At 40.9% G+C, this 71,701-nt stretch overlaps 3 protein-coding genes and 1 pseudogene across 3 annotated transcripts in view; 3 read left to right on the top strand and 1 right to left on the bottom strand.

Moving 5' to 3' along the window:
* Positions 1-16,501: 16,501 nt before the first annotated feature.
* Serp1 (stress associated endoplasmic reticulum protein 1) lies at positions 16,502-20,041 on the bottom strand. The gene is made up of 3 exons (XM_052180474.1): positions 19,949-20,041; positions 19,626-19,701; positions 16,502-18,407 (listed from the first exon to the last, which is right to left on the bottom strand). The coding sequence occupies exons 1-3, from the start codon at positions 20,030-20,032 to the stop codon at positions 18,367-18,369; spliced, it is 201 nt and encodes a 66-aa protein (XP_052036434.1). The 5' UTR covers positions 20,033-20,041; the 3' UTR covers positions 16,502-18,366.
* Positions 20,042-20,517: 476 nt separating this feature from the next.
* Eif2a (eukaryotic translation initiation factor 2A) lies at positions 20,518-54,102 on the top strand. Its single transcript, XM_052180472.1, has 14 exons — positions 20,518-20,615; positions 26,350-26,419; positions 34,196-34,270; positions 37,531-37,649; positions 39,358-39,457; positions 40,168-40,250; positions 43,712-43,785; positions 43,912-44,056; positions 44,170-44,286; positions 45,758-46,329; positions 49,496-49,609; positions 52,185-52,301; positions 53,209-53,274; positions 53,740-54,102. The coding sequence occupies exons 1-14, from the start codon at positions 20,564-20,566 to the stop codon at positions 53,803-53,805; spliced, it is 1,770 nt and encodes a 589-aa protein (XP_052036432.1). The 5' UTR covers positions 20,518-20,563; the 3' UTR covers positions 53,806-54,102.
* LOC127683325 (40S ribosomal protein S23-like) lies at positions 21,898-22,314 on the top strand (annotated as a pseudogene).
* Positions 54,103-64,924: 10,822 nt separating the features above from the next.
* The window catches only part of Selenot (selenoprotein T), a 16,488-nt gene continuing 9,711 nt past the window's right edge, over positions 64,925-71,701 (top strand). Inside the window, exon 1 of the mRNA XM_052180473.1 lies at positions 64,925-65,139. Within this exon, the coding sequence (XP_052036433.1) occupies positions 65,003-65,139 (137 nt within the window). The 5' untranslated portion in view covers positions 64,925-65,002. The remainder of the gene's footprint in view (positions 65,140-71,701) is intronic.

Raw genomic sequence — 71,701 nt, 5'->3', positions numbered from 1 at the left:
AGACTGGGTCTCTGCATCCCTGTGGGGGTTCTGGAGCTCTCTAGGAAGACCAGGCTGGCCTTAAACTTCACAGATTCCTCCACTCTGCCTCCAAAGGGATGGGATTAAAGTGTGTGCCACCACTGTAAGACTACTTTTAAAGAACAAAAGATTTTAATAAAGCGATTCTGCTCTAAAAAACAAACAAACAAAAAAAAACTTATTTCTACAAATTAAGGAATATTTTCCCCAAATTATTCCTCAGCTGCAGATGGGGAAGGAAGTAGATGTAATAAAAATATGATTTTCAGTTCCTGAACTAGAAGCTATACAGAAAACAGCATGCTGCTGAGATGTATGCACTCTTAAACAAGCAAACCAGAATGGGGACTACCCAGTGGTCGGGGACTACCCAGTGGTCGGATACTCGCCTAGCATGTGCAGAGTCCTGGGCTCAAGTCCCATCACTGCAAGAAACAAAACAAAACCGTAAGTGGGAGTTGGAGAGATGGCTCAGCGGTTAAGAGCACTGACTGTTCTTCCAGGGGTCCTGAGTTCAATTCCCAGCAACCACATGGTGGCTCACAACCATCTGTAATGGGATCCGATGCCCTCTTCTGGTGTGCAGGAATACATGCATACAGATTGTTGTATACAGAATAAGTAAATCTTAAAAAAAATAAATAAATAATTAAGCAAACCAAATCTAAAAGTTCTGAATCCCAGTCAATCCAATGGAAATAAGTTAAAATAAGCAAAGTAACAAATAGTAGTAGTTAAAAGATGTGATAAGCCTAAAAATAAAAATGATAGAAATAAATCCAAATATAATACATTACTAATTATATGTAAATTAGCTAGAACTTTTAAAATGTAAGGATGCAAAAAAGCTGACCAGGAAAGAAAAAGATATTTCACAAAGTGTATTCAAAACAAGGTGAGTAGATATTTTTCAATATGTATGAATGTATGTTCAAATAATTGCTTTCAATAAATATATTTTCAAGTATTTGTCTTTGTGAATATGTTTCTCAAATTGTTTATCCATAATCTGAATATCAATAATAATAATAATAATAAAATACATGTTTAAAAAAAGTAATTGCTAGAGGTTGGAATGGCTATTATATAAATAAAGTGTGTGTAAACTGACATGACTCTCAATGGTATAGTTATGGGAAGGTTTTTACTGTAGATATGAGAAAGAGCTAGAGGCATCTGGAATATCCAGAGCAGAGCGAGAAAGAAGGAGACTGAACATGGCCAGCAGGAGAAGCAGAGAGGGAGAGGGAGAGATGGAAAACAGTAGGGTTTTGAGGGGGAGCCTGTGAGCTGGAGGACTTTAGGATGAGAAGGGTTAGGACGCGAGCAAGGCCTTTGAAATGTGGAACAGGTATTTGTGATGCTGAGGGAGGACATAGGGAGGCATGTTCTTTGGTATATTAATAGGCACCAAAATTATCCATTTGTCTCTTCTGAGTTTTGAAATTTGGGTATATTAGTTGGAGTGCTCTAGGGCAACAGAACTTATAGAATACATATATTCATACATGTATATATACATATGTATATTTATATATAATATACATTTATATAAAAATAAATATATATAAAGGGGATGTATTAGTTGTGATCCAGCAGGTACAATAATGGCTGCTGTGAATGGAAGGTCCTAGCACTCAGTAGTTACACAGTCCAGGAAGCTGAATGTCTCAGCCAGTCTTCAGTATATGCAGGAGGGGTGGCCCAGATTAGAGGTGGGTTGTCTCGGCTCCAAAGATCTGAATTAACAGTGTGTCTTCCTACCTCAAAGATCTGGATTAATGCGGATCTTCCTACTTTAAATTAAGCAAAAGTCTTTTACAAGGGTACCACTACATTTTTGGGTTTTAGTTAATTCCAGATGTAGTTGGGTTGACAATCAAGACTAGCACGCATATTGGATCTGCCAAAAAGGATCTAGGAACTTGGACACACCAAACAGAGAAGCAAAAATGTATTTACAGGATTGGTTATGCATTCCTTTAATTTCAGCACTCTGGAGACAGAGAAAGGCATCTCTGGGAATTCAAGGTCAGCTTGGTCTACATATCATTTTCCAGGTCATCCATGTTTACATAGTGAGGCCTGTATGTGTGTGTGTGTGTGTGTACATACATATGTGTGCACATATTGACATGTATCCACACATACACATATACATGTACATGGAACTGTAATATGTGGATGACTTTTACAGTTTTATTGTAATACGTGTGACCCAAATGGCACTGAAATACTCATAGCTAGTTGAGTAAATCATAGACCATCCTGATCGTGTAGCTACAAAATCACCAGAGGATGATCTATAGTCTATCGGTGTGGTCAGTGTGGGCTGGTACCAGGATATGTAAGCATTGCTTCTGTTTCCTATGTAGATATATTTTAGGTGAAAAGCAAATAGAAAAAAGAAAAAGTATCTGTGTAAATCTACCATTTGTCCCTAAAATGAGTAGCTATGTAATCACATCCATATCTGTCTGTCTCCCCATCTATCTCATGAAGAGAGAATGAAAGAGACTCTTGCCGATATTGCTCTAAAACCCTTCAGTCCCTCTGCAAGGTGCACACTCAGGACAAGGAAGCACAGATACTCACCATAGACTTGTGCTTGGATACTTGCAGCACCATTACTCGGGACAGCCTGAAGTAGAAACAACCCAAATGTCCAGCTGATGGTAGAAAAACAAGAAGAAACAGGGCTGATTCTAGCTGTATAATAAATGACCCTTGAAATAGTTCCAAGAAAAGGGGTCAGGCACAAAAGGCAACACATTGTATCGTTCTGTTTCTATGAAATGGTCAAAATGAGCAAAAGAAAAAGTAGATTAGTGGTTGCTAGGGAAGGGGAGTGGGGCGATGTGGGGTGGGGTGGGGGTGGCAGTGGTACTGGTGTGGCTAAAAAAGCAGCTAGAGAAGCAGCTTACAGACACCTTATCTCATGTAGCAGAGGAACTTGGCACAAGCCACTTGTATCCAACATTGCACAGGTCAGAGAGAGCAGAGAGGGAAATGAGATAAAAGCTACTCAAACTAGGAGTGAAAGAAGTCAGGTTATGCTTATTTGTAAATGACATAATCTTAAATATGAAATAGAATCTACTAAAACAAACATTTAAAAAAAACTCAGTGAGGCTGTAGGATGGAGACACAACACACTGTGTTTATCAACACACTTGTACCCAGCAGAATGATGCAGGAGACAAGCAATGATGCAGGGCACAAGGTACTTATCAGTATACTAGTATGGAGCAGACACTAGTACGGAACAAGATCAAGATCCAGAAAACTTCTTACAATAAAATTCAAGAGAATAAAGTGCTTGGAAACAAATTTCACCAAAGTGCAAAACAGAAACTGGGGAAAGCTGCATTGTTGAAAGAATACCCCAATAAACGAAAAGAAAGGCCTTGTTTGTGCATTCGGAAACAATGTTGCAAAGATTGCAACACAGCCCAGATTGATGTACAGAAGAAGTCACAGAGTGCCCCTGCTAGTTGGCTTCCTGGTAGACCAGGCCGCAAGCTGTTCTGAAAATTCATAGGGAAACTCAAGAGAACCAAAATAGCTATAACAACCTTGAAAAGAGAACAAAGTTGCACGACTTATGTATACTTCCTGATTTCAAACCCTTCCACAAAGCACAGCAATGAGGACACGTGGACTAAAATAAACCCAGACATAGAGGCCAATGGTTAGACATGTAAATCTAGAAACAAACCAATGTATAGGTGGTCAATTCATGTTCAGAAATATTGACAAGACAATTCAGTGAGGGAAAATATCATTTTCCCTATGAATTTTCAGAATAGCTTGCCGCCTTCTACCAGGAAGTGGGGAAACTGCACTGGATAAACTAGGTATTGATGCACAGAAGAATAAAAGCGGACTCTCACCTCGAACCATACGCTGAAAACACTCAAGATATAGCCATATTTCAATATGATAACCCACATCATAGAACCCACAGAAGAATAAGGGTGTGTCATCATGTTTTCGAATTTGGCAAAAGATTTTTCTATACGACAGCAAAAGCGCAGGTAAGGCTGGGGTGCTGTGGTACCTGCTGGTAACCTCAGCACTCAGAAGCTAATGCAGAAGACTGGTCCAGGCTGTATTAAAAAACAAATAACATCGGTGCTGGAGAGACGGCTCAGTGATAAAGAGCACTGACTGCTTGCTCTTCCAGAGGGCCTGAGTTCAATTCCCAGCAACCACATGGTGGCTCACAACCATCTGTAATGGAATCTGATGCCCTCTTCTGGTGTGTCTGAAGACACCTACAGTGTACTCATATACATAAGATAAATAAATAAGGACAAGGTTTCTCTAGATAGCCCTGGCTGTCCTGGAACTCACTCTGTAGACCAGGCTGGCCTCGAACTCAGAAATCTGCCTGCCTCTGCCTCCCAAGTGCTGGGATTAAAGGCATGTGCCACTACCGCCCAGCTAAAAAAACAACAAACACTGACAAAATGTTGACAGAGACATGCCAGGCTTCAATGCATCTGAAAAATCATTCAGCCTTGCTAGTAACAATAGCAGTGTGCTGACACAACAGAGACTTAACTAGCCAACTTACCCGTGGGCAAAAGTTAGCATCTGATAAAATAATATATTGGGAGTGCAGAGATGGCTCTGTGGTTAAGAGCACTTCTCATTCTTGCAAGGAACCAGATTCTGTCTTCAGAACCCACATGGTGGCTCACAACCATTTTGTAGCTCTGGTTTCAGGTGTCCGAACTCCCTCCCAGGGCATAGGTACACGTGGTACATATGTGTGTACGTACATGGGTATATACATGCAGGCAAAGGAAAAACCCTTACACACATACTGCAAATAAACCTTTAAAATGTTAAATGTATTTTGATGAACTCTTGCTCATTTAATTTTTTAAAGAAGGTAGGTAGGTGTGTGTGTGTGTGTGTGTGTGTGTGTGTGTGTGTGTGTGTTAATATATGCTTCATGTGTGGAACTGTTCATGGAGACCAGAAGAAGGTATGGATCCATGGGACCTGGAGTTGCAGGCAGTTGTGAGCTGCCATGCGGGTTCTGGGACTAGGACTTCAGTCCTCTGCAATAATCAAAAAGTGTTCTTTTCTTAACTGCCACTCCAACATTCCAGTCACTTAATTTAATTTCTTTTTAAATTTTTTTGTTTTTGTTTTTGTTTTTTGAGACAGGGTCTCTTTATGTAGTCTTGGTTGTCCTGGAACTCACTATGTGGACCAGGTTGGCCTCAAACTCACAGAGATTCACTTGCCTCTAACTCCCGAGTGCTGGGATTAGGGCATATGCCATAACGCTCATTTTTTTTTAAAAAGAAATTCCTTCCTGTAGTAATTTCGCTATGATTCATACACTTAAATTATTATGCACTTAATTCCTAAAATGTCCATTTTCTGTATAGAAGGGTTACAGCCCACATACTGCAAATTACAGACTAAACCAAAAGAATGTCAGCATCCCTTGGAGGAGGCTCAACAGACACCTGAAGCATTCATGAAAATTACAGGGCATGGGCCAGGGGCCGGATCCATGGTGTGCTCAGGGCCAGGCTGTGTGTGTCTCCTCAGTACCAAAACACAGTGCTGCATAGGAAAATATACATTTATAGTAGCTATTTGAAGATGGGGGTTATGTATTGTTTATGTTATACATGTTTATGTGAAAGTACAAAAGTATGAGCATCCCACACTGACTTCAGAAAACAAAAGGGTGTTTGCATCCTTACTTATTGATTTATCTGTCTAACTACGTGTCTGTCTGTCTTTCATATATCTACATAGCACTGGTGTATTTATCCTGCTATTTGATGATATTAAAAGCTGAACTCACGCCGGGTGGTGGTGCATGCCTTTAATCCCAGCACTTGGGAGACAGAGGCAGGTGGATTTCTGAGTTCGAGGCCAGCCTGGTCTACAGAGTGAGTTCCAGGACAGCGAGGACTACACAGAGAAACCCTGTCTTGAAAAACCAAAATAAATAAATAAATAAATTAAGAAAAAAAACCTGAACTCAGAACCTAGTGAATGCTAAGAACATACTGAAACAATAAACTATCGCCCCACTGGTGTTTCTGCTGTAAAAGCATTTTTTTAAAAAAGCATTTAAAGCAAACGTGACAACATTTTAACAACTGTGGCATACTGACATCTCATTGTTTCACACATAGTTAATTTTTAAAATATGTTTATGTGTATGAATGCTTTGCTTGTATGTATGTATGTGAACCATGCGCATGCCTGGTGACTGCAGAAGTCAGAAGATGTGAGATCTCCTAAAACTGTAATTATAGATGATTACAAACCATCATGGGGGTTAGGGGGTTCCTAGGGGAGAGCTAGGAACCAAAAATGGATCCTCTGTGAGAGCAACAAGTGCTCTTAACTACTGAGCCATCTCTCCAGCCCCTGAAGATGCTTTTAATTAAAAATATTTTAGAACTTGATGTACAATATCTGGTTGTTATAATAATGTTACACGTGCTACATTGTAAACAATGTTACATTATGAAATGAAACAGAAGGGCAACAAGTTCGTGGGAAGTCGCTGACTGGAGATTACCAAGCACTGGGACCATGATCAGGCTTTGAAGAGGGAGAAAACCCACACCGCAGCCAGCATGAGGAGCCTTAAAGAGAGCGCACCTTCCTTTCAGATCTTGGGGTTCCTCCAAATGCCAGGGAGATTTGCTGCAGTTAGAAGACATGACTGCTATATGCAGCACAATAGGAGTCCTGAAGGAAAGAACCTTCCATCTCCAGAACAAAGGGATTTCAGATTCTTAGAGGTTCCCAAAGGAGGACAGTGGGCAGGTGCTGTGGACTGTGTGCCTGGAGGGAGGCACCAGGTGCGACCAGAGTTCAAAGTTGACCTGATCATATAGGGTGGGGAAGCTGGGCTTGCTTTTCCCATCAAGACCATCTTAGTCGGGTTTCTCCTGCTGTGGTTAACTTGGGATGGAAATGATTTATTTCATCTCACAATTCTCAGATCAAAGTGTCATTGAGGGAAGTCAGGACAGAAAGTTGAGGCAGGAACCTGGAGGTGGGGACTGAAGCAGAATCCATAGAGGAGTGCTGCTTACTGTCTTCCTTAGCCTCTCTCCTCCCCTCCCTCCCTCCTTCCCTCCTCCCTCCTTCTTTCCCTTCCTCCCTTCCTCCCCCCTCCTTCCTTCCCTCCCTCCTTCTCTCCCTCCCTCCTTCCTTCCCTCCCTCCTTCTCTCCCTCCCTCCTTCCTTCCCTCCCTCCTTCTCTCCCTCCCTCCTTCCTTCCCTCCCTCCTTCTCTCCCTCCCTCCTTCCTTCCCTCCCTCCTTCCTTCCTTCCTTCCTTCTTTCCCTCCCTCCTTCCTTCCCTCCTTTCTCTTATATACCCCAGAACCACCAGCTCAGGATAGCACCACCCGCAGTGATAATAACCCAAAGATTTGCCTTCCAGACCAATCTTACCAAGACATTTTCTCAATTAAGCTTTCTTCTTCTGTGATGACTGTTGCAAGATATTTCCTATCCATTCACATTGAGGGAGGGAGAGGCCGGTGATTGGAAGGGAGAGAGGAGGAGGAGCTAAGGAGAGGCTCCGGCACGAGAGAGGAGGGGAGGGGAGAAAGATGCAAATATCCAAATGATTTCAAATCAAAATGACTTGTTTTGGAGAGGTTAGAAATACTGGGATAAGACTTTATCATTGTAAATTGGCATTATGTAATTGGGAGTTTTATATACATAAAGATATTTGGTTAGCTATTTAAATTTAAGAATCATGCTTTACCAGGTATTTGGGTGCAGGACAGGAGCACAGGACTCGGCCATTTACAGAGTCTATGGCTGAGAGGAAACACAGCTGGGATGCTGTGAGAGATAGCTGGGAAAGATTGGTTCTAAGGTGACAGTGAGAGCTGCCCTGAGTGAGACCCGCTGGGATTTGGTGCAGAGGCCTGGTGGGGCGGTACTCTTTCTTAATTATTACCCACAACAGATGACTCTAGCTAGTTTTAAGATAACAGAAACCATCCAGGACATGGCCTGAGTCTCATAAGGTGTCTGTCAGTTCTTTGTCCTAAGTAACAGACTGCAGGAGGGTGTAGTCTGTTACTCAAGTGGGAGAAAAAAGCAGTCGTGGATCTATAATTTAACATTCCAGACTTTTTGTTTATATAGAAGAAACAGAGGACTGATTTATAGAAGAAGGCATGTTGTATAAGAGGAGTCTCATGGAATGACTGGAGAGGAATCCCAGGCTCTGACTCTTTCTTCTTGATTATGGGGAATAGGGATTGGGTGAGGCCTTTCATCTTGTAGTGCCTTGTCAGGTGTTGGTCTCTGAGTCACAGGCTGGTATCCAGATTCATGGATCAGAAAGACATTTCCCATTAGAGTCTGTATAACATGGTGAACAGTCGTCTGCATGTATTGAGTCAGAAGGCAAATTAGACGGGTACTACAGCTATTGCAGTCAAAACAATTATTAAAGGAGTAATCACATGTATGTCAGGAGGTCCGTGAAGAATTTCAAAATCTGTTGATAAGAGGGAGTCAAGGGTAAACAGAAGAGCTAAGAACAGCACAGGTGCCATTAAAAGAAGGAGTGCCCAGGAGCACTGGCTCTCTTAAGGAACACGTTTAATATTTATGGGAGTTGGGGAAGACTGGGGAAGGCATTGGAGAGTAAAGCTAGGTTGTAGTAGAGCTGTAATGGATATTCTTTTTTAAATTAAAAGTGTGTGTGTGTGTGTGGGGGGGGGGGTGTACCATGTGCCAAAGTAGTCAAGACAGCACACCATCAGGACAGAAGTGATTGCCAAAGCCACTAAGGCAGACATTCTTGGTTACATCATAGAAGCAGCAGCTCTCAAATGAAAAGAGTCAAGCCTGTGGAAGCAGTGTAGCAGATAGAAGACATAGGTGCTCTGATTTGAATCAGAAGAGATGGCTTAAAATAGAGGGACACATAACTTTTAAGACCTTTGTTTAGGTTTATTTATTTTGTGTATGTGAATATTTTGCTAGCATGTATGTTTGTCTACCATGTGCAAGCCTGGTGCCCACAGACTTCAGAACGTGGCATCATATTCCCTAGAAATGTAATTACAGTCAGACAGGTGTGACTACCATGTTGGTATTGGGAATGAAACCAGGTCCTCTCTGACCTGGGTTTTAACCACTGCACTATCTCCTAAGGCTCAGAAATAACCTTCTGCTATGCTGGTGGTAGCTATCCAGTAGGTGGAGTCTTTGTCTAATGGAAAATCATGAGTAGAAGTTGTATCTTGAGAGAGTATAATGTTTAAGACAGCATTATGATATTGATTAAACATTACGAGTATTATGTTTAAGACAAATGTGGATTTGTTGTAGAGCAAATCCACATTTAAAAAAAACCTGCATTGACTGGTGGGGTGTGTGTGCGGTAGACGCAGGCAGACCTCTGTGTTCAAGGCCAGCCTGATCTACAGAGGGAGTTCTTGGACAGCCAGGGCTACACAGAGAAACCCTGTATGGGATGAGGGTGGGTCACAGAAGAAAGCTTGCGTTAAATAGGCTTGATAACATTGTATTGAGTTTTTACCTTAAATAACTTTTTAGCCATGCTATATACCATCTTTAAGTTTTATCATATAAAAATTCATCTCTTAAATTGTTTTCTCTTAACTACTTTTCCCTTTTTATTGAAACTTGATTTTTTCACATATAATATATTCTGATTACAGTTTCTCCTCCATCTACCCCTCCCAGTTCCTCCTCATATGCCCCACATCTGGATGCACCCTCTTTCTATCATTCATTAGAAAACAAGCAGGTTTCTAAGGGTTAATAATATAAAATAATATGAATTTTAAAACAAAACAAACAAACAGATGGGGAAAAACCCATGAAAAGGCACAAGAAACAAATAATGACACGAAACTCCACTTGTTACACTCGGGAATCCCATAGAAACACTAACCTTTGGTCCCATAGAGGAGCAGCAATTGCTCTTAAGTCGTGTTTCCTGTCTCAGAATGGTTTTTAATTAGTGAAATCATGTGATTGTCTGTGGTTCCCAGGCACCCTTAATTGTAAGTCCCCCATATAAAATCCTTTGTCATCTAAAATCATTCCCTTTAATCTATTTTATGAAAAGTATATTTGATGTGTATATCTTTATACCACTTTTAATCCAATTTTTGTTTTACTTCTAAATTCCTAAAACTCCTCTTCTTTTGAATAAAATAATTCCATTCTAAACGAAAACTAAAGCTTCAAAACACAGAGAATGTTGAATGATCACTGAAATAAGTTAATTCAAACGTATAGTCAAAGAGAAGGTGTATTTACAATTTAAAGAACAAACTTATATATGCATACATACATATTTACTCATGCATGCACATTTACACACAAGACAGGGCCTTTGCTGACCTGAAACTCTTAAACAGACAGGGCTGACCTTGAACTCACAGAGACCTGCCTGCCTCTACCTCCCAACTGTGGGATTAGAGACATGTGCCACCATGTCTAGCCACAGGTACACATGTTAAAATTAGTCATAAGCTTTTTATGAGTTTAGAAGTAACCACAAGTCTTATTACTTTGATTAATTTTTTTGAAGCACGAAACAACGGGCAGAGCACATAAAACAGACCACACAACAAGCTGGCCTCCAGCAAATGTAACAGCAGTATTACAAACAATTTGTTGTATTAAAAAAAAAAAAAAGAGTGAAAGCTAAATTGCAATTTGGTAACTTTGGGTTCTGAAGCAAAGAACGGAACACCAGCACCTGTAAGATCCAAGTGATGTCCTGAGTTAAAGTACTGTTCCCAAGATAACTTTGTTTGTTCTGTTTGAGAGGCCAAGCGTTAACTCTTTGTAAATCAGAGTGACTTTAGAACTGACCCTCCGGCTTCAGCCCTCCTGGAACAGCGCTGGGGTACAAGCACTTTACAGCCATGCCAGACCATTCTAACCTCTGAGCTTGACAGATGTACCACAGTATTGATGATGATGTTAAAAGCAGCTGAGTAAAAGGTGCACACGGACTTTCTATCCCATCTACACCTTTTCTGTGTTCCTCCATGGGGTCAGAGTGCAGTTCCCGGCACCCATGTCAGGTGGCTTATGGTCATTTGTAACTCACACAGCTGTACATCTGTGGCATTCATACTTGTCAGTGTATGGCACACATGCACATACATGCACGCACACACACACACACACACACACACACACGTACATACGTAAAAATATTTGTACAGAATGTATTTCTAATGTCCTCTTTGTTTGCTAAGGTTATTTTTACAGTAGTTGTGGCATCAAATCCTAGTCCATTCCTTCTAAGCAGTTTTGCTTTCCTTTCAAGAGTCAGTACATCTGCACAGTGTCTTTTTCACATGCAGAGAGCAAGTCTGCTCTATAGCAGTAGAAGTGTCATTAGGGCCTTTGAATAAACAAACGTTGAAACCAATACCCCCCCCCCCTTGCCAGTTCCAGTTTCTTCCTCTTTTTTTTTTTTTTTCCAGTGCAGCAGATCTTTGAGGTCCAAGTGCAAGCAAAATGTATTTCATGTTGTGGGCTAACTAACTGAATATGAACCGTAATGATGCACATTTTCAGTAGTTATTCAAAAGGCAAAGTTCTGGGAAGGTAAAATTACATTGGAAAAAAAAATCTATGCATAGCCAGCAATTGAAGGGTAAATGAGTTGCTGTGAAGCAGATGTAAAAGCCATTGTTTCTTCTGTCCTCAGTGAGGAAAGTCCCTAACCCTATCAGATGTCTTTGTTTTTGAAGTTCACATAGTCAGTGATATCTTATTTGCATTGAATATTTTTAACTATGCAAAGTGCTTTTACCGTATGATTTTTGTAACTGCTGTTGAGGCAGAGGGATTTCCTTTCCCCCAGGCAGGCAAAGAGAGGCAGTTGTAAGATTTCAGGCCAGCCAACCATTTAGTGCCATAGCTAGAATTAGAAACCTAGTCTTTTGGGAGGCTAGAGAAATGGCTCAGTGGTTAAAAGCACTGACTGCTCTTCCAGAGGATCTGGGTTTGGTTCCCAACACAGCAGCTAGCAGCTCACAGCTGTCTGTGACTCCAGCTTCAGGGGATCTGACCCCGCCCCCACCCCACGAGCGATGCACACGTGGCATCCATACATTCAAGCAAACAAAAACACCCAGACATATAAAATATTTTTTAAAAGGAAGTCTAGTCTTCTTCAACAATTTCCAAGGTTGCTTTGCAGATGGAATCTGCGGGAGATCCTGGGAAAACTTCGGCTCAAATTCAGAGGGCCTAGCCAGGGTAGGACACTATTATCAACAGGCTTCGGGGACACCGATTATCACAGGACACTGGTCTGAGGAGCAGGAAATTAGACTAGGTTGGACATGGCTTTTCCTATGGGCACTTGGCAATGAGGGTGGAGTTTCATGCCATGCTTAGCAGAAGAAATAGTTCTTGTATCAGAAAACATCTTAATACTGTTCTCAAACAGAACGAATGACTTAAAGCTTAGAAATGGGTTTCATCCTCTGTGGTAGCTTCCTTCTCCACATAATCCTCTGGGATTAGCTCAAAAATTGAGCTCTCATGGCTAAGGCTGGAGCAAGAAAGCTTTGACATCTATTTCCCTTTATGACCAGCCTGGTCAGTTTTCATCCCCAACTCAGATCCTGATGCATTCATTAGCGCTCTGAGACTTGAAGCTGTGTTCCTATCGACAAACAAACAAACAAACCCAAACTTGCTGTACCCGGAGTCTCCAGCACTCTAGGATGTCTGGGGTTGAGTGTGCAGAGTCAGGCACTCTGGTACACCAGGCATTTTCCAAAAGGACACAGAGTCTTTTGCTTGATCGATGAGATCACACCAGAATCACTATGGTGTGGTTGTAAGGAACACTTTGTGAAGCAGAGCTATCTACTCCTAAGGGCTAGAACAGGTATGGGATGCAGCCGTCAGGCTCGCAGGAGTCTTGCACAGAGAAGGACACATGGGAATCTTTGTGTTCCCCTGTACCAGAAAGAGAAGTGGAGCAGAGAGCGATTTGAAGCCCTCAGGCACAGGCTGGAAATGGCGAACACGGCATCCACTCTTAAACCAGACTAACTGGTGTGGTGAGGTATTGCCTTTCTTTTGATAAAATGTTCTTTGGGTTTTTTTTTTTTTTTTTTTTTGATGTGACCTTTACTAAAGGATAAATATCACAGTGTTGATATATCTCCAAATGTCAAGCCTATAAGCCTATCCTGGGGGAGTTTGTTCCAAGAAACTGCATTTTGGTGGCGAGCACAGCTCTTAACTAAAGATCATCAGGGTTTAAGCGGTGGGGTGACTGTTCCTCTAGTATTAGAGGATTTTACAGGAACACATGAGTTTTGTTATGATGGGCCTTTTAAATTTTACTTTGATGGTTCTAGGGATTAAGTCCAAGGTTTCATGCATGCTAGGCAAAATACCTAACACTGAGATATGCTTTTTCTCTACTTAAATTTTAAAAAAAAAAATGTTATTGCTCAATTGCCCAGAGTAGACGTGAACTCTCACTGTGGCTGAGCAGCCGGGATTATGGCACTACATGTTGTTTATTTGGAGTGGGGGTTGCAAGGTCCAAATACGGTCTAGGTTGACCTCTAACCTTCTTCCTGCCTCTGCCTCATGAGTGCCGGGATTACAAGCATGCACCACCATGGCCAGCAGACAGATAAGGTTCTTACTGATGAAGCAACTCAGCTAATATGTTGAGTGTGGCATTTGGGTGGACACAGAAGTGGTGGCAGGAGGAGACAAAAGAGCTCTCGCCCTTACGGAGCCCATGCTTAGTGTAATAGAGACAAGAAACTAATAAGTACGGCAACATACTAAGTTCTAAGAGGTTCACTGCAGGGCTGCAATGGAAGCTGATCTGATGATCATAATGTGTGCGCACGTGCGTGCACGCGCGCACGTGCACACACACACACACACACACACACTCACACTCACACACACACATGCACGCGAACATTATGGAAAGGTACCAAAATTACAGGGTTTCTGAAAATCGTGGACTACAGCAAATCTAGGAGGGAAGCTGTGGAGGGCAAGGCTGGAAGAGCAGGCTGAGCCACGCAGTGTTCTTGAGAACCAAGGCTTAAAGTTGTTTCACTGCAACAAAATGGAAGCCCCTAAACTTTAGTGTCTTTAAATTTTACCTCGGGGAAAATCATGGGGATCAGTATCTTTTTGTTTTGAGACAGGGTTTCTCTGTGTAGCCCTGGCTGTCCTGGAACTCACTCTGTACACCAGGCTGGCCTTGAACTCAGAAATCCACCTGCCTCTGCCTCCCAAGTGCTGGGATTAAAGATATGTGCCACCACACCTGACTGGGAATCAGTATCTTTAAAGTCAAAAGGACACATTCTTCTTTCCCAGTCTCCCCTTGCAGGCCACACTGGCCTTGAACTCTAGGCAATTTTCCTGCCATCAGGGTCCTAAGGGCTGGGATTATAGATGACACACACATACCACCAGTTCCTAATGATTGTTTTAAAAATAATTTTATTTTGGAATAATTTCTCAATATCACAGATGCAAATATTTTAAGAAAATACAATGAAGTTGTAGCAGTTTTTAGGTTCCCTGGAATATGTTGTGCTGAAAGCATTACTGATGCAATTTTCTATTTTTCTATTACATGAAAGAAAGTGTAAATGTCAACTAAACTCACTTTCAAAAGAAAGTCCATCAGAGAGCAATTTTTTTTCTCTTCTTTGAATTAGCAACTTGAGGAAAATTAAAGGCTTTTCTAAAAGTGTATGTGAAATGCATGTAAGTTCTGTGATTCCTAGAGAGTGCAGTCAAACCTTGGCTTTGTTTCTGTTCCCCAGGAAACCTGTTATTATTCCTCATTTACATGCTTTTGAACTACTGTAGCAGTTATGGATATGCCTTTGGAGAGTGCCATTAGGACTCTATTCACAGCTCTAGCTGCATGTTACTTAGTAATCACTGGATAAATGCATATTGTTTGCAAACCTCCCACAGTTGTGCAATCTTTCTTTCTGCAACATTTATGGGTTTGAAATCATCAAAAGGTCAGGGGATTTTTTTTCCCCTCTTAAGTACTGGCACATGTGTATTCATTGTTTGGTTCCTTATTACAGATGTGATATAAAGAACTTCCTCAAGTCCCTGCGGCTGTTACTTCCCTGCTATGCTGAACTCCCTGCGTCACTTCCTCTCTCCTACATTGCTTTTGTCAAGAGTATTTTGTCACATCAATCTGAAGTTTAATTTCTAAACAGAGAATGTCATAACGTTGTAAGTTTATTACTGTCAAGCACTATGTTTTATGGATAGACCTAGTAATAAGTCCTGATAGTTCTGCATGATTGTCCTGTGTGTCCAACATCCTACCAGTAGCCTCATGAGGAGCACAAGAGGCCACACAATTGAATACAGAAGTATACACATCAATGTAAGCCAAAGGCCAAGACAATGGATCCTGCTACAACGAAAACCTTGTGCTACTTTAGAAACCTATTTGTTGCCAGCAACATTGTATCCTACCTAGCATACATACAATGAAACCCTAACTGTTCTGTCAGAGCAACATCACTATCTGGGCAAATTCATTTCCTTGCTGTGCTCAGCATTACAGGATAATATAAAATCTGAGTAGGAAAGTAGGATAAAAGAAATGTGCTTTTTCCTTGAGCCAAACTTATAGCATATAGTAACAACTATACGCTAAGCGGGTAAGTGTTGAGTTTTCTTGCTTTTTACAGTTTTCTTGCTACCATGTCCAATTAGACCTAACATGTACCTCTTGGTATTATTTCCTTTGACTTTCTATGTCTTGTGTTAACTTGCCACACAAACTAGTTACTGGAAAAGAGAGAAAGAATCTCAATTGAGACAATGCCTCCATAAGGTCTTGCTATAAAGCGTTTTGTTAATTAGTGATTGATGGGGGAAGGTCCAGGCCATTTTAGGCGGCACCACCATGGGTTCTATAGGAAAGCAGGCTTAGCAAGCCATAAGGAGCAACAGACCAGTAAGCGCCTCCCCTTCACGGCCTCTGCACCAGCTCCTGCCTCTAGACTCCTGCCCTGCTTGAGTTCTTGTCTTGACCTCCTTTGATGATAGTGAAGTGACAGTGAGTGATATGAAATAAATCTTTTCTTCTCCAACTTGCTTTTTAGTCATGGTGTTTAGCTGCACCAACAGAAACCTAAGATACTTACATACAGACTTTTCTTTTCCTTTTATTCTTCCAGTTTTTCAAAACAGGCTATCTCTATGTAGTAGTCCTGGCTGTCAGGGAACTTGCTCTGTAGACCAGGCTTGTCTAGAGCTCAGAGATCCACCTGCTTCTATCTCCCAAGTGCTGGGATTAAAGGCATGTGCCACCACTGCCAGGCTAAGTACAGGCATTCCTTTAAAACAATTTTCTATGAACTATGAAAAGTATTCAAATAAGAATTCTGCAAAATCATTTTCTTTTACAACAAAAGCATCAAATATCGAGGGAACTTTATTTTTAAACCATAAATCAAACAGACATAATTTTCATTGACCCAAATATGCATAATCCAACCTGAATATAAAATGCACTGAATAGGTAAATTACATGATACAAAGGGAATGTAACTTTACAAATGTGAAATGATTGATGGCTACAGCAATTTAACAAATTAATTAAAACATTGTATGTTCAAAAACAAAAAATTCCTTAAAGCCAATATCTATAGTAAACCAACGGAAATTCTGGTATGGAATGATTTGATTCAAAGGAAATAAGGCACCTGCTATACACTTAGAGAATATCTTTCACTTTTAAAGTTATAGTAAAATAGAATTAGTTAACCAAGACTTGCTTCAGAGGGATCCAAGTTCAGGGATTCACTTACAGGGTGAAGGAGACAGATAAGAGTCATGGCCCCGCGGACCCACAGCCAGCTTTCTTTCCTGATCAGATACAGTTAGACGGCTGCGCACCCCTAACCACTCCTTTCCTTCATTCTCCTCTGCATCTGAGGGGATCCAAAGTCTTGTGAGGTTTACACTGCTCTCAGAGCAGGTAGCAAGTTTCCCTTCTGTTCCTTTGAAAGCGGCTTATTTCAAAAGAGATCTCCTGAGGCAAATAACAAAGCAAACATAAGCAGGCTTCTTCCAATTCATAAACAGATATTGCTTGGTGTCTGCACCAAGTTCTGGCTAAGTGCATAAATAGTCAGGACGACTTGTAGTTTTCAATAGTACCAGAAAACCTCAAACCTGCCTTATCACTCTCACCCTTACTATTAGTAAAGAGAAAATTTGATCAATCACAACCTACTAAGTCATACAAAGGAAGACTAGACTGATCCTTATCAGTAAATTCATTTAATTCCAAATGCTAGTTTAGATTGATATACCTAGAACCCTAAGGGCATTTCAATCACAACTTTTTAGCTGATGTGCCTTTTTGGTATTAAAAGTGCAATTAACACACTAAGATATCATATGGCACTCGGAACTCCACATGTTTTGACAAGGTATTTACTTTTTGTAGTCTCTCTCCCTTAACTTTTTTCTACACAGTAAACCCCTTGATAAGTTAATTCTGATCAGTATAGCATCAGCAAACCATCTCTAATTTCATTTCACCATGATAGCTTTTAGTGGAACTGCAATCATTTTGATTAAGTTACAAAATATTCAACCCAGGCTTGAATGGGATCCTATGTGACTATACTTGTTCATGCAAAATTCAAGGCTGTGTAACAGAAACATTATCATTAAAAACAGATGGAGCTGTAAGCATCTCAACTTACAATATGCCCTAGAAGCTCTTAAAAAAAATTTAAGTGACAATGATTGTGGTAAAACTAGGCCGTGTAGTTGTCCATTTATAAGCACCTTATTATAGGATAGTTACATGTCCCTATAATGGAGTGTGCTTTTCAATCCAAGAATAATAAAGTGTCTAGCTATATAAAAACCTTAAGATTCCAAAATTTAAATTAAGCTAATTGCATTTACACATTAGGGTTAAGAAAATCTATACCCTGTCTACACAGATTTAATCTAATTAGTCATAAGTTTTAATAACCACATAAAACTCATTCTGTACTGAATAAGTATGGTCTACTACTGGAACTTAATAACCAAATTTTATTGCTTTATTCATGTGGTGCTTTTGCAAGGCACTGTGGCATGGACTAGCAAACCTGGAATGACTCTTGAAGAAACCTTGGAATGACACATGAAGGCTGATATGAGAAAGTCATTCTGAGGCAGGGTGATTTACTGAATTGTTTTTAACCAGGGCATCGAACATCAGGAATGAGTTCAAGTTAAAATTCACAGGAGAATGGAAACACCTCAAGGTCAGTCACTTCACATGCCCATCCTGATACTTTGAATAATCTGGAAAATTGCTGTGAAGAGAAAAAGCAAATATTAAAATAAGTTGAATAAAACAGGCCTTTCAACTAAAACGTAATCTATCACAGCAGCTGCAGAATCCAGAGTAATCCTACACTCAGTTACAAATGCTAATCTAACTTTACTACAGTAAAAAGTGAAGATATGTTTATAATTAAACAGTTAAATGCCTTTAAATGATTATTATCTTGTAGTACTGGGAATGGTACCCAGGGTCTGATGCATGATGGGTAAGTACTCAGTGCCTGAGCTACACATCCAACTCAAATTATTTCTTTAATTGCAGGCTCCTTGACTTTTACCTGTAAGATGTACAAGAGAGCTTCCAGATTCAAAGTTATTTTAGAAATAACTTAAAAGCACCAAAACAAACACATCTTTTTAACCATAGATTTATTTCGGTTTATTTCTAACATATCCTTAATGGCCTGGTTTCCTAACATATGCACATTTCTTCATTCTCACAAAGCTGAAATTCAATAATCTTTGTGTTACATAAACTGGTTGGCTCGCGGCCACATATCAAGAAAGCTTCCGGTTGTTAGGTTTTAAGAAAAGGCAAAGTGAAATGTTAAAGGAAAATCTCGGTAACTGTAGAATGTGGCAAATAAAAGCATCTGTCTCAATAATAATAGCTTGCCTATTAAAGCAACACACAGAACATAAAGACATTCTGTAATATATCTGCAGAGGCCAAGTCTATCACCTTAGAAAAGCAGGGTGTCTGGCTGTCTTAATAACTAATTTTACCTGAAAACACTTATCTCATACATTAAAGTTCCAAACTGGTATGTTTCCGCTACAGAAAATCAATTCTCTGTACTAGCCTTACTTTATATACTTAGTTTTTGACAGAGAGACCTTAGATACTGGTACCGTTCAGTCTTGTTCTAGTATCCAGATGTTCACGATGTTTTCGTTAAGTTTTTTGCAACACCATTGATAATAAAGTTACAATGCAAATCATTCCTATTCCAAGAGTTATTTGGTGTTTAACTTCTTCTAAGGGATCATTAGGAAGATCTCATCTCTTTTTGATCTTCTATGTGCACGAATCAAGGTAAGAGAAATTTCTGGGGCACCACCCTCTGTCGAACAAGTAATCTGGTTCATTAGAAACAATTCTCTCAGCAGGTGGGTTGAGAACCACGCGGGTAAGGCTCGCCGCTCATCCACGTCATTCCAAACCACGAAAGCTCCCAAACACTTACCAGAGCCACAGACAACAAAAATGAAGAGGGCCAATAACCAGGGTCCTACCGAAGCCTTTTCTTCGGGGGCATTTCTCTGCAAAAAGAAAAACCCAGTTTCAAATGCAGAGAAAGCACTCTCGGATTCCGGGATCCCGTGGTCTGCACCCCAGGCCAGGTGGCCGACCGGGCAGCTCACAGATCTCTCCTCCCACCCCAGATTCCACCGCAGCGGGAGTCCGGAGTCAGGCGGGTCTGGGGAGAAATCGCCGCGGCCCCGGCCCGGCCCGACGCGGGCCTCGGCCCCGGCCACGGCATGGAGAAGGGTGCCCGCTTTTCCTTACCGAGGTCTTAGCGACGTTGCCGCGCTGAGTTATGTTCTTGCTGTGCTTCTCGTTGGCCATACGGATCCTCTGCTTGGCGACCATCTTCGCGGCGCCACCTGCCCCAAGATCCTCTCGGACTCGCTCGCTCGCCGCTCCCGAGTCACCGGGAGGCTCGGCTCGCGGTGCCTACGCCGCCTACGGCCACTGGGCCCGGACGCCGAACGCTGGAGCACCGGCAACCTCCGATCGCGGCGGTCTGAGCAGCCGAGGGGCGGCGCGCCGGGGAGAGCGGGCCGCAGGGCCGAGAAGCAAGAGTCCAACCACCGGACAGTGCAGCCGGCAACCTCGAACTAGTTCGGGTTCGGCTGCCAACGTCAGCACTGGGCAGGCCCCGCCCCGCGGAAGTACGGACTCCGCCCGCTCCAGGGAGGGAGGGCGAGGGCCGGCCGCAGCCGCAGCCAGGCCCTTCCACGCTCCGCAAAGCGAGGAGCCAGAGCTGCGCGTGCGCGCTCGGAATCCGGAAGTGAATTGGCCCCGATGCTGGCGGCGCCGGAAACACCAACTTGTAGTCATTGCGCTTGGGGAGACGTGTAGAGGCCGGGTTCGGCCTTTATTGAACTCTCACCCCAGCGCATGGGTTTCTCTTTCCGGGACAAGATGGCGCCGTCCACACCGCTGTTGACAGGTGAGTTCCAAAAGAGCGAGGGACTCTTCCTTTACGGTGGTTTCTTTCTGTGTCTTCGCGCTGGAGAATTACTTAGCAAGCCTTGGAAGTTCGTCTTGCCTTTTCTCCTGGAAGGACCAGACTGTCTTTTGGTTTATTTGACAATAGCATGCCAGTGGGAAGTGAAGTCTCCGTCTCCAATATCCCCTCCTTCCAGTTATCCATCCATCGTTCTTCACTTTCCATAGGAATAGACAGATAACAGAAACTACTAGTTTGGTGGTGTGACCTCTGGTCTGCAATGCTGGGTGTCGCTTGGACCCTTAAATCGCCTGTATAATTGAAGAAACGAGACTCCTCACATCAAATTCATCAGAGCTTAAGTAATTAAAACTTATATGCTCCCTTATTTTTATGATAGGGAACAAGACATTGCTAGTATAGGTTAGATTTCGTGCTGAAGATGTGGCTTAGGGTAGCAGCAGTGAGCAGGATAATGATAGTCTAATGTTTTCAGTTGAAACAGCTGAGAAATAGCATTTAAGAAGTAGAACAGTAGAAGACTCTGGGAATTTAAAGCTGACACAGATTGTGGTGCTTATGAAGCAACAACAACAATTACAACAAAACTTGGACAACACTAGGAAAGGTGTTTGTGTTATGGCTTGGGTGTGTACGTTTGAATAAACAAAAAACACAAATAGAAAAGAAGTGGGAAAGAAAAAACATCTTTGGTAACTGTAGGAAGAAAGATAAAATCATTAGGACAAAAGTCTTGTTTTTGAGAATTGGAAGTTATGTCCTTCTGAGACACAGCAAAGCTTTAATACTTTTTGCCAGTCTAGGAATACATTTTTTAAGGTCCATGCTTATTCCTGTTCAGTTAGACTACCATAATTTATTCACCAAATATTTATAAGGTGCTAGTTGTAATCTTCTAAACACTATGTCAGACAGATTGTTTTCTTTTGTTTAGATTTATTATTTACTTATTTGTGTGTCTGTACATGAGCGTGTACACAGGAGTGCAGGCCTTAAGAGGCCCAGAAGAAGGTGTGGGCTTCCCTGGAGCTGGAGTTAGAGTTGTGGGCCTCACCTTAAGTGAGTGCTAAGAAGTCTATTTCTTCTTAAGAGAAGCAAGTACTCTTAATGCTGAGCCATCTCTCCAGCTCTCTGACACTATTTAAATGGCATAATTACGTAATTAAATAGTTTACTTAAAAGTTTTAATACTGAATGCATATTTGAATTCTACTTAAACGTTAGTATATTAGCTTTCCCTTGGGCCCGTGGCACCGGCAAGATGGGCAAGTGCCATGGTCTCCAGACTGCCCAGAAGCTCCGCATTCACCGACGGGACCAAACAGTCTAAGAAAGCCCACTTGGGCACAGCCCTGAAGGCCAATCCGTTTGGGGATGCCTCTCCTGCAAAGGGAATTGTGCTGGAAAAAGTAGGGATTGAGGCCTAACAGCCAAATTGTGCCATCAGGAAGTGTGTCAGATGCAGCTCATTAAGAACAGCAAGAGGATCACAGCATTTGTGCCCAGTGATGGCTGCTTGAGCGTCACTGAGAAAAATGACGACGTTCCGGTTGCTGGATTTGGTTGAAAAGGTCATGCTGTAGGTGATGTTCCTGGAGCCCACTTTAAGGTGGTTAAAGTAGCCAGTGTGTTTCTTTTGGCTCTATACAACGGCAAGAAGGAAAGAACAAGATCCTAAAATTTGACAGTGGAAACAGTAATAAGTTTTCATATTCTGAAAAAAAAAAAAGTACAATAAAAAGCGGTGAAATGTTGTGCCCTTTTAAGCCAGTGTAAAGCCAGCATATGGCTCACTCACAATCCTAGAGCAGCTCTTGACAGTATTGTATTGGCATCCTGTCTTAGTTTGTGTTCCATCAGTGCTGAGTTGTTTGTTAAAGCCCTTTAAGCTATTCTTTGGAATTAATCCTTTTCTTTCTGTTGACTTGGCAAGCTACTTCCAAGCAATTTACCACAATTTCTGGACGGCCACTTTCTGAGCTTTTCTTCATGTATCACAAAGGAAATTCTCTATTTGTTCAGCTACTTTCCTTCCCTGCTAGACTGTTAAATTCTTGACATTTGGGATAAGTCTTATTCATCCTTTCCTTTTCAGTACCTAATGCAGAAGCCAATAAATAACAGACGATAAACATAGGGGAATAAGCTAATGAAGAAAAGATTGTATATAATTGTAGCAACTTTTCTCACAGGATTCTAAGTTAAAGTCTTTGTTCTGACACTCTCCCATAGTATCATATTTATAGATACCCAAAGATAACTTGGCCAGATTTATATTATATATTTACAGGGTCAGGATTATGCCCAGGTATTTCCATTCCATGGACTATTTTCTACCAGTAAAATATATTGTTTACTCTTTTAAACATTCTTTGTTTTAAGTTTTTAGATACTTAAATCTTGTTTATGTATACTTTTAAGATTTATAGACCTGTGAATAATTGTTTGTTGTTATGACTCTAACTCAGAAGTGAGAAAAGACCAAAACAAGGTGAAACTTGAGTTTTTAAACACTTGGTTTTAAAAGCTTTAGTGTTAATAAATTTAAGGATTCACATGATTCAAAAAAAAAACAAAAAAAAAAACCCAACATCTATTTTCTGTATTTCCTGGTTCTTGCTTATCTTTTATTAAAGGAGGCAGACTTATCCTCAGGCACATATTCAACCAGGTTAGTGATGCTAAAGAAAAGAGCTTTTCAGCCAGGCAGTGGTGGCGCACGCCTTTAATCCCAGCACTTGGGAGGCAGAGGTAGGCGGATTTCGGAGTTCCAGGACAGCCAGGGCTACACAGAGAAACTCTGTCTCGAAAAACAAAAAACAAAACAAAAAACCAAAACAAAACAAAAACAAAAAAACGAAAAAAGAAAAGAATTTTTCTTTGTTTGGCCAGCATTCCTAGCAGAAATCTCAGGCTCTCTTCTTTAGAAAGTGTGGTTAATGTGGGCTTATTTTTCCTCTTGTTGCTGTTTTTCTTATCAGTATTATTTTGGAGTTTACTCTCTGCCCTAGTATGAAGTACAGATCTTAAATACAAATTGTAAGAAAACCCTTTTGGTTGTTTAGAATATCCTGAGTTCCCATAATGTTGCCAAAAATGAACCAGATAGAAGATCTGTGCTACCAATTAAAAGTCTCACTAGAGCTGGGGAAAGCTGCTAAAATGCAGGTAGTCAAGGTGAGGTAAGGAAAAGCGTCCCTGTTCCTGTCCATCAGTGGAAGACCATGTACCTGGGTTAGCAGTGAGAGTAACAGATCATATTCATATTTTATAAATACATTGCAGCCTTATTAGGACTTTACTGACAGTTTGCCATTCTGTTCTAGATTCGTATGTAAATTCTGAAAAAGGTCTTAGTGTGTTAGATTCTCCTATGCATTATACAGGCTAAATTTCTACATAATGTGCAACTAAGTTATGATCTCAACTCCCTAATTTATAATTTTTATTTGTGGTTTATCCCTCTAGTGTTTGTTAAACATGTAACTTATGTATAGTAGCCTTTAATGCCAGCACTAGAGGGCAGAGGTAGTCAGATTTCTGTGAATTCAAGGTCAGTCTGGTCTACTTAAGAAATTTCCAGGCCAGCCAAAGCTACATAATGGGATATTGATTCTTTTTAATTATAGCATTAAGACAATATGGCTTGTTCTAAATTGTAATGTATCTTATATACATTGCAACAGTTCGATGGATTTGGTGCTGAGAAATGCTACTGTTTTGCCTGTGTGATAGCAGAATTTTAATGCTGTAAAGAATAAAACTTGTAGATATACTTCCCTTAATGTATATAAGGTTGGTTAGCACACACACAGAGCAAAAGGGTAAAACAATGACAATAATAACAATGTGTTTATAATGTATTTATGTTACTTACCCTGAGCATGGTAGCTCTTAGGAAGGAGATCTCTGAGTTCCAGGACAGCCTGGTTTACATAGAGACATAGAGAGTTCTAGGCCAGCTGGGGCTACCTACATCATGAGGCTTTGTCTCAAAAAAAAAATTTTTTTTTTTTTTACAAAACTTCACAGTTTTAAATCTAGGACATATTTTGTCACAGAACATTTTATAAATATCATATTTTTTTAAATATTTTCAGTGTTTGATTTAAATTATAGCAGTAGATCAAACTGGCCTCAAACTCTATGTCCCTGCATCAGTCACCTCAGTATTGGAATGATATGTGAGTGTACCATACCCAATTAGAAATCATCCTGAAGACAGTGGTAAAGTCATTTTAATCCCTAACACTTAACAAATAGTGAAGGCACACATCAAATAGTCCGTAAGCCATTGTGTACAGTCTGTTTTGAAATGTACAGAGCAGCTCGGTAGACTCCATTCTATTGTTGGGAACTGGTAGGGACTATCTTCCCAAAATAGCTCAGCTGGTAGTACACACAGGAGAAAGTGGCATCCACCTGTTTGGTTACGGATGTCTAACAAACTTAGAATCTTTATGAGACTGCTTACTTGTTTTCTATTGTTAAACTGGCAACTCTATCATAAATATGTAGATTTTCATTCTAATTTGATATTCTTTGGGCCTGCCTAATACCTGAAATTGAGCTAGTTAATTCTTAGTCAGGAATGCGTTTTTCTTTCTTTTTTCTTTTCTTTTCTTTTCTTTTTTTTTCTTTTCTTTCTTTTTTTTTGTTTTTTTGTTTTTTTGTTTTTTTGGATTTGTTTTTTTCGAGACAGGGTTTCTCTGTATAGTCCTGACTGTCCTGGAACTCACTCTGTAGACCAGGTTGGCCTCGAACTCAGAAATCCACCTGCCTCTGCCTCCCAGAGTGCTGGGATTACAGGTATGTGCCACCACAGCCTGGCTGGAATGCGGTTTTTCTAATAATTGACTCTTAACAGTTCTTAGAAAAAGAAATGAAAGGATTAGAATTGGAGCTAAGCCCCACCCCAGCTATTAAAGTTATTGCTTTCCTAGTAACTAAGAGAAGGATGGAAGCCTCCAGCAGAAATACAAATGTAGTGGAAGCCATGGGCATCGGTTACAGTGTCTTCTCTTGGTGGCTTAAAGGGCCATTAAGTAGCAATTCTTCACTAAGTCCTGTTACATTTTCTACATCTTACATCCTCATTTCCACTTTGCATCCCTGTGGTTCACTCTGCACCAAATGTGTACGCTCTTCTGTGAGAGCAGTGTAGACTTTCGCCATATCCAGTTCATTCTCTCCATTAGATCAGACTGACCTTTTCAAAATGCAAATCTGGTTTTAGAAATCATCATGAAACTCTTGAGGTTTTTATCCTTCAGATACTTAAGACCAACATTATTTTACTTCATCCTCCATATTCTTCTAAGCCTGTTTTCTTTTCCAGCTTCTCTTACCCATATAACTTTCTTTCCATTTTGTGATGCTCTTTCCTATTTTTCCCTGGGCTGCTTGAACTTGTTACTGTTCTTTTTGCTTATATTCAGCAAAGTTCCTACCCTTTCTACTGTGACACAGGTACTTTTATTTTGATGGTAATATTGTTTTTAAATTTTTAAGTTGCATATTTATTTTATCCAGTTAAAATGATTTTTATGTGAAAAGGCAAAGTAGACTTGAAATGTTAATTAACATTCTATAGTATAAGAAAATGTTTCATGAAGTCTCTACTTTGATAGCTTTTGACTTTTGAGTAACATTCAATAATAGAGCTGGGTATTTCTTAGCAGAGTAACCACCCTTTTTTCCATTGTTTCTTTAGTCAGAGGATCAGAAGGACTGTACATGGTGAATGGACCACCACACTTCACAGAAAGCACAGTGCTTCCAAGGTATGGCTTCTGTCAAATACAATACACACCAAAAGGTTTTTGTTGATGGTGTGTTTCTTAAAATATTTTAGTTTTTATTGTGTATATGGATGTTTTCCTCATGTATGTGTCTAAGCAACACTTGGGTGAGTGGTGCCGGTAGAAAAAGAGGAGAGTGTTGTAGTAGAACTAGAACTGCAGTTACAGGCAGTTGTGAACTGCCAAGTGGGTGCTAAAAACTGAAGCTGGGTTTTCTGGAAGAGCAGTGAATGCTCTTAATTATGAAGCCATGTTTCCAGCCCATTGGCCCAGAAAGAAAAATAATAGAAAAGAGCTAGTTTGTTGGGATTTTTTTTTGTTTTATTTATTTTATGTATATGAATGCATTGTCACTGTCTTCAGACACACCAGAAGAGGGCATCAGATCCCATTACAGATAGTTGTGAGCCACCATAAGGTTGCTGGGAATTGAACTCAGGACCTCTGGAAGAGCAGTCAGTGCTCTTAACCACTGAGCCATCTCTCCAGCGTTTTAACAAGATGGGAAGAATATGTATTTCTTTGTCAATAAAATAATCTTTGTATTTCAAAGTCAATGACTTAAGGTCTGGAGAGATGGCTCAGTAGTTAAGGGCATACACTGCTCTCCCAGAGGATCCAAGTTAGGGTCCCAGCACCCACATCAAGTGGCTCACAACTGCCTGTAATTCTAGCTCCTGTGAATAAAGCACTCTTCTGGATTCTAAAGGTATGTGCTACATCTGCGCATGCACACATACACCAGATTATATCTTTTAAAAAATGGAGGAGGAAAGAAAGAGCTAATTAATTGCTTAATGTAATTGAGTTTGTGCATTTTTTCATCTTCTAGAATGAGAAAAACTTGCAAATAGGATAATTAAAGTCACTATTAGTAATCGCTGTGCTGCCAGATGATAGTGGCATAAAAAAAGAGTAAAATACATATATATGAATACATATATGTTTTTCCAGAAAGAAACCAAGGAAAATTAAAACAAAACTGAATAAAAATGATAACCGATAATAGTTGACAATATACAACTCAGGACCAGGACATCTGTGAATGAACTTTGGTAGACATATGTTACCATATGTCTAACCTATAGGGTTAGGGTTAGGGTTTGGTAGACATATAGTTTTGATGTTGGTTCATATAATTTTTTAAATAATAAAATTGGGTAAGAATAGAATAATTAAAATGGCTAAATGAAAAAGGTAAATTTAGCTAATGTTGTGGTTTTGTAACCTTACAAAGATCTACAAAACTATTGGATACATTCAGCAGTGTTATTGTTCACTAAAGTTATTGTCACTTGAGGCTATTGAAATATAAAGTAATAACTTTTGTTGTTGATATTACCTGAGTAAACAAAGAAATGGAGTTTAAATTGGGTTCCATTTAGTGGTTGACTGGTCCCTTACACTTGTGCAGAACATAATAGTGGCAGGTCGCAGAGGAGGTTCTTTATGTTATAGAAAGAAGCCAGGAAGCAGAACAGAGAGCATCACTGGGAAAGGACCAGGGTAAGATGTAACCCCAGGAACATGCCCAGGAGTGACCTACCTCCAACAGGAGCCCGTCTACCGAAGTCTGGCCACCTTCCAATGCTCCATTCACATTTTGAACCTATCAGTGGATTAAGCCACACATTAGATGAGAACTCTAATGACATGATCTCATATTCACACCCAAACCAGTCAAGTTAACAGTCAAAATTAACAATTAGAATAATTGTATTACTTTTATTTGGATCTAAATTATTTTTATCATGAGTAAGAAAACTTGCATATATACATATGAGCTCACTATTGCGTGTGTGTGTGTGTGTGTGTGTGTGTGTGTGTGTGTGTGTGTGTGTGATCAACTGACTTGTATTAAGTGAGGAAGTAGGAAGGCAAGGGCTGAGTCAGTGTGATGATAAATGGATGGTGGTAAGCTCTTTCAGGGCTGATGGCTCCCAGCCCTGGTTCTCGGACACCTGTGCCTGGATTGGCGGGGGAGGGGACTCCCATTCATCTCTGTGCTCCTGGCTAGGCAGGAGTTCAGGCACCTGTTGTGGCCTGCAGCCAGGCTGTGTCTTCAGAGAACCCCTGCTAGCTAGGTAGGTAGGTCCTGTCCTGGACAGAGGGTGAGGCGGGAACTGTCCAGGTGCTGAAGCCCTGGCTCTGTCCTGCTAGGTAGAGGTGCTTTGGATGTCGATGGCTTTGGGAGGGAACTTGCTGTCTCCATGCAGAGAACCTCACTTTGAGATTCAGACTCAGGAGCCACCAGATTTTCTGAAGTGTTGAGTGAGGTCTACACCCTCCAGTGGTCTCTCTCCTCTACACTGTTCCTTCTGGGCTTTGTTTCCTGAGATGGGTCCTCTAAAGGTTAAGCTGACCTTGAACTCTATGTTCTCTCACTGTCTCTCTCTCTCTCTCTCTCTCTCTCTCTCTCTCTCTCTCTCTCTCTCTCTCTCTCTCTCTCTCTGTGTGTGTGTGTGTGTGTGTGCCATGCATTTGGGCTCATACACAGGTGTGTATGTTTGTATGTATACCACATGCATGCAGTGCCTGCAGATGCCAAAAGAGAGAGACAGATCCCCTGGAACTAGAGTTACAGATGCCGCCCAGTCAGGGGCTTCAATCCTGCCATGGTCTCTCAAGCAGCTGGGGTGGCAGCCTGTGCCAGCTTTGCTCTCTGGCAGTGATGTGGGGTCAAGAGGATCCTTTCTGCCACGGAGGACTTCCAAGCCACTTCTTTCCCCATAGCTAACTGAATGTCCAGTTTCAGTGTCATTTATCCCTCACTAAAGGAGGGAGCATGGGGCACACAGAAAAGTCTGCACTCTAGCTAGGAGGATGCTAGTGGTAGAGGGACAGTTGCCTCCCACCCTGACTAGCCTGACTCATGCCTGCTCTGTGCCCTCACTGTAGCCAGGGAGGAGGGGGTAAGGGTGGCTGTGGAAGCAGCTGTCATGAGGTGATTGATCCTGGAGCTCTCCCTAACATGCACAACCCCAGGCCCTCCACAGAAACATCGATCTGCCTGCCCCTTCCAGAATCCTCCCAGGGACGCATGACTGGGTCATCAGCAAAGATGTCCCTCCAGGGTCTTACTGACAGAGCTCTGATCCCAGCTTTACCCACATCAGCCATCTCCCTGGGCCCCCATGGGCTGGAGCTGCATTAGACCCACTGTGCTTAGACAGTCATGGCCACAAGTCCACCTTGGGAAGCCTCTCTCCCAGGTCCCAGCTTGGCCTCATCCCCCAGTACCCGCTGGAGCACCAGCTGGAGGGGTTCCCAAATCCTCTGGCCAGGTGTGCTGCCCAAGAAAAAGTAGATGGCAGGCTTGGCTGCACTGTGCACACGGCCAGGCGTGCTGCCCAAGAAAAAGTAGATGGCAGGCTTGGCTGCACTGTGCACACGGCCAGGCGTGCTGCCCAAGAAAAAGTAGATGGCAGGCTTGGCTGCACTGTGCACACGGCCATGAAGAAGCTGAAATGACAGAAGTAGAGGGGGGTGTGCCAGGACAGGTTCTGGGACAGCCAGAAGATGCCAAAGGGCAGGCCGCAGAAGAGGAGGAGCAGGGCGGCCAGCAGGACCAGGGAGGGGAAGCCCTGGGGCTGGTGCCTCTCATTGCTTCTTACAAAGTTATTTGTGCAACTAGAGAGGTGGCTCAGTAGGTAAGTCACTCTTTCAGAGGACCCAAGTTCAGTTCCTAGCATCCACGGTGAGTGGTTGCAGCCTCCTATAAATGTGACTCCAGGAGATCCAACTCCCTCCTCTGGCCTTCAAATGCAACAATTCACACATTGCTTGAATGAACATACAACATGCATTACAAATCTTAAGTAAAATATTTAATTCCTAGTTTTGTCCAGGTAAAAGGCAGGAAGCAATAATGAAAGAATTATGGACCTTATGAAAGAGTCACAGGATCAACTAGAAAAAGTTTAAGCCAACCTAAAAAAAGGACAATTTGAACATTAAGAATTATACTGGAGAATAAAGATATGAAATATAAATACTCCATAAAAATTTCTCCCCCTCCACGTCTTAATGTCTATAGCACAGAAACCTTGGAGGTTTTTGTTTGGTTTTGGTTTTGGTTTTTTTCTTTTCTTTTTGTTTGTACACCCTCTCATCCCTGTGACAGGATTTCTTTTTGTAGCCCTCAATGTCCTAGAACCTGCTTTGTAGATCATCAGGCTCTCCTCAAATTCAAGAGATCCACCTGCCTCTGCTTCCTGTGTGCTGGGACTAAAGGCATGTGCAATCATACTTGGCTTAAAAACCTCACATGTTATAGTACCCATATAGTTGAAGAATACAGGTTCTTTTAGGATTTGTTAGTAAATGTGGAAATAAAATTTCCTAATCAGAAAGAAATTTTGTGTTTAGACTAGTGCCTCTCAAACTTTAAGATGTGTCAACTGTCTGAACAAGGTGGGGATTTAGTTGAGTGAAGTACTTACCTAGCCTGTAGTTGGAATCCTAAGACATCCATAACTAGATAGCATGATTTAGTGTTCCGAGCTGCTCCCTTCCCACACCAGCATGCTCAAGTGTGACTTCCACCCCTCTAGTGTCTGAGAACAAGTGATGGTATTAGAAGATGAGGTAGCCTGGTCTCTTCAGCTGACTGATACTGAGAATCGAATCAGGGGCCACTGGAAGAACAGCCAGTGCTCTTAACTGCTGAGCCACCTTTCCAGCCTCTGATTTTGTTCATTTTATCATTTGAGATTGTTGATGAGTGTCTGTATTTTGTATTTATATAGTGTTTGTTTGTTTGTTTGTTTGTTTTTAAAAATTGTATTGACTGGGTACCCTCACACTTCCTCAGCTCCAAGTACTCAAGAGGCAGAAGCAGGGGATCTCTGTGAGTTAAAAGCCAACCTGGTCTACATAGTGAGTTTCAGGACAGCCAGGGCTTCATAGTGAGACCCTGTCTCAAAAAGAAAACAAATTATATCTGTGTAATTTATCATTGCATTTATTGTTATGCTATATATTTGTATGGAAATAACAAAATGTTGTCATTTGCCAGAATTAAGAAAGGGAGTGAAGGAGGAAGAGCTGGGGCGGTGGTTGAGAGCACTGGCTGCTCCTCTAGAGGACCATGGCTCAGTTCATAGCACTCACACAGGAGCTGACAACCTACTGGGACTAGTCCTAGGGCGTGATGGCCTCTTCCGCCTCCCCCAGGCACTGCAAGCATGAATTGCACAGACTTACATTCAGGCAAAACATTTATAAATATATAGTTGTTGGGGTTCAAACCACATGAGCATAGGGATGGTTTATATTGAACAAACAGTCAAATATTTACTGACCATGGCAACAGCTTTGGACTCAAGAGCTGAAAGCCATGTGCTGGACATTTCTCAGGACCAACTTAAAAAGGCTAAAATCACAATGAGCTCATCATATGCAGGTGCTGTAAGTAACCTGGTGGTCTGCCCTGTCTCAAACCATTTCAGATATAACAGTTCAAATGACCTTTTGATGGGTCAATTATATTGACAATTTGATGGGTCCTAAATGAAGTGCTTAGGGTTGTGGAACCTATTCTTTTTTTTTTTAAGATTTATTTATTTATTATATGTGAGTCACTGTCTTCAGACACTCCAGAAGACGGCATCAGATTTCATTATGGATGGTTGTGACCATGTGGTTGTTGGGATTTGAAGTCAGGACCTTCTGAAGAGCCATCTCTCCAGCACGGCTGTGGAATTTAAGATTAACAGACCTCAGCCGACGGGTGGTGGCGCACGCCTGTAATCCCAGCACTCTAGGAGCAGAGGCAGGCGGATTTCTGAGTTCGAGGCCAGCCTGGTCTACAGAGTGAGTCCCAGGACAGCCAGAGCTACACATAGAAATCCTGACTAAAAAAAAAAAAAAAAAAAAAAAAAAAAAAAAAAAAATTAACAGACCTCATAACAGACAGAACATAACAGGGCATGTGGTCAGCATGACTCTGCTCTGAGTCAGGTTATTTTTTGCATCAATGACTGGCAAGCATATTGCAGCAACAGTATGAAAAGGCATGCTTACAGGTATGCTTGGGGGCCCAGCTTCAATCACATAAAGGTAAACATAAAATCTCAACAACAACAACAAAAATCGAATTAGTTTTTAATCTCAGCACTTGGTTGGAAGGCAGAGACTGGAGGATCTCTTGTGAGTTTGAGAACAGCTAGGGCTATTACACAGAAACACCTTGTCTCAATAAACAAACAAACGTGTTTATAACAATGAGGGTATAATTATGGAGTCAAAAATGAGGATGGTAGATATGAATAGGTTGGAATAGGCTAAAATATGGGAGGAATTAATAAGGATAATTGAAATTTTCTATCTTAAGGTTGGAGAATAAGTTGTACTGTGGATAAGAGACATTGTTCATAGATATTTTTGTGGGAAAAATAGTTTGTAAGTTTCATTGTCTATAAAGTGAGTATAAGTTACCATTATTTTGTGAAAACAAGCAAAAAACATATCTTAGGTAAGTCAATGATGTGTTATTTAGAAGGCTATATTGATCAATTCTTGGTGTATTTGCTGTTACTTAGCAATTGAAATATTTGTTTGCCACAAAGTTCTTATTTAATGTCACTACACCAGTAGACTCATGTTTACTTACCCACATTTATGTTTGGCTAGGTCTTCATTGTCTTTAGATGTATTCACAGTGGTCTTCTTCAGTAGAGAGTTATAGTACTTAGAGTTTTCATTCCTTGCTAGAATGTTGACATGGGTCATATTTTTACAGATGATCTACAGAAGCCACTGATTGATTTCCTAAGGCTGTTGTATTGTTTTTATATACTAAGTCTTTTGTTTTTATGTATTAAGTACATAGAGGAATTGATGGGAGAGTCCAGTCTTTCAGATGCAGGGTCTCTTTAGTGGTGAGGGCATTCTTTGCACCAGTGTTTTGTTATGCAGATAGTAGTTTTTGCACTGTGGACATTCAGTTTTGTTGTTTTTGCTTCCTTGGAGACTGTCCTAATCAGTGTTCTATTGCTGTGAAGAGGCACCATGACCACTACAACTCTCAGAAAGTATTTAATGGGGGCTTGCTTGCAGTTTCATAGGTTTAATCCATTTTTAGCATGGTGGTATGCAGGCAGACTCGGTGCTAGAGAAGGAGCTGACATTTGCATCTGGATCCACAGGCAGGAAGAGAGGGACACTGGACCTGTCTTGGACTTTTGAAACCTCAAGGCATGGAGCTAGACAGATGGCTCAGCAGTTAAGAGCACTGACTGCTCTTTACAAGGTCCTGAGTTCAAATCCCAGCAACCACATGGCAGCTCACAACCATCCATAATGAGATCTAACGCCTTCTGGGGTGTCTGAAGACAGCTACAGTGTACTTACATATAATAAATAAATCTCCAAAAAAAAAAAAAATCAAGGCCCACCTCCAGTGACACAGTTCCTCCAATAAAGCAACACATTCCAGTGCTTCTCAAGTAGGGACACTTTCTGATGACTAAATGTTCAAATCCATGAATCTATGAATAGGGGCATTCTTATTCAAACCACCACACTAAAAAATTGTCTATTTCTTAAGGTTTTTCTGCTTGCATGAAACCAGTTTCTAGCATACTTTACAATGGTTGCTGACATTTAATTTTTAAAAGGTAAAATATTTGAATAGACAAAAACATTTTGGAATGTTTTCTAAAATTTGTGTAAATTATTCATTAAATTACTGGATTGTAGACATTTTAATCAGATTTTTAAGGAGTATTATTAATACTTTTTAATTTTTTTTTTCAGGGAATCTGGAAAAAATTGCAAAGTCTACACTTTCAGTAAAGATGGGACATTGTTTGCCTGGAACAATGGAGAAAAGTTAGTATCCATTTGTCGAAAATTTTCTGTGCACCATGAATATGACCATAGTTGTCATGATTAGAAATGCATATATCGGTTATCATTGATAAAGCCTGTTTCTTTTCTTTTTTTTAATACTTATTTTTCTTTTTTAATTTATTTTAATTTATTTACATTTCAAGTGTTATCCTCTTACCCATTTTCCCCCCTCTCCAGAAACACTCCTATCCCATTCCCCTCCCCCTGCTTCTATGAGGGTGTTCCTCCACCCACTCCCACCTCCCCACCTTCGATTCCCCTACACTGGGTCATCTGTCCAACCTTTATAGGACCAAGGACATCTTTTCCCATTGATGCCTGACAGGCAACCGAAGCCATGTGTACTCCTTGGTTGGTGGCTTAGTCCCTGGGAGCTCTGGGGGGTCTGGTTGGTTGATATTGTTGTTCTTCCTATGAGGTTGCAAACCCCTTCAGCTCCTTCAGTCTTCTCTCTAGCTCCTCCATTGGGGTCCTGTGCTCAGTGTAATGCGGTCATCTGACTGTATTTGTAAGGCTCTGGCAGGGCCTCTCAGAAGACAGGCTCCTTTCAGCAACCCTAACCCTTTCTTAGCATCTGTAATAGTGTCGGAGTTTGGTTACTGTATCTGGGATGAATCCCCAGGTGGGACAGTCTCTGGGTGGCCTTTCCTCAGTCTCTCTATGCACTTTGTCTCCATATTTGCTCCCTTGAGTATTTTGTTCCCCTTTAAAGAGGACCAAAGTGCCCACACTTTGGTTTTCCTTTTCTTGAGCTTCATCTGGTCTGTGAATTGTATCTTGGGTATTTGGAGCTCTTGGGTTAATATCCACTCTATTAGTCAGGGTTCTATTCCTGCACAAACATTATGACCAAGAAGCAAGTTGGGGAGGAAAGGGTTTATTCAGTTTACACTTCCACACTGCTGTTCATCACTAAAGGAAGTCAGGACTGGAACTCAAGCAGGTCAGGAAGGAAGCAGGAGCTGATGCAGAGGCCATGGAGGGATGTTCCTTACTGGCTTGCTTCCCCTGGCTTGCTCTGCTGTTCTAAATTACTGGTTAGGGTTTCTTTGTTTTGTTTTTTGTTTTTCCGAGACAGGGTTTCTCTGTGTAGCCTTGGCTGTCCTGGAACTCACTCTGTAGACCAGGCTGGCCTCGAACTCAGAAATCCACCTGCCTCTGCCTCCCAAGTGCTGGGATTAAAGGCGTGCGCCACCACCCCTGGGCTCTGGTTAGGGTTTCTTAAATTCATTACTATCATTTAGAAAATAATTATTTTTTTTGCTTGTTAACTTTAGACTTAGATATTTTGTATTTTTGCTGTTAAATCAATAACTAAAGTTAGTATTAGTTCTGTTGTGTATAGAAGCATAGAAATTGTTCCAAAGAATGATTAGTATAATTTATATAAGGTATCAGATTACAAAATTGATCTTATAAGAAAATATTTTCTTTAAATGGTCATATTTTTCTTAAAACAAGTTCTTTTGAATTTTTACAAAGTCACTACAATATTTCACAGATCAAAAATATTCAACCATTTGTTGCTTATTTTTCTTTTGTTGTTTTCAACTACATTATGGTTATACTATAAGGCTTTTCAGAAGAGAAAACCTATATGCGTTAGTCTGGAAATATTAATTGAACAGTTTTTTAAAAGAATTATTTATTTTATGTTTATGAATACACTGTAGCTGTCTTCAGACACACACCAGAAGAGGGCATCAGACCCCATTACAGATGGTTATGAGCCACCATGTAGTTGCTGGGAATTGAATTCAGGACCTCTGGAGGAGCAGTCAGTGCTCTTAACTGCTGAGCCATCTCTCCAGCCCTGAACAGTTTTTTATAGTGATAATATATTATAAAATCTTCTGAAACTCAGATTAAATGTGATTAATTAACCATTAAAGACTATTAAATTCGTTGGTTTACTTTGTAAGTTATTGACTCTAACTATAAAATATTTCCATTACATATAAACAGTATAATTCTAGCCACAATGTTAAGGGTGCTTTGTTTTGTTACTGAGGTGGAGTCTCTCTACATAGCCCTGGCTATCCTCAGACTTACTATGTGGACCAGGCTGGCCTGGAACTCACAGAGATCTACCTGCTTCTGACCCGAGTGCTGTGATTAAAGGCATGTGCCACTTTTTCCAGCTCAATTTCTTTTCAATTATATATTTATTTACATATATATGGGTTATGTGTGTTTTGCCCACACATGCATCTGTGTACCATGTGTATACTGCCCTTGGAGGCCAGAAGAGCCATCAGACCTGGTTCTGGAGTTCATCATGTGAGAGCTGGCTCTCCAACAAGGGGCCTCTGGAAGAACAGCCACTGCTCTTAACCTCTGAGCCATCTCTGCAGTTCTGCCCTGGAAGTTAAACATGGAAGAGTAAGTCAGGACAAACTGAGTTCCAAAGCTGGGCTTTAGCATTGATCACTAATATGCTGATCAGATCAATTCATTTGATTCTTTTTTTTAAGTCTAAGTGAATTTGTTTATAAGATCAACATAATGATGCCTGTAAAGACTCAAATAGATTTACAGGAAGTGGTCTGGCCTGTGCTGAGGGTTCTGTAGGAACACGCAGAGTGGAGCAGTGGGGACTCCTTTTACTCTGTGACTCCTGCCATTTTGTCATTACTATCCCACCATCATTCTTAATAAGCCTATGTGTTAGACTGCTGTTGAGATTTTAATAGACTTGCTTACAAGATTTCCCCAACAAATGCAGCTACTTATTCATATTTAAAAAGCGGGCTTCTCCATTCTCCCTGCAGCCTAGCCAAGTGCTGACTCCACTGGAGTCCTGCCACCTGAGAACCTTTCTGCTAACTCTGTACTGTTTCTCAATACTGTGGGGGTAAATTTTGCATTTTTTTATTTTAAAGTTAAAATATTGCCTTGGTATTTTTTTTTTGAAACTTCCTGAAAAGTAGTTATGAAAAGTGAACAATTGGGAATGTTCTGTATTTGAAAAGACATGGGGGCTGGAAAGATGACTCAACGGATAAGAACACTGACTGCTCTTCCAGAGGTCCTGAGTTCAAATCCCAGCAACCATATGGTGGCTCATAACCATCTGTAATGGGATCCGATGCCCTCTTCTGGTGGGTCTGAAGACAGATACAGTGTACTTATATATAATAAATAAATAAATCTTAAAAAGAAAAGAGGTATGAATGTTTTGGTTAATGCTGGCTATTATAAAATGGTAATTTTGCTGAAGTATTTTCTTTTGAAACCAGAGTAAATATAATCAATGTGGCTAACAAGGAACTACTGCATTCCTTCGACCTCCCCAAAGCAGTTTGCCTTGAATTCTCGCCAAATAACACCGTCCTGGCAACGTGGCAACCTTACACTAGTAAGTACTTTCCCTTATGACGATATTCTACCAGGAGCAATTACATTTGGAGGGAGAAAAACTAGGTTTATAACTTTGGAAGATGGTCATTTATGGTCAAGCAGACCCCCCCCCCACACACACACACACACCCAGCCGTCTGCAGGGAGTCTGATCTTAGTGTATGACTGAGACTGCAAGTGAGCCCCTCCCTTAACGTGGGTGGCCTTGACCTTCTCATCTTCCTCTGTGCTTCTCTGCTGGGATCTCAGGTGTACACCATGTCCCATCCACTGGTGCTGCAGTCTAAACCCAGGGCTTCATGCATGCCAGGCAAGCATCGACCGACTGAGCTACATCCCCCTAATGAGGCAAGTGGATCTCTTAAGTCAAGGCCAGCCTGGTCTACAAAAATAGTACCATGACAGCCACAGCTACATACTGACACCATCTCTCAAAAAAAAAAAAAAAAAACAGTCAACAATTTTTTTCAAATCATGATTCATTAAAAAGACTTGTGTTCCTGTTAGACAGAATGAATAGCTCAAGATGACATCCAATTTAAAACTAATGAGTATCAGGGGTCTTTTACTACTTTTGGGTCCTAATTGACTGTAAATAACATACCTCATGATATGAAGAGACATTGTAAGTTATAAGATAAAGGAGAAGAAAAACTGCAAAGAAAATTTAGAAAATAAGTAACTGCTGGCTAGAAAACATTTCTAAAGATCTAGATTAATAATGAATTAGTCAACTATAAGAAAAAGACAGTACAGTAGATATACTCTCAAAGAAGTGTTATGACAGTGTTTAGTGTTAAATACCTATGATTACAGAGAAGATTGTGGATTGGAGATGAGTTTAGCTAGAATGAGACTTTGTCTCCAAGAACAAAAAGAGTAGAAAACAATGTGCTATTTTGATACATTTAAAGCCATCTGATGGTAATGCTATGTGAACTTCTATATAGCCCTGCTTTAGGTATACGTGACATAATAATATAGGAAAGGTGTACAGAGGCTGGTTTAAGAACATTTTATTAAGAGACTGGGTGTAGCTCAGTTGGTAGAGTGCTTGCCTGCATTCACAAGGCCTGGGCTTGATCCCTAACACTGTGTGAGGTGTCACAAACCTGTCATTCAAGGTCACTCTGCTACATAGGAATCTGAGGTCAGTCCAGTGTGCATGTATGACCGACTCTGTCTCATTAAAAAAAAGGGGGGGGAAAGGAAAGGAAAGAAGATGGGGTAGACCCATTCTTTAGCAATGACAATCTTTTTTAATAAATAAATAATAATCGTTCATTATTGGGTTATAAACCTCAGGGTTTTATTCTTTGAAAGAGGCTTGGACTCTTCATGAATCTTGTTTTTCCAAGTAAAAGCATACTTGAGAATCATAAATAACTTTATTTTTATGATCCATAGGTATAAACCTTCATGACTTAATCCCTGTGACAGTAATATATGTCAGAATTAATAAATAAATCTCTCAAGTCTTCTTCAAACTTATCATGACTAATCATTTCACAGGTGTGGGCTTTCACTCAAGCATGGCATGTGTCATAGTTTCAGCGATGAGTGACTAACTCCATAACAAAGACAGGAAAGAAGGATGATTGAAGGCAGTTCTTTTATTTAATATTCTTAATCCTATTAAAGATCTTTGTGAGACTTAAATCTTAACAATTTTAGAAGACAATCACTATACAGTATTTTTGTTGCAGCTTCTAAAGATGGCACTGCTGGGACACCTAACCTGCAACTTTATGACGTGAAAACTGGAACATGTTTGAAATCTTTCATACAGAAAAAAATGCAGAATTGGTAAATAAATGCTTTAAGTGTAATTTTAAAGAAATCTTAGATTTCATGAATGTTTTTCCTGTATTATGTATTTATGTTTTTTGTATACCTACTAACCTTGGAGGTCAAGAAAAGATTCCTGGAATCCTGGTTTTCTGTAAGAACAAGTGGTTTTGTTTGTTTGTTTGTTTGTTTGTTTGTTTGTTTGTTTGTTTAAGATTTATTCATGTGAGTACACTGTAGCTGTCTTCAGACACACCTGAAGAGGACATCAGTTCCTATTACAGATGGTTGTAAGCCACCCTGTGGTTGCTGGGAATTGAACTCAGGACCTCTGGAAGAGCAGTCAGTGCTCTTAACCACTGAGCCGTCTCTCCGGCCTAAGAACAAGTGCCCTTAACCTCTCAGCTCTGTGCAGCCTGTAAAGTGATGCATATTGATGATGTCATCATATCTATTCGTTTCTCTGGTACTGACTTAGGAAAAAAGTTAGACCAAAATATACGACTTTAAGGGCTTTTAAATATATAACTATATTATAGTAAAAATATTATCCCCTTTTAGTCTTTAAAAAGGAAGGAACAGTATATGTTTTTTTTTAAGATACAACAACTTATTAAGACTATTAGTATCCTTGGTAGCAGATATAATGTAAATATTTGATCTTAAACACATCATTAGTTTTAACATGGTTCTATTTTTTTCCAATTTTTTATTTTCTTTTGGCATAGGTGTCCTTCCTGGTCAGATGATGAAATTATTTGTGCCCGGAATGTTAACAATGAAGTTCACTTCTTTGAGAACAACAATTTTAGTATGAAAAAACTTACTTTATTATTTACTTTAAAATACAGTTTTAAAAGTTTTTTGTTTGTTTTGTCTTTAGTGCTAAGAATATCGTTTTCCTTTCCTTAGTGACATCATAGGATCATCCTAGATATAATTCATGTATTTGTATTGTTATTTATATTCATTTGCACAAATCTTTGTAAATCTGAATGCCACTGATATTCTAGAGCATAAAGATTTTCTTTTTATAATATCTATATTATTAGGTACTAGACAATAGCTATTAAAATATTAGAATAGCTCTTTTGTTCTTGATGTTGAAATTATGAAATACAATTTTAAAATTTATACTGATTAATTTTTGAGACAGTGTGAAACTACACAGCTCTGCCTGACTTTAAGAGATCCTTCTACCTCTGACTCCCACATTTGAGGATTAAATGTGTGTGCCACAGCAGTTATAGTAGCCCATGCCTTTAATCCCAACATTTGGGAAGCAGAGGCATGGATCTCTGAGTAGGAGGCCAGCTTGGTCTACAATGTAAATTCCAGGACAACTAATCTGTAGTCCTGGCTAGCCTGAAACTAGATGTGTAGACCAGGCTAGCCTGGAACTCACATTTATCTCCCTACCTCTATCTCTGATATGCTGATAATAAAGGCATGTATTAACTAACACACCTTCCCTAAAATGTTTTATAGTATAGAATTTCTGTTTCAATAATTGTCAACCATGGCTAGTCCTAACTTCTAACATCTATTCAATTATTATTTCTCTACTAAGCTAAAACCAAACAAATAGCCGGGCAGTGGTGGTGCACGCCTGTAATCCCAGCACTTGGGAGGCAGAGGCAGGCGGATTTCTGAGTTCGAAGCCAGCCTGGTCTACAGAGTGAGTTCCAGGACAGCCAGGACTACACAGAGAAACCCTGTCTCGAAAAAAACCAAAAAAAAAAAAAAATTTCAATGTGTATCACTGAAAGTTAAGGAGGGCTCTAGTTTTTAAAATTTAGTTAAACAATTGTCATAAATAATATGATTATTGCTCAGACTTCTAACACTGCAAATGTTCTCTTAAGTTTTAAAACTCAAGATCCGAAATTGTCATATATCTCTCAAATTTGATATCTCTCAAGTTTCTTTTAGTTTCTAGGTTCCCTCTCAATCTCTTTTTCACCCCTTATAGTAGATTATCTCTGTCTTTTTCTTTTTTGAGGTGTGTGTGTATGTTTATTTGTTGGTTTGTTTGTTTTTTGAGTTCTCTCTGTAGCCCTGGCTATTCTGGAACTGGCATTGTTTGCCAGGCTGGTCTTGAACTCTGAGATCTGCCTGTTTCTGCCTCTTGAGTACTGGCATTCAAGATTTATACCCCTACACCTGGCCAGCAGTAGATTATTTCAACACTCATTTTTCTCTGTATTTTTCTGTAGTTTGAAGTTTGCTTTTATTTCTTTTTTCTTTTCTTTCTTTTTCTTTTTTTTTTTTTTTTTTTTTTTTGGTTTTTCGAGACAGGGTTTCTCTGTGTAGCCCTGGCTGTCCTGGAACTCACTCTGTAGACCAGGCTGGCCTCGAACTCAGAAATCTGCCTGCCTCTGCCTCCCAGACATATAATTTAACATGTTATCAGTCTTGTATAAATTGCTGATGGAATGTAGGTTTTTTTTTTTTTTTGTATAATAAGATATTTAGGATTATCTCACATATTTCCTGATATTCGTCTAGAGTCAGCTAATATTCCAAGCCAGCTGAATCCTTTTCATGGAAAACAATATTTGCAGACTATAGTCTTAACTCTAAGGCTTCACTGCACTACAGTAATCATGGTATCTAGAGTTTCTCTCTCTCTCTCTCTTTCTTTTTGGAGGCTGTAATATTTAGGTTCATGCTGATAACTTCCATTTTTAAAGTTGCAAGATTTAAAAATACTTTTAGGCTTTTTTCATTTTATGTGTATGATTACTTTGCCTACATGTATGGATGGATACACATGCCTGGTGCCTGTGAATGTCAGGACCTAAATTACTAATGGTTGATTGCCACCATAGGGTGCTGGGTAGTAAACCCAGATCCTCTGCTAGAGCATTCTCTTAACTCCTGTCTCTCCAGCCCCTTTTAAAAAATACAAAATTTGACTTAACCTTACCTATATTACCTTTTACCCATGTCGAGGGTCCTTTTTCTTTGGTATATCAAAGATGTGATTTGGGATTATCACATCACATTATTTATTTGCTCTGTTCCACATTATCCACACTGTATTCTGAAAAAAAAAAATAGCAGCAGTAATAGCAGTAACATGATTACTGAAAATAAAGAAAAGATAATGCTATCCCTTTATCTGTACAGCATCTAATTAGTGATTGAACACTTGTTATTTTATTATACTAAAATAAGAATTGTAATTTTGCTTGTATGTGCCAAAGAAGACATGCAGGCTCCTTTGTGCAGCCTCTAGCCACTGTAGACCCCATAGTATGCCCTACATTTTCCTGCCTTCGGTACTCCTCACCATGGCTTTCGCCTTAGCTTGCTTACTTGTCTCCTTGGAGGGTCCTACCTTGCTTCCTGTGCCTGTGACCACCTTAGAGAAGGAAAGACCTTATTTTATCTTACAGTTTACAGTCCATCATGAAACCAAGCAGGGACTCAGGGGACAGAGACGGAAGAATTCTCCATAAGGTCTTGCTCCACAGGGCTTAGCTTGTGTTCTTGTAGAACCTGAAAGTGTGTGCCTGGAGTGACACCACCACAGTGAATTGGGTCCTCCCAAGTCAGGCAGTAATCAAGAAAGGGCTCCATAGATTTGCCTGCAGTCTAATTTGATGGAGGCAGTTCCTCAAGAGGCCTTTCCAAGTGACTCTAGTTTGTATCAAGGTAACAAAAACTAATGCCCACTTTCTTAGTTTGCTGCAGAAGGGGAATCTCAAGTTTGATAGTTTCTTGTGCTATATTTGAATACTTCCTGACATCTGAAACTGAATAAAGAGAATAACTCTTTATCCCATTAACTAGGGTGACACTGTTGCTTGTTAACATGGATGCTTGTTGCTTCCGATAGGATAATCAGTATCAGCGATCTTTATTATTTATCATATAGAATTTTTATATGATAAGCACAGTTTACACTAGCAGCCTGAGGCCAATCTTTCCCATCTAATGGGCTCTATGACTTCTTTAATATAGAGATTGATATTCATTGGAGCATATACCTTGTGCTTGGCATTATGTTTTTAAAGTCAATCCCTGGGAAATACGTGGTATAATAATTAGTATCATCTTATTGCTTGTCCAAGTTAGCATACCTAGTAAATGAGTGAATGGAATTCAAGCCTAATTCTGTCTGGCTTTTCTACTGGATTGCTCTACCTCACTACATGAAACTACAATAAACAGTTTGTAGTAATACTAGCCTTTCATAATGGATTCAGAGTTTGATGAGTTTTGTTAATTTATTATCCACCTCTAATCCATTTCCTCTCATTTTAGACACAATTGCAAATAAATTACATTTGCAAAAAGTTAATGACTTTAATTTATCACCTGGAACCCAACCTTATAAGGTAATTCTTGCTTTTATTTATATAGAACATATGTCTTTTCTCCTTTTAAAAAGTATGTCTAAAAACATGCATCTCAGTTTCTCTGCTTCTGAGAATTAAGTACTGACTTGTACGTGTGTGTCTTAGGTGGCAGTTTACGTCCCAGGAAGTAAAGGCGCACCTTCATTTGTTAGACTATATCAGTATCCCAACTTTGCCGGGCCTCAGGCAGCACTGGCCAATAAAAGCTTCTTTAAAGCTGATAAGGTTACAATGCTGTGGAATAAAAAAGGTATGATGAGTAATTTTTCACTTTTGTTATTAAATATTAATTTCAGTATTCATAAGTGTATAAACTTTTAACTTCTATTTTTAATCTCATTGAATACTGTTTTTCTGTTACAGCTACTGCTGTGCTGGTAATAGCCAGTACGGAGGTTGACAAGACAGGAGCTTCCTACTATGGAGAACAAACACTGCACTACATTGCAACAAACGGAGAAAGTGCTGTGGTGCAGCTACGTGAGTACCCTTAACAGTTTCCCACCGTTAAAAACAGTGACGGTAAAAAAAAAAAGGTTCAATGTCACAAAATTAATACAGTCAAAATTGTTAAGGAAGTGAGTAAACTCAAATACCATAATGTTTATGATAAAATTCCTCTTCATTGAGAAGCTTAACATCATCCTTAGGCAAGCAGGAGTGGAGTCTGTGAGTGCGTGGGTTGTTGTAGTGGCTCTCTGAGCATTTAACTACCACAGCACATAGAGTTTAGTGACGGTGCAGAAACAAGAAGTAAACCCAGCATGGTACCAGTTTACCTCTTATTTTGGTAAGCTACTTAACTATAGACTAATAGTGATTTTACCTTAAAAATGTCTTTATAGGTATTTATTTTATGCATGAGTGTTTTGTCTACATTGATACCTGTATACCATGTGCATACCTTTTGCCCAAGGTCAGAAGAGGGCACTGGATCCCCTGCAACTGGGGTTACATTGGTTGTGAGCCACAGTTGGGTGCTGGGAATTGAACTCTGGTTTTCTGCAAAAGCAACAAGTAGCTCTTAACTGCTGAGTCAGTCCTCCAGCCCCACACACTGGGTTGTCCATTCTAGCAGCTCGCTCAGACTTTCACATTGGATGGAGCATGTGTGAGTAGAGAACTGACCCACACTTCTCCAAAAACCCTGTGTTCCCACTGAGATAAGATAAAATAGAGACCTGAAATACTATGTTAATACAACAGATCAAAAGAAGACACTGAATTTTGTGTTTTTGTATTAATGAAGCTACAGTTAGTCATTTGGAATATAAATTTGTTATTTTTTCTTACCAAAATAATTTCTGCTTGTTCCTCAAAATTATATATAAAATTTCAAAGGGAGTTTAAAACAGAAAATATGTGAAAACTTTTTTATAATCTGGGAATTTAAAAAAAAAAAGATTTTTTTTTCTAAGCAACACAAAAATGCTAAGAAAAATGATAAACTTGTAATGCATAAATATAGATTTCTATACTAAAAGAATCTGTTAACTAAGGTAAGAAGAAAATAATTAAACTGACAGGTGTTAAGCATAGTAATGAATGTCTGTAATTCCAACATTTGGAAGAGGGAGGCCAAGGTCAGAGAGTCAAGATCATCTTCACTTATGTAGCCAGTTCAAGACTGGCCCGAATTACAGGAGACCCTGTCCCCGTACTCCCTCAGGGGAAAAAAATCCACACGTAACAGAGCAAGCAGGGGCTGTATGAGCACAAGGAGTGTAAGCATCGTTATTTCTCCTTACCCTAACGGCTAGTTCAAAACCGCAGCAAAAAACAAGACGGATACAGAAGGGTTCAGTCTTCCAGAAAACAAATGAGATTACTTCTAATTATTCAAAGGTGAAAATATAAACTGTGTAGTGTGCGAATGAGGGCCCGTGCCACTAGAACCTGCTGGTAAGCTTTCTCTTAAACCGCTGATTTATGTCTTATCTTCTTTTTCCAGCAAAAAATGGCCCAATTTATGATGTAGTTTGGAATTCTAGTTCTACTGAGTTTTGTGCTGTTTATGGTTTTATGCCTGCGAAAGCAACCGTTTTCAACCTGAAGTGTGATCCTGTGTTTGACTTTGGGACTGGTCCTCGCAACGCAGCCTTCTATAGCCCTCATGGACATATACTAGTACTGGCTGGATTTGGAAATCTTCGAGGACAAATGGAAGTATGGGATGTTAAAAACTACAAGCTTATTTCTAAGCCAGTGGCTTCTGATTCTACATATTTTGCCTGGTGCCCAGATGGTGAGCATATCTTAACAGCCACATGTGCTCCTAGGTTACGTGTTAATAATGGGTATAAGATCTGGCATTATACTGGCTCCATCTTGCATAAGTATGATGTGCCATCAAATGGAGAGCTATGGCAGGTTTCTTGGCAGCCATTTTTGGATGGAATATTTCCAGCGAAAACGATAAAGTACCAAGCAGTTCCAAGTGAAGTGCCTAGTGAGGAGCCTAAGGTTGCAACAGCTTACAGACCTCCAGCCTTAAGAAATAAGCCAGTCACCAATTCCAAGCTGGTAAGTAAGAAATAGCACAGAGGCAAGTGGTTCTCTGTGAGGCACTCTGCACACCTCTGTCTCTTTGCACATTATGTTGCTTTGTCCATATGTAGGATATACTCCAGAGAGACCACTAAGGCCCGGAAGATGAGGATGCTGAGCAGCTTATATATTAAGCCAGCAAAAAGGTTAATTTAAAGGGGCTCACAGTTTAAAAAACACAATGTGCCGGGCGGTGGTGGCACATGCCTGTAATCCCAGCACTCTGGGAGGCAGAGGCAGGCGGATTTCTGAGTTCGAGGCCAGCCTGGTCTACAGAGTAAGTTCCAGCACAGCCAGGGCTACACAGAGAAACCCTGTCTCGGCAAAACCAAATCCAAAAAAAAAACAAAAACAAAAACAAAAAAAAACCCCACAATGTTTATTCTGCACGTATGCAATGAAATATCATATCCACCCTGTGTCTCCAAATCCAATTATTCTCATATTCCTTCCAACTTTGTGTATTTTTAAAAATACCCTTCAGCCGGGCGTGGTGGCGCATGCCTTTAATCCCAGCACTTGGGAGGCAGAGGCAGGTGGATTTCTGAGTTCGAGGCCAGCCTGGTCTACAGAGTGAGTTCCAGGACAGCCAGGGCTACACAGAGAAACCCTGTCTCCAAAAAACCAAAAAAAAAAAAAAAAAAAAAATACCCTCTAAGTCCATTTAGTACTGTGCATACATGTGTAGGTATGCAGCCATCTATTATCAAATGGGAGTTCTACCAATGGCCATATCCTTAAAAGCCTTCCCTAGCAGCTATAGGTTGCTAGTAACTCTTTGGTAAGGACTGTGGCATTGAAATTATCCATCAAATCTGACCAAATTAGGCTTGCTTGCTCTCATGCTGGTAAACCCAGCTACTATGGGTTCCTGAGTGCATTAGCACTGTGCTAATCAGGAGACAGCATTTCACAGCCCTCCTCCCCAACTTCTAGCTTGTAGAATCTTTTTGCCTCCTCTTCTGCAGTGTTCACTGAGCCTTGATGATAGGGTCAAGTTGATATCATCTTCTCTTCAGGAATAAGTATTCATCTCTTTTTTTTCTTAGCACTTTAACCAGTAATGCGTCTCTCCCTTGACTTCTGCCCATTGAAAAAGGAAGCTTTTCTGACTTAAGCTGAAAGTAGCTCAGGTCTGAGTATAAATATAAAAATTTAGAAGAAAATTTACTAACATGACTATTTAGCAAAATAACAATATCAGGACTTCTGACCAGGATAATATACAGTAGGAGGCATGAAATTTTCTTCCTTAGAACAAGCCTCAAATCCAACCAGAAAGCAGTTACTATATAACAGGCATGCATGTTGCAACAGTAGGCACATCTTACCTGGAAAGTCAATATTACACCATGGAGCACACAGTACTAGTTAAGACCACTGATGTCTTTCTCTCCCCCAGCAGTCTGCATAGCACTTTCTGGCACTATGAATGCTACCCAGCAGGCAGGAAACTTCCTGGCTAGTTTGAGAGTGATTGCTCTTATTTCCTACAGCCAAAATATGCAGTCCCTTCAGCAGTAAGGTCCCACAATGTGTTTATGATGATGACTTAGAGCAGTGGCAATAGTCTGTTGTGTTGGATTCACAGTTGTTTAATTTCTGGAAAAGATAACTCAGCATGATGCTTTATAGGGTCATAGCTTTATAGGTTCAGGGTTTAAATTCAGATGCTAATTGGCTGAGGCTGAAGATAGAAGGCAGTAGTGAGCAGGGGGCCATGGTGAGCAGGAGGACATGGTGAGCAGGAGGACATGGTGAGCAGGAGGACATGGTGAGCAGCTCCATGTTCAGCAGCAGTCAAGTTCCCATAGGTGATCGATCTTAGGGCCAGCTCACACTAAGAAATTTGTTGATTTTCAAGATAACACAGGTCTGAATACATATATGAAATCGTCTTTAATTTTTAAAATACTATCCTAGTCAGTATTCTATTGCTACGAAAAGACAGCATGACCATGGCAAGTGTTATAAAAGAAAGTTTTAATTAAGGCTAGCTTACAGTTTCACGGATGTAGTCCATTATCATCATGGTGGGATGCATGGCCTAGTGGGAAGTATGGCAGCATGCAATCAGACACGGTGCTAGAGAAGTAGAATTCAACATCAGATCCACAAGCAGCAGGAAGAGAAAGAGACACTTGGCCTGACTTGGGCTTTTGAAACCTCAAAGCCCACCCACAGTGATATATTTCCTTCAACAAGGCCACACCTCCTAATCCTTCCCAAGTAGTGCCACTTCCTGATGCCCCAGCATCCAAACATACAAGCCTATGGGGGCCGTTCTCATTCAAGCCACTACAAACACTGTCAGTTTGTAAAACTCATTTATTGTCTTCAGGCCATGAGTTCCTCACCTTCCTGAATATTGATAGATTCATGTATATTTTTAAATGGTAATTCAGAACTCAGGGGAGACCACTGATTAGTGCTCTCCCTTTTTGTGATGGTGTTAATAGAAGACCTCCAAGCATGAGCACCTTGTCTTTGGGGTTCTTAGAAAAGTGGGTGTATACCATAGCTGAGACCTAGGAATGTTCCTTTTAAAGAAGCTAAATAAACTATTAATAAATTATCCAGGGAAGAAGATAACATTTTCGAAGATAATTTTTTTATCTTGTTCCTGGCTTGCACCAACTCAAAACAGTATCCTTCCTTCTTGACTAAATTCTTAAAGCCTCTCAGATCCTCTTGAGATATTCTATTTCAACATTGGTTAACTTTCAACTTCAGACTTTACCAGTGAAGATCTGTCACATGATTCTGGATATGAAGAAAACAAATGAGGTAGCTGCTTTCTATGATATCAACTTCCTAAGGATATTAATCACATCAAAAACACCTCAGGGAAGCTGTTGTTACTCAGTTTCATAAGAGTCACATGTCTAGTCCTGAGGCATATTTTATTGTTTCTGCAAACCAAAAGTGAATTTTGTCTGGGTTTATGTAATGAGAAGATACATATCAGCTAATGGGAGGTCCTTATTTAACTCTGTTGTAGTAACTGATTTGAAATATTCCTTTCCAGTTTCTTGAGTAATTTGGATAAAATCATCTTATACTAGTAAAGGTACATACTTTGCTATTGTGTATGCTTTTCAAATTGTGGACTCCAGAAGTACTTGTTTTACATTTCCTGTAGCATGAAGAGGAACCTCCCCAGAATATGAAGCCACATCCAGGAAGTGACAAGCCATTATCAAAAACAGCCCTTAAAAATCAAAGGAAGCATGAAGCTAAAAAAGCTGCAAAACAGGTATTGAGAGTGCTGATCTCTCAAACCCAAGCAAGAAGTTACTTAATCTAGCTTTAACCCATGACATTTTTAACAATTATATTTCTAAAGCATGATTATGATGTGGTAAATTATAGTTGAATTAGATGTAAATAGCTGAGTAGCTTTCTTTTGTGCCTGCCTGTGGACTAAGTATCTGTATTTATATAGTGGGTAACGTCACATCTGTAACATCAGTGGAGACCTGGGACAATAAAGTTTTAAAGACAGAGCGTTCATTTTGACTCAGGGTTTGGTTCTGTAACTGGGTCTTGTCTTGTAGTACAGGGCTGGCCTTGAACTCATGATCCTCTTTCTTTATCCTCCTAAGTGCTGAGGATAAATGCACTGTACCTTACAAACATGAAGTTACCACCACCATTTTGCTTTTTGTGGTGCTAAGGACTGAACCCAAGGCTTTGCAGGTGGTAGACAAGTGATTTGCCTCTGGCCCACATCTTCAACTCTTTGTAATCAGTTTTGGAGGTTGAAGTACATGATTGATTGGCTCTATTACTGTGGCTGGTGGCATGTAGCATTATCACAGCAGAAACCTAGAGTCCCACTGTACTCTTCAAGAGCATTCCCCCAGTGGCCTGAAGACCTTCTTTTAGACCCACCTCCTGAAGGCTCTATTATATCTTAGTAGCAGGACTCCAAGGACAAAGAGACTAGACCTGGCCTTGAAACCTGAGCTTTCAGTTGGATTGTGTAGAGTGTTTCCTACTATAGACTCTTGATGGAGTGTCTGTTTTCCTTAGGGCACATATGTATTAAGAGAGTGCGCTGTGGCAGTTCATACCTGCAGTCCCAGAACTTGGAAGGCTGAGGTTGGAGGGTTGTTAGGAGTTTGAACCCAGCCTGGCCTAGGATATATAATGGGCTCTAGGCCAGGCAGGGCTTTAGCTCCAAAAGAAAATTAAGAAAAGGAGTGAAAACCCAACTAAGACAATACTTAAACAAAACACATTTCTGTACTTATAATAATTGATCTAAATTATAGTCATGTGATTCATTGGTTCATGGTGATACTGTGTTCAGCAGCATTAAGCATGATTGGTGAGATCAGGATAATTATTTTAGAGATTAAGACAGAGCAGATATTTTAGTCTATTTAGACTTATTAGATCAAAATGTCTTCCTTAGTTGGATAGTTTCTACACAATAAAAGCTTATCACCCACAAACCTTGTGGCTGGAGTCTCAGCACGGCGCTGGTGGACTCATTCTCTGGGAAGGGCTTCCTTTCTGTGTGCTCCTATGGCAGAGGGCATAAAGCCTCCTAGGAGTAGTGAGTGTGTGACGTTGGAGCACTCACAGCCATTTAATCATTCCGGGCAGTGACAGTCTGCGTGTGTGTAGCTTCGGCCTTCCAGCGTTGTTGAGCAGGCTGCCTTGTTTCTGCCGCTAGCTAGCCCATGAGTGGGCTTCAGGGAGTGATCCTTGTGTCTCCCGGCCCTCCCTGTCGTGTGTATCCGGCTTTTAAAGTGGATTCTGAAGATTGAACTTGTCTGAGCAAGCACTTGTGACACACAAACACGCGTGTAGAGTGGCATTTGATTAGAGTTTTCCTGGGAAAATACAGCACACACCTCTTTAGTCTAGGAAATGGAACCCACAACCGCCCAAAGTATAGTTGTGCCAGCATCTAACTTGGCGAACTAGTAACTTTTTATTGGGGATACTAACAGGACATGGGTAAGGGGCTTACCTCTAAGGAGCAGAGATGGCTCAAAAAGCAGCTCCCTTTCAGTCCTGAAGAGTGCAGCCCAACGTGGGTGATGAATTACAAAAGCTACGAGCCTGCTCCCTGTCTACTCTTCTCTTTGGCCTGGCTGGTGGGTGTCTTGACCCAGCAGTTGTTCGCTCCTCTTAGGAAGCTGGGAGGACCTTTAGTCCTGCTTTCCTGGACCTGTGACCTCCATTTCCTTCCTCCCCTCCAGGAGGGGTGTTTCACTGGGAGGAAAATGTGCCACGGCAAAGTCAGAGTAACACGTAAGGGGTTAGTTCTGTCTCCGCATTGTGGGCCTTGGGATCAACTCCAAGCTGCCCGACTTGGCAAGAAGCATATTACCCCATTTATATTTCAGAGGGGAAAACTACATTATATATTTTTTTAATTTTAAATTAAAACATCATTGTTCAGCCAGGCGGTGGTGGCGCACGCCTGTAATCCCAGCACTTGGGAGGCAGAGGCAGGTGGATTTCTGAGTTCGAGGCCAGCCTGTTCTACAGAGTGAGTTCCAGGACAGCCAGGGTTATACAGAGAAACCCTGTCTTGAAAAAACCAAATAATAAAAAAAAAATCATTGTTCCCTTTTGCAGCTATTATATTCCATCTCCAGAAGTGTGTTTTTATAGGTCAGGCTCACGTTTGATCCCTGAGGCCACAGAGTGGAAGGAAAGAAACAACTCCACAGGCAGTCCTCGGGAGTCGGCACTCTTTCCCGTGTGGTCCTGGGAACTGAATTCAGGCTTGGCAGCAGCACCTTTACCCACTGATCTGTCTCAGATACCTAGAGGGAGGAAATAAATGTTCAAATTTGGTTTTCCTTTAGGAAGCAAGAAGCGATTTGGCTCCTACTCCTGTCCCACAGAGTGCTCCACGGAACACTGTCACCCAGTCTACTTCGGGTGATCCTGAAGTAGACAAAAAAATTAAGAATCTAAAGAAGGTGAGACTTGACTGAAAAGCAGATACATGCATGAGAATTAAGAGTGGAACTTAAAACAGGGATTTAAAAAGTTGGTAACAGTTCTCATTGTTGCTTTCTTTCTATAAAAATAGTGTAATTGAGAAAGGATCTCAGTTCACCAATGCTTTAACGACTCACACTACTTATAGTGTTGAATGTGAGTAATGTGGAATGATAGGGGCACGTCTGTGTCGGGAAGGCATGTTTTGTTGTCATTGCTGTGAGACTGAGATTGAGCCCAGCGCTCATGCGTGCCAAGCAAGTGCTCGTCTACCGAGCCACAGCCCCGGGCTGGGACACTTACCTCAGCATCTCATCAGCATGAGATGCTAGCAAGAAATATTTTATTTATTAAATGAAATAAATACAGATAAACAGATCCTTTATTCCAGTTTTTTCAAAAGGAACACACACACAAAAGGGAGCTTATAGTGTTGTGAGGTCAGGTGTGGGCGTGAGGCCTCTGTTAAATGCAAAGATACTGCCCTGCCACCGTGGTATGCCGAAATAGATGCTGACATTTGTAGTATACTTATGAATCCACACCTGTGAAAAACTTACTGTGCAAACCTGACAACCCAAGTCTGCTCCGACAACTCCCAGAGAGATGAAAAGAAAGGGAGCAGAGATGCCAGAGCTTTCCTCTGCCTCCGTGGTTCGGCACTGCACACCACACCACACAGTAACTAAGTAACAAAAACTTCAAAACCCATCCACCCAAACCCACGTATTTAAACTATCATTTTATGTTTAACTTGTAACACGAGTTTATCCTTGCATCTTAGCAAACCATATTTGAAAGAACTGTAGTATGGTTGCTAATATAAGCATCTGCAATAGAAAGTAACTCTTTCTTCCTTCTCCTTCCCCATATTTGATTTCACAGAAACTGAAAGCCATAGAGCAGCTGAAAGAGCAGGCAGCCTCCGGGAAACAACTAGAAAAAAATCAGGTAAGCCCTATTTGGATCATAGTCATTAGCACCCTGTCCTATTTAATATAGGCAAGCCATCAGTCAGAAAGAAAAAGCATGGACACTGGCCCAGACCGTGGTGCCAAGTCACTATTACTCAGGGGTCTCCTGATGCTGTCACTGTAAAAGTACTAACAGTTGGTGGGTCGGGTAAATAACAAGGGTCTGCTGTGCCACCCTGCTGGCTTTCTCCGTCCTCTTGGTCTCCATACTTGAAGGGCAAGTAAATGCAGGAAATCTTGTACCAGAAGGGACAGCAAGGCAGCTCTGCATTGCCCCTGAGTACTTAACAAATCGGGTAGAACTGCTTTCTAATCTGGGTTTACCAGTGTATCTGATAAAGTGTAAGAATGTTGCATGTCTACATTCCATTCTTTCTATTGTCTGGGTACAAGTCCATATTTATTTTCTATTTAATAACATTTTTATTTGAAATATTTCTAGTTGGAGAAAATTCAGAAAGAGACAGCCCTTCTCCAAGAGCTTGAAGACTTGGAATTGGGAGTTTGAAGACTCACAGCAAGTGAATTTGTTGGCAGGGAACACTATTGGCAAGTCCCATGGTGTTCATGGAATTGCCACATGCCCACCGTTAACATCAGTCTATATTTTTAACCATTTATCCAAGATTGAATATGTATAACTATTTAATGATGTCTATTCAATTGACTTTACATCTGCATTCTGTATCATGTCAGTATGTAATAAAGAGATGATTTTTTCCAGATAAACTTAATAAATTGACATTTGTTTTTTTAATGGGTAGTAGTATTTCCTATATAAGCAAATAAAGACATTTTAAATTTGTTTTTGCCTTCAAATTTGTCAATTAAAAAGTTCTATATAACCTAGCTGTAGTGACACAGCAGCTAGCAGCTAGTTTAATCCCAGCAGTCAGGAGGCAGAGGCAGGTTTTATAAATTTAAGAACTGCCTGGTCTACAGAGTGAGTTACAGGAAAGCCTTGGCTACACGAAGAAACACTGTCTCAGAAAACTAAAAGTAAACAGTTTTTTTTTTTTTATAAATTTTCAGGATGTATTATTCTTACCAGAAAACTGAAGTGTACGTATGTCTATTTTCTAAATGAAGAAATTGAAGTCCAGAAAATTAAGGAATCTGTTGGATCTGGAGAGTAGAGGTGGCTGCTTGGATAAGGACACCGTCTGCTGTCCCAGCACCGCATGCAGCCATGGCTCTAACTCCCGACTCCAGGGGATCTGACACCCTCTTCTGGCCTCCATTGGCACTAGGCATGCACAAATATGCATGTGCTAGAATAAAAATAAATATTTTTAAAAGAAATAAATCTGCCAGTGTCAGGAAATGGAATTGAACCCAAGTAGTCTGACTCCAGAGCCTGTGTGCTAGGTTCCCGTGGACACTGACGTCTCCTGAAGGACAATGTAACTGCTGGATGATAAAATGTACTCGTTTTTTTCTTTTATGAATACTGCCAGATTACTCTCTGACAATTTGTTCTTCCACCAATTTGTTCTTCGCTTTTATCGGTGTTAACTGTAACAAGGCCTTTGATCTTGCCAAATTAAGAAAACAAAGATTTTGTTGTTGTTGTTGTTACTGTTACATATTTCTTTTTATATATTTAGGGGTGTGTTTATGTGCTTTGCCAAATTTGTCAGTTGTTTATATTCTATGGATTGTTTTTCCTTTGACTATTTCTCTTATTTGGTTTTTACATTGATTTTTTTTTTTTAACATTTGTTTATTGGGTGTTTAGTGGTTGTGTTTGGGTGGGCAGGTATGTGCCATGGCTCACATGTGGAGGTCAGAAGACAGCTCCCCGAAGTCCATTCTTTCCTCCCATGTGGGTTCTGGGCATCAGCTCAGGTTGTCAGACTTGGCAACAAGCACTTTTACCCCCTGGGCCATCATGAAAGCACGAATTTTTCTATCTTTAGGAATATGTAAAGATACGTGTAAAAGATGTATGTAAATGCATACATATTTTTAACAATTCAAGGAGTAAAAATCCAACATGAAAAATACATTTCTCACCTGTATTTTATAGCAACATTCATCGATATTTTATTTGTTTTAAAGATACAAAGTATATGTATATTCAGATTTATATACTCATGTATATTTTAAAGAAATTAATAAAACCCAACTCAACAACAAACCTCCCCAAACCAAGAGAGAAAAAAGAAAATACCCAAAAAGAAAAACAAAACAAGGGAGGGGGGAACTGGGAAAGGGGAAATCATTTGGAATGTAAATAAAGAATATAGAAAAGAAAAACAACAAACTAAACCAACAGAAGAGCCCAGGAAAAGGAACAAGAATCATAGACCCACTCGGGAGTCCCTTCTAAACACCAAATAGGAAGCCATGATATAGATGCAAAAGACTTGTACAGACCCGTTTGTGCACGGGTCTTCAGGCTGAGTTCATAGGAGCTTGACTCATACAGATTAGAGAGCTTCCTCCAGCCTTTCTGGCTCTTTCCTCCTTGACTTGCCCAGGGTTCTCTGAGCTCTGAAGAAAGGGATTTGATGGAGAAGTCCGTGTGGTAGTTTGTAAATACTTGGCCCAAGGACTGTCACTATGAAGAGGTGTGGCCTTGTTAGAGGAAGCGTGTCACTGTGGGGGTGAGCTTTGAGACCTTCTTCCTGGTTTCCTTTGGATAAAGATGTAGAACTCTCTGCTCCTCCAGCGCTATGCCTGCCTGGAAGATACTGTGCTTCCTGCCAGGATAATGGACTGACCCTCTGAACCTGTAAGCCAGCCCCAGTTAAATGTTGCCCTTTATAAGAGTTGCCTTGGTCATGGTGTCTCTTCACAGCAATGGCACAGCAATGGAAACACCTCCATCTAGAGCTGACTGTTTCAAGGCCTCTCTGTGTATCTTTGTATTTGTTCCTATCCTCTGCAGGCAGAAGCTTCTCTGATGAACAAGGCCCTGATCTGTGAGTACAGCAGAATATCATTAGGAGTCACTTTTTACATTTTTTATTTGACTAGTATTACTTGGTTTTACCTTAGGTCTCTGGGCTATCTATTATCAGGTTCTTTGTCACCCAAACACTGATGGGTATAGAGTGGGCCTTAAGTCAAATCAGTACTCCCACAAATTTGTGCCACCACTGCCCTAGTATATTTGCAGGTAGTTTATCATTGTAAATCAAAGGCTTTGTAGCTAGGTTTCTGTTTATTGTTCTCTTTTGGAAGCCTGCAGAGTACCTTCCTGTACCAGAGTCACTGGAACATAAGGGTAAAGGCTCTATGTAGGCACCAGGTCAACATCTTCATGTTTGGTGAGCTGTGCAGGTGTTGTCAGCAACGGGTCCTTTCTGAATGTTTGTGGAACTATAGACTTGGCAACACTCTGGGCTACTTGGGAATTCCTGTGAATCCTTTTTGGGAACAACTCAATTAGACGTAACCCAATCCCAGTACTGGAAGCTTCATTTGGGACTCTCTGCATGAGTCCAGCCCAGTATCACAGTTCCTGAGGAAGGCAGGGTAGAGCAAAGGTCAGAGATTGCAGGGCCAAAAGCTGCATACTTTCTTCAACTCTGCTATTCAGTGACCAAAAGCCACTGGCCTCTGGCAATTTGACTCCTGCTGAGAGCAACAGGGGAAAGAAAATTACTTTGGATCTTTTCTCTTTGACTCAGACCTCTCAGGCCAGGTGAGATACTTGGCGTTCCTTAACTCTTTATGAGCTAGAGAGAAAAGAGAGAAGAGGAGTGGAAAGAAGAAAAGAGGAGAGAAAGGCACACAAAAAGACACACCAATACTGGATCAAGCAGAGAAGAGTTAAATCACCTCTTTATTGTTGTTCTTAATTATTATACTTTCTCAGGATAATTGATCACATGGTTTTCTAGCACTTTCACATTCCATAGGTTCATAGCAAGTTAGTTCATGTCATGGGTTATTAAGACTTAAGGAGTTATACCAGAATTGTTTACATGTATTTCCGTTAAGACTAAAACCTGACTAAACATCTGTCACTAGCTCCATAAGTTCATTATAAGTTTAAAGCAATAATTTTTATGTCATAAATTAATATGTCAAAAATGTCATAGTACAGTTTTGTCAAGAAACAAATTATCTGCCTTGTGTCTTATTATTTGAAGTCTTGTATAGATAAACTAGTTATTTTCTGTCCTTGCACCTACAATCAATTGCCAATTCCCAGTTTATGACCGTTAGCTACCATATCGTGGCCACATTCCTAACCTAGAAGAGATGTTTTCCTTGATCATAAATTTGTTCTAAGCCTGCTTTTTTTTTTTTTACCTAGTACAATTAGCCAGTGACTAATAAGCCAGTGATCTCTATAAACATGAAGGTTTATAGAGATCTATTTGCAGCTTTTTTTCTATAAGGTTCTTGAGATTACTTGTATCAGTCTAGGAATTCTATATAAAATCATTATCAGGTATGGTGAAATCATCAATTCATCTACACAGCATTACGTCATGCAGGTACATTTTCACATTGATTCTGCAAGAGGTCTGCCCAATAGGGCCGGCTAATGCCCAGTAATCATTAGGCTATGTAATAGTAGCAGGAAAGGCAAAAGTAGCAAGAGGCATTTTTAGAATGAAGTCCCAGAGGACCCTGCATCTCAGAGTACATCCATCAAAGCCATGCAAAATGGCGAGCCATCTCCTGAAAATTCACTTGCTTACCGTAGTCTTTCCTAGATGGCTTCTGACATGCCTTCCCCAAATTTTTTAAAATTTCATTTAGATGGCCTTGATGTATGTATGTATGTATGAAATTTCTGCTATATAGATTTCTATATTACCCCTCAAATGCTCCTCAGATTAGCCACCTCTTCCCTTATCCCCTCCCACGAGCCTTTCTGTTGCTTGGTTGTTTTTCCTTGCTGCTTTTCTAGTCTTTGTCTAGTATGTGTGCTATTTGAATATTATGTGCTGAGGGGGATCTCTTTTCTGGTCCAGCTTATTTGGTGTTCTGTGTGCTTCATCATCAGGCATCATCCTCTTTAGGTTAGGGGAATTTCCAGCTATGATTTTGTTGATACTATTTTTTGTGACTTTGACCTGTGCTTCTTCCTATTGACCTGTGCCTCTAGTCCTATTATTCTTAAATTTAATCATTTTATAGTGTCCCAGATTTTTTTTTAATCCCAAAGGATTCTTTCTTTTTTTTTTAAGATTTTTTATTTTTATTTTGATATGAGTACACTACAGCTGTCTTCAGACACACACCGGGAGAATGCCGTTACAGACGGTTGTGAGCCACCATACCGTTGCTGGGAATTGAACTCGGGACCTCTGGAAGAGCAATTAGTGCTCCTAACCTCTGAGCCATCTCTCCAGCCCGTGTCCCAGATTTTTTGGATGTTTTGTACCAGGAATATTTTGGATTTGACATTTTCTCTGACTTATTCATCCATTTCTTTCTTTTCCTTCCCCCCTCCCCCTCCCCCCATTGCTTGTTTTTCAAGACTGTGTTTTTCTCTGTGTAGGCCTGCTGTCCTGGAACTTGTTCTGTAGACCAGGCTGGCCTCACACTCACAGTGATCCATCTGCCTCTGCCTCCCAAGTGCTGGTATTAAAAGTGTGTGCCACCACCGCCCAGCTTATGCATCCATTTCTCCTATAGGGTATTCAATGCCTGTGAGTCTGTCTTCCATGTCTTGTATTTTGCTAGTCAAAATTTTAAGTGTGGTTTCTGTTTGGGCTCCCAAAATTTTATTGCCAGATTTCCCTCAGTTTGGATGTTTGTTTGTTTGTTTGTTTGTTTTTTATTCTATTTTCATTTTCAGGTCTTCAATGATTTTATCCATTTTCTTCCACTGCTTGTTTGTGTTTCACAGATTTCTTTGGGTGTTTTGTTTTGTTTTGTTTTGTTTTGTTTTGTTTTGAGACAAGGTTTCTCTGTGTAGCCCTGGCTTCCTGGAACTCACTTTGTAGACCAGGCTGGCCTCGAACTCAGAAATCCTACCTGCCTCTGCCTCTCAAGTGCTGGGATTAAAGGCGTGCACCAACACCGCCATCACAGATTTCTTTTTGTTTGTTTGTTTGTTTTTGTTTTGTTTTGTTTTGTTTTGGAGACAGGGTTTCTCTGTATAGCCCTGGCTGTCCCGGAACTCACTCTAGACCAGGCTGGCCTCGAACTGGCCACAGATTTCTTTAAGAGATTTATTCATTTCCTCTTTAAGTGCCTCTACCATATTCATAAGGCCTATTTTAAGATCTTTTTCTTGTACTTCAGCTATGTTGGAATATTTAGGATCTGCTGTGGTAGGTTTGCTGGGTTCTAGTGGAAACATATTATCTTGGCTGGTGTTATTATGTTTTTACACTGGTGTCTGAGCATCTGGGATTGGGAAAATAAGTGATATTTGGTCTTATCTTTGTTGGATGGGTGTTTTGTTTCTTGTTTCCTCTTTCATCCTTGTTTCTTGGAAGACTGTGGTGGCTAATGTTGCCTGTAGAAAAATCTTCTGGCGTCTTTATGGGTATGAGCACTGAGGGTTCCAGGTAAAATGTGTTTCTTGGTATTGGAACCTCAGACTTAGGAATGGGGATGTGCTGGGAGGGGGGAGGGGAATGGAAGGTCTTCACACAAGTGAGGAAATCAGAGTGTCCCTGCACCACCTGCTTAGTTTCTCACAGGAATGGAAGTATCACGTAAGAAGAGGTCATAGCAGAAATCTGCTTCAGAGCTGGGATGTGACTGGAGGCTTGGGCTTGGAAGAATGGAGGGGCGGCGAAGAGCCACAGCTAACTTACCTGCTTCCCTGGCAGGAGGGTCCATTGATTTTCTGGGAGGCAAAGGCAGGTGAATTTCTGAGTGTTGGGATTACAGGCGTGTGCCACCACCGCCCGGCTTGTTTTTGTTTTTTTAACTTTGCAGGCTTTTTGGTTTATAAGTGGTTATAAATACAGTTTCAACTTATGTTATTTTGGAGTTCATTTCTTACAGGCATCTAACTTTTTGTTTTTAATTTTTTACAGAATTTCATATCCTGTTACTGTTCTTTGCCTACCCTGGAACCCATCAGCAGCCCTGTGGCGCATCTGAGGCCCCTTGCTTTCTGCTTGGCATGTGCATAATTCCTTCTTCTTTCAGTATTGCGTTCATCACTATCTTTTTTTTTCCGCCCACTGTCCAGCTATTTCAATAAATGTAAAAGGGATGATAGATGCACAGAATGGTTGGTTCCACACATATCGGTGAGTGGGCATGTTGGAAGCAACATCACTCATCACTTGCAGAGTTCATTTGTACAAAAGAACACGTAAGTTCAAGTTGGTGGAAGACCTCTATGTTGGATGTGTTGTAGGTTCAATGTATTGTCTCAATATTTGTTGTTGAAACTGAGTCTCTGATGGAATAGTATTTGGAGATGGAAAGTTTGGGGGGGGGTAATTAGTACTTAATGGGTCAGGGATCTCTTTACGGCATTAGGATTCTAGCATGAAACAGTAGAAAGCATACATACCAACATATATTCACATACATTTAAAAATAACAAACTCTTAATGGAACTTTTTCCCCTGCTAAAGTAAAATGGTATTCATAAGTCTAGAGATGTTTCATAGAAGTCTGCGATGGAGGTGGGAAGTATGTATGCTCTGTTCTTGTGTTTTTAATTTGATACAACTCTCAAACTGCTGTAAAAACAATATTATCTGGGTATGGTGGCCCAGGCATTTAATCTTACATCAGGAGTCAGAGACAGGCAGATCTCTGTTAGGTTGAAGCTAGTTTGGTCTACATAGCAGGTTCCAGGATAGCCAGGTCTATATAGTGGATGGGTCTGGTGCTGTTCTTGTGAACCAATCCCCTAATGAATAAAGGAGCCAATCACAGGGCAAGTAGGCTGTGGGCTGGACGGAGGATGAGAGGAAGCAGGAGAGAGTGAGGTCCTTTTGGAACCCAGACAGCAAAGGGGTAAGATGTAGCTGCTAGAGTTTCCTGGTATCATGGTGGATCCACAAGGATTTGCCACTAGAGCAAACAGGTTTTAATAAGGCTTACAAGATGAGGTTTTAGTTCTTGTGCCCAGAGATTGAGTTACCATTGTTTCTGAACTAAGCTTGTGTTGTGTTTTCCTTTATGTGGTGGCTTTCTAGGTTCAAGAGAGAAATGTACTATGGCAAAGTGTGGGTTTGCCAGATGTGCACCATGAACGCCATGCACAGGAATTTGAAATACAGGTTTGACGTGGTAGTGACCTGCTACTGGGAACCTAGTGAACTGGTTGAACACATTTTGAGAGCTCCAGGCCAGTGAATCTCGACAAATCTCCAGTACGTGGCTGGCCAGGCCGCCAGGGCAGAGAGTTAGAGGCACAAGTGCAGGAACATGCTGGTTCTACTTTTTTTTAATATTTCACTCAACACAGGGCTACATAGTGAGACACTGTCTCAAACAAAATAAACAAAACTTAATGTTTAAGCATCAGTGCCAAAATAAGAAGATGGAGGTCAGAAAAATGGCTTTGCTGATAAATTGCTTGTCACACAAGTATGAGGATCTGAGTTTGAAACCTCAGCACCTACAAAAAACGCTGAGTGCTCAGTTTCAGGGTGTTCAGGTTTATGCTGGTGAGATGGCTCAGGCTCAGGCGTGCTGCCAACCCTGACACCTGCATGTAATTCACAGAAATCATGGTGGGAGGAGAGAACCAATCCCAATAGGTTTGTTGTCTGACCACCACACTTATCCAGTGCACATAAGTGCACACACATCAAAATAGGTTGTATCAGGAAACATATAAAAAATAATCCATGCTATCACTGGCAAGGCACTGGCCTGATCTCATCTCATGGAGACTCTCTGACCCAGAGCTCTGGAAATCTCTCCACTCAGCCCGCTAAGTTCCCATCATTAGGTCACTGCCACGCCAGCCCCACATTTCCAAATTCCAGTAGATGGCTAGGGTACCCTTTTCTCTCTGGAACCCAGTTGAGTCACTGAGTGAAGGAAAACACACAAACTTTGTTCAGATTCAACAGGTAACTCAATTTCTGGGCACAACTAGCATCCTAATCTTGTAAGCCATATTAAATATAAATCCTCTAGTGGTAAGGATTCACCATCTAAACCAGGGGCCACTTGTTAGCTACATATTGTCCTCCATGCTGTCCCTATCTGTTGTATAAAAAGATAAAGAGCTATTAAGATATGTTCTGTGAAAAAAAAAAGATATGTTCTGTGAGGGTGTGGTGAGGTGTGGGGGAAGGGGGTGCCTCAGCAAGCCCATGCCAAGGCGTTCCATCCCGCTGAGGGACCAGACACACAACAGTATAGCATAGAAAAGAGTTTATTTAGGGCATGGGAAGGGGGTTAATTGGGCGGTAGTGGCAGAGAAAGGCAGAGAGAAGTAGAGGCCGGCCATGACCATGTATCAAGAGAGGGGAAGGGACAAGAGGCCAAGAGAGAAGCAAGCTGGAAACAGGAGTAAGAGAGAGAGGTGGGGGCAAGAAGCCACTCTTATGTTGCCAGGTAACTGTGAGGTGGAGCTTAGACAGACTCCTAACACCATCCAAAAAGCCCACCTCTCTCTCTCACCTGCCCTCTTCCTCTCCCTGACCTGGAAGTTCCTCCTACTTCTTGACCAGTGATTGGTCCCCTGAAATCTTTATTCGTAAGGGGAAGGTTCTGCTATAATAGGTACAAAAAATTTAAAGCTAGGCTTAGTGGATATACCTATAACCATGCATTTAGGAGGAAGAGACAGGTGAATCTCTGAGTTCGAGGCCAATCTGGTTCAGAAACCTTGTTCCAGGACACCCAGGGCTCTAATTAAAAAAACAAAAAACCCAGAAAAATAAAACAAAAAAAGCTGGATATGATTAATTTTATTTTTATTGGAGATTTATCTTTATGTGTATGTGTGGTTTTGCTTGCGTGTATGTCTGTGCCTGAAGAGGAAGTCAGATCACCTGGAATAGACAATTGTTAGCCACCACGTGGATGCTGAGAATGGAACCCAGATCCTCTTGAAGGACAGTGGTTATGTGGTCCTCTTAACCACTGAGCCATCTCTCCAGTCCTGGTGTGATTACTTTAGATAACACCAGCTATGGAAAAAGAAAGGCAGATGAATCCTGGCGCTCACTGACTATTTAGCATACTTCCTTGTCTAATTTTTCTTCTCATTAATCTTACAGTGCACACCTAATCTCAGAACTGGGAATCAAGAAGGCCAGCAGTTCAAGGCTATGCTACCTAGATAGCCTGAAATCAGCCTGGGTTGTACCAGATCCCATCTCAACCAGAAAGGAAAAAAAAAAAAAAAAAACCAAACAAACAAACCAAGCTGGACACTGAAGCACACACCTATAGACCCAAATAAATCCCATCACTTATTTGGTAGGCAGAAGCAGGACTGTCTCTAGTTTGGGGACAGCCTGGGCTACAAAGACAAATCCAGGACAACTTGTATCTCATACTAAGAATCTGTCTGAAAAAAAGATTAAACCACCCAAACCCAAATCAATAAAATCAAAGAAAAACTAGGAGCAAAGGAGATTCCTGAGGATGCTTTAGTGCCCCCTATCCCATCCTCACTTTAAATAGTTGAGAATATATTTGTGATAATTCAACAACAGTACATCCATTGTTTGGGGGGAGGGAGTATGATATAGAAAAAAAACAAGTAGGAAGATACAAACACTGCCAGCTCTCAAAATGGCCATCATACTCAAAATGCTAGCCTGTTTGCTGCTGGAGGTTTAGACACAGAAAGAGCTGAGAGGCATAGGCCACTGTGCTTCATCAAGATAATGTCCACAATTTTAATACCAGTACTCAGTACCTTTTATTCAACAAATTCTTTCCTAAAGGAATATACACATTCTGCAAAGTGGCACCTTAGGAATGTTAATTTTTCTGACAAATGCACAGAAAGATTTTATCTAAGGTGTCCTACAAAGGCCCATGAAGGCCTCCAGAAATGGTCCTAACTTGCAGACACCTTGGATTCTGGGATCGACAAGGCTAAGCAATATCTGTATGATAAGGGACAGGAATCTCGTAGGACAAACCGCCACCATCATCCCAAAATGAGACCAATTATCCGATGATCAAGCTGCAATCTAGAGCAGGTGTAAACATTTTGCGGGAAACATTAAATTTGTTTTAAATATTCTTTTAGAAGACATAAATATTTTAAGAGTAAAGGAATACCATTAAATACATTTGGGTGTTCCCTTGGATGTAAAAGAGATAGGGAATGTAGCTCAGTAGTACAGTCCATGTCTAGCAAGTACAAATAATTGATCAATCGATGTGATGATGATGACCATGATGCTTGATGCTGATAAGAAGCAGGCCTGTAATCCTAAGATTTAGGATTTGGAGGCAGGAGAATCAGGTATTCAAGGCTATAGTTGGCTTCAGTCTGAGCTATATGAGAATGTCTTTAAAAGACAAAAGGGATGTAGAACTTCATACCTGCCAAGAGCAACAATTACGGGCCCCTTTTATATCTCACTAGCAAAAATTCTCCCTTTCTCCCCGGTACCCTGTCAGTGTATGCACACATCCAAGATGGTGGTGGAACAAGTGGAGAAATGACGGGTCAGCCCTCCTTCCCAGAATGGGCGCAGACGCTGGATGCGCAGGCGCATTCCGGCTTCCCTCGCCGACCTTGGCGGAGCGCGCCTGCGCAGTGGGGAGCAGTTCGTGGCTAGGTTTTGGGCTGCAGTCTCGGTCTGAAGGCGGCCGGAGCGGCTGTCTCAATTAAGATGAGGCTCCTGCTGCTTCTGCTGGTGGCGGCGTCGGCGGTGGTCCGCAGCGAGGCCTCTGCCAACCTGGGCGGCGTGCCCAGCAAGAGATTAAAGATGCAGTACGCCACGGGGCCGCTGCTCAAGTTCCAGATTTGGTGAGTACGCGCGTCGACCCCCGGCCGCCCTGCCCGGGCTGTGTGCTACCCGAGGTCCCGGCTTCGCGGCCTAGCTGGCTGCTGCTTGTCTGGCTGGAGAGCGCAGCGCCAGCGCCTTCCGCACGGGCGACCCCGGGTCGGGGCGCTTCGGTGGGCCTCCGCTTCCCTTCGGGCGCTGCCCCCGGCCCTCAGCTTTCTCTGCAGTGCTGGCGTGGGGCGGCCGGCCTTTCCGAGGCGACCGCCTGCGAGGGCGGCGGGGTCCGCGGCTCCGCGTCGCTGTGCGCCGGTGGCTGGGCCGGGTCGGGTCGGACCGGGCCGGGCGGCAGCGCTGCGAGGACGCGAGGTGGAGCCCGCTGCTCCTAGAAACCGCAGCTCCGCTCGGTCTCCACGGCACCCGCACGCCTCCCTGGCAGCCTCCCCACTTTAAAGGTCTGTTCATTCATAGAAAAAGGGAGTTTTCAGTTTTTGGCGTCGGTTAGTAGTGGACTTTGTTGTTGACTAGTTGAACATTAAAAGCAGGACAGGGATCCATTTTATACTAAGGCAGAGCAGGGGTCGAGGAAGCTTTGAAAAGCTCCGATTTAAAAAAAAAAAGGGATGTCAAATTAATAATTCTTTTCAGAATCTGGGTACTTTTTAGTTTAGTTGTTGGGCTGAATTCACTTAACGCCGACTTTTTAAAACGTGTACCAGTCTTTAGATTTTTACTTAATCATTGTGCTTAATCACTGAAGACGAAGCAAAAATTCAAAAAAAAAAATGTGGCATTTAAACCAGAGAATCAGAAAATAAGACGGCGAGATGTTAATTTTCGAGTGAAAACTGGTGACTTCTTTCTGGTTACAAACAAAACTCACTGGGACCTTTACTATACGCCTGATATTTATTACATCACAGATCGCTGCTGTTCCATTGACCAACACCCACAGCCCCTCATACTTTTTTTTTTAAGAAAGTGGTGAAAGTGGTAGCAATTTTACCAGCTGACAAATATAGTTAAATGTGTTAGTTGGGATTTAACTAGATTTTAAGACTGGTTTGTGTGTGTGTGTGTGTGTGTGTGTGTGTGTGTTTTCTTCGTCCATTATGTGTGTGATTGATTGAACCCAGGTCGAATTTCCAAGTCTCTCTGATGCAGTATTTGGACTCTTGTTATAGTTTACTATGTGCATTTTCCTTAAAGTGGCACCTGAAATCCCAGTGGAGTCAGAAGGATCAAATATTTAAGATTATCACTAAGTCAAAGCTACCCTGAGCTACCCCATTCTTTGTCTCAAAAAAAAAAAACAAACAAAAAAACAAAAAAAAACAAAAACAAAAAAACCCCAAAAACATGACAAATCAAAAACAGCAACTGGAAGGAACAGCAAGCAGTCATTAACACTAAGCTTTTACAAAACCTTAATTACTGTAGATGAACTTTTGGTGTTTAGTACTTCTTTGTACTTTAGGTTCAGATTTGTTTAAAATGTCAAATGTTTGTTTTACCATTATCCTAAACCCTTTGATGTTTTAGAATATATACACCAGACATAGCTTTATTATATCCAAGTGGTTAAATTTAGCTTGTTATTCCCCAGAGATTAATCTTCATAGTAAAGTGAATATTAGGCTTCTGGTATTGACGAGAAAGTTTGGGAAGGGAGAAGAAACTAATACAGTTGAACATAAACACATGAGAAAAAAACAGAAATTACAGTGCCTTAAAACTTTTTTTTAAATCAGCCTAACAGTTCTAAAGAAGTTCATTTCATTGAGTTTTGTGTTTTATATTTATTGTAAGTATTTGTAAATAATATTTGTCATAGCTCAGCATACCTTCCTTCTGGACTGTTACCACTTTTGTAATTGCTAATAGAACAAAATAGCAACCCACTGCATAATGGAATTGAGTGTGAAAGAGATGAAGCTTCTGACCAAGTTCTGTGTTCTTGCGCCTTTCCAACCACTGTCCATTCGGTATCTGCTGTGTCAGTGGCTGTCCTGGTCAGGGTGTTACTACTGTGGACAGACCCCGTGACCAAGGCAACTCTTTGTAAGGACAGCATTTAATTAGGACTGGCTTACAGGTTCAGAGGTTCAGTCCATTACCATCAAGGTGGGAGCATGGCAGCGTCCAGGCAGGTGTGGTGCAGGAAGAGCTGAGAGTTCTACATCGTCATCTGAAGACTGCTAGCAGAATACTCATTCCAGGCAACTAGGATGAGGCTCTTAAAGCCCATGCCCACAGAGACACCTCTTCTGATAGTGCCACTCCCTGGGCAGAGCATATACAAACCAACACAGTAGCTTAAGATTTGCCAGTGCACGAGACAGGGCCACCAGGAAACTTCCAAAAATGACACCATTTTGTTCTCTGTTTCTGAGCCCTTGGTTTACTGTGTTTGTTGATTGAACAGTAGAATTAGATTCTTTTGGTGTTAATGATTTCACACCATTTTGATGAGTATTTTGATGTTTAAATACTGAATGTTAAAAAGGAAGTTCTCTGATCAGTCCTTGGTCTAAAGTCCTATCTCACTTTCCTTCCTCTGGCTTTTGTGGGTCAGTAGTGTGTTCTGGGAGCTGCCCATAGGCACAGTGGGTCTTTATGTTCTCTAAGAATGAGTGATTTAACAATCAGATCTGCATTTGCTACAGTTTGAAGAGGATACTATTACTCCCCCCCTACACACACACACACACACACACACACACACACACACACACACAGGGTTTCTCTGTATAGCCCTGTCTGACTGTCCTGGAACTCACTCTGTAGACCAGGCTGGCCTTGAACTCATAAATCCGCCTGCCTATGCCTCCCAGAGTGCTGGGATTACAGGTGTGTGCCCCCACTGCTCGGCTACTATTACTCTTTACAGTTAACACTCCCTTGAGCATTAGACAGTTGAATTACTGAGAATAGTAGATTGTATGAAGTAAACCTTTGAGAACGTTAAAATATGCCGAATTTTCAAATTAGCAATTTAATTAAGGTTATAATTCTAGGATAGCTAGCTCCTGCTTACAATTTTTCAGAGATAACTGAAGCTGGCATTAGGAAAATAGACTTTTATTTAAACGTATGCTGCCTCAGCCTTCGCTTTCATAGTAGAGTAGAAAGAAATTGACCACCTACCTGAGGAGGGGCCTTGAAGAAATGCTCAGCAGTTGACTGCTTGCTGCCCACATTCCCAGCTCCCATGTCAGGTAGTGTGTAACTCCAGAAACTCCACCTCCCGTGATTTCTGATGTCTCTGACTTCCATAGGCAGCTACATATACCTCCCCCTCCCCCTTCTCTACAAATACACACAATTTAAACATTTTTTCAAAGACCAAAAATTGATTTATATAAATCCTAAACTGATTGATACTGATCAAGATTAGCAAAATGCTGAAGTGGAGACATTGTGGATCATCTTGGTTAATTGACACTTGATATTTGCATACTTTAATATTTTTGTGCCTATTCTAATATTTATGTGTTGCACAGAATTAAATTCTGTGCTCTTGTGGTTTTTATCGGCAAAACCAAACTAGCACATACAATTGCAATTCTGTTAAGAGATATAAGGGAAAGTTTTAATGATAGCAGAGTCCCAGTCTGGGATCAAGAAGATTTCTTTGAAGAAATGAACCTGGACCCGAAGGGGAGGGGAAACAGGGAGGTGGGGAGGAGAGGAAGGAAGGGCAGGGAGCTTGTCGACTTTCTTCAGGTCTTCAGGAGCTCCATCTTGTTTATGAGACAAAGATTCAAACTTGAGACCTGGCATACACCATCATTCCTGGCTTTTTTGTTGTTAGTGCTAGGGATTGAACTCGGGTCCTTTTGCTTGCTTGACCGAGCATTTTCACCTGAGTCACCTCCTCTGCCCTTGAACAGAGAATAATGAGATTTGTTTCCATAGGACTGTAGACAGTGGCCTTATTATAAGAAAATATACTTTGCATGAGAAGCCCAAAGCTATTATTGACTTTAAAGAAGGAGTAGAATAGACCCTTGAGGTTTCAACTAGCATCAGAAAAGCCAACTGATTTTATTGTAGAAAAGGTATTCCAGAGACAAAAATGGAAGGGAATATAGTTAGAAGAGAAGGGGCATTTTAGAGTTGTCCAACTGAGAGGTGATAAAACTTGGAACAAAACTTAGTGGATATACAAAGATGTTAGAGGGATTTTTAAGAGATAGGTAATTTAGCAGCTTGAAGTGTTGAATTATAGTTGGCCTTCTGTATCTGTGAGATTCACATCTATGGATTTAGCCAATCTCTGATTAAAAATGTCTTCATTGGGGCAGCAGAGGTGGTGGTATTGGTGTGCTGGTATTCTCCAAACAGTAGAATAAACAGCTAACTATTCCATTGTGTTGAGTATTAACAAAAATCTACTTTCAGGAAGGTATAGATAGGGTGTGCAAATGCTGTGCCATTTTGTATTAGATCTAGGCAAGCACCTGCCACCAAATTCCCCTGGGGACTTCAAAGACTTCTGTCTTCCTTGATCCTTCCCCTAACCCTTTGTTGGAGTGTAGATGATGGTTGCAGTCTGGTAGGCTATTACCTGGCTGGTCTCTGCTTAGCTCAGAAGTGGTTCTATGTGGGATATGCTATGTTCTGGCCTCTAAGCCACTGAACCAAGCCTCCAGATTTCACAAGAATATACCAGTACTATTTTTTCTGTTTCCCTCCATACTCTGATGCACCTGTACTGCTTAAATCCCACCAGTGTTTCTCTTTTTGAACATCTGGGGCTGCAGACATGGCTCTGGTTAAGAGGTCCTGAGTTCAGTTCTCAGCAGTCACATGGTGGCTCCTAGCCATCTACAATGGCATCTGATGGTCCTATTCTTGCATAGAGACAGAATACTCACACATAAATAAATAAATCTTTACAGAACAACCCTCAGCTGGAATATAGAATCCTAGGGATGGGGTACTTGGCAGAGGTGAAGATAGCTATCCAGTCTCTCTTAAGTCTTAGCTCTGTGAAGTTTCAAGTAGGAATTTTCCAGAAGCAAACTTTAGGTACTTTTTCTAAATTTTGGTCTGTTTCCCTTACAGTTTTTTCTTCGTCATTGTTAGTGTTGAGTGTGCTTCGATTGATGTGAATATCTGTGTTTTCAGACTTTGAATTAGAATTTGATAGAAGCTATGTACTAAAAACTGTTTTAAACATTTTCAGGCCAGTTGTGATGGCACATACCTACCATTCCCAAAGTGTGAAGACAAGCTAGGTAACCTACTATGAGACCCTGTCTCCAAAGGGAAAACGACTGGACAACTAACTATTGTGTACCAGTGTGTTCTCCCAGTATAGTAGTAGTTTAATGTTGTAGGTAATCGTGACTGGTAGAAGAAAATGAGAAGCAGGAGTACCTGAAGTTAAAGATTCCCGTGGTGGTGGTGGTTAAGGATGAGAACAGAGTCTGGGTGGTGTGCCATTGTTCTGTGGTCTGGCACCACAGCATTTGCTCTCAGATGCCGCAGAACTTCTGTTAAACTTAGCATCTGTGCCTCTCACAGGCAGGCTCTTCCTTGTGTGTAGGTCTCTCTCTCTGACCAGTTCATGTAGAAGGTGGTTGTGTAGTGTGTGTGGAGTTACCTTCATGTTGTGACTTTACTGCTCAGATCAGCCCCAATGTTCAGTACGTGAGTCCGTGTTTATTAGTGCCAATTTTGCTGATAAAGAGGAGAGGATAGAGATGATTTTTGAAAAAGGATAGAAGGCAGATAGTTTATGTCCTGAGAAAAGAGTGGTAGAAAGTTACACATTACTGTGAAATTACAGCTATATTTTCACTTTATCATGTTTGAGTTATGCGCTGCATCATGGGCTTGCTTGTGTGTTACCTTATAATTGTTCTCCAGAGATTGCTGTGTATTTGTCTCTCTCAAATTAGATTGTAAACTCCTTCAGGAGACTGAGAACTCTTACTCATTTAAAGTACTATTGATATTTTTCTAATAATAGGGATAATCATTTTCATATGTACTCTGTCACTTTTACATTGTTATGTTCAAAATGCAGAGAGAGTTGGCTAACACAATATTATAATTAGACCAGAGTGAATGTTCTGTCAAAGGAAGATGATGGATTGTTGGAGAGCATATTTCCTGACTTTGTCCGTCGGCCCACACATGGGCCACAATGCATGTGTAAGGGTCATAAGAACCTTAGAGAGTTGGTTATCCTTCAGCATGGGTTGTAGGGATTGAACACAGATCATCCTGTGTGCTTTTGTGGGAAGTACTTTTTACCTGCTGGCCCATAACATTTTTTATGTACATCTGTCCTATGGGAAAATCCGTGGCTCCATTGACCATTGAGTAAATTGGACAGTGGGGTCAGATATGTTTGTTGATGGGTTGGCATAACCTGATCTCCAGTCATGCTCTGCCCTCTTTTTTTTTTTTTTTTTTTTTTTTTTTTTTTTTTTGGTTTTTTCGAGACAGGGTTTCTCTGTGTAGCCCTGGCTGTCCTGGAACTCACTCTGTAGACCAGGCTGGCCTCGAACTCAGAAATCCGCCTGCCTCTGCCTCCCAAGTGCTGGGATTACAGGCGTGCGCCACCACGCCTGG

The sequence above is a fragment of the Apodemus sylvaticus genome, chromosome 4, assembly GCF_947179515.1.
Source record: "Apodemus sylvaticus chromosome 4, mApoSyl1.1, whole genome shotgun sequence".
NCBI classification, from domain to species: domain Eukaryota; kingdom Metazoa; phylum Chordata; class Mammalia; order Rodentia; family Muridae; genus Apodemus; species Apodemus sylvaticus.
This window is presented reverse-complemented; position numbering and strand designations above follow the sequence as displayed.

What these genes read in the sequence shown, in the direction of transcription:
- Serp1 (XM_052180474.1), bottom strand. Translation starts at nt 20,032, where the DNA reads ATGGTCGCCAAGCAGAGGATCCGTATGGCCAACGAGAAGCACAGCAAG. An exon ending in GCAACGTCGCTAAGACCTCG is followed by an intron (nt 19,702 to 19,948) that starts GTAAGGAAAAGC and finishes TTCTTTTTGCAG; the next exon opens with AGAAATGCCCCCGAAGAAAA. An exon ending in TTTTGTTGTCTGTGGCTCTG is followed by an intron (nt 18,408 to 19,625) that starts GTAAGTGTTTGG and finishes TTCTCTTCACAG; the next exon opens with CAATTTTCCAGATTATTCAA.
- Eif2a (XM_052180472.1), top strand. Translation starts at nt 20,564, where the DNA reads ATGGGTTTCTCTTTCCGGGACAAGATGGCGCCGTCCACACCGCTGTTG. An exon ending in GCCTGGAACAATGGAGAAAA is followed by an intron (nt 34,271 to 37,530) that starts GTTAGTATCCAT and finishes TTTTGAAACCAG; the next exon opens with AGTAAATATAATCAATGTGG. An exon ending in AATGCTGTGGAATAAAAAAG is followed by an intron (nt 44,057 to 44,169) that starts GTATGATGAGTA and finishes TTTCTGTTACAG; the next exon opens with CTACTGCTGTGCTGGTAATA.